Raw genomic sequence first — 60,948 nt, forward strand, 5'->3', positions numbered from 1 at the left:
AAGTATTCTGAAAACATATACAATGTAATATGTAGCTCGGCAAAATTAAATGAATTATTCTCCTTGTATATTGTACGTTTTTATAAATAAAAACCTTTAGAAATTTATACATAGGCAATAATATTTTTGAATACAGTACCAAACACTTGTTGAAAGGATGTCCTTACACCATTTATATCTAATAACATATGAGCCGTGCCGTGAAAAAACCAACATAGTGGGTTTGCGACCAGCATGGATCCTGACCAGCCTGCGCATGCGCGCAGTCTGGTCAGGATCCATGCTGTTCGCTTTCAAAGCCTAATGGAATTAGAGAAACTAATAGCGGACAGCAGGGATCCTGTCCAGACTGCGCAGATGCGCAGGCTGGTCTGGATCTATGCTGGTCGCAAGGCCACTATGTTGGTTTTCCCATGGCGCAGCTCAATTATATTTTTGCGACCAAAGTATTTTTTTCAAAGTTCATTTGAAAATGTGTAAACAATCCTAAGGCTTACAAAAGCAAATATTAAGAAAAAAATGCAAAATAACAAATGAGCCGCGCCACGAAAAAACCAACATAGTGACTTTGCGGTCAGCATGGATTCAGACCAGCCTGCGCATCCGCGCAGTCTGGTCAGGATCCATGCTGTTCGCTTTTAAAGCCTATTATAATTAGAGAAACCGTTAGCGAACAGCGTGAATCCTGACCAGACTGCTCGGATGCGGGTTCAAAGCCACTATGTTTGTTTTCTCGTGGAACGGCTCAAATGTAGACTTGGATCATTACTTCAAGGTATGTCAAGAATTATAATGATAAGTTTGATAAGTTTATTTCAAATATTCCATTAGGCCAAAAGGCCCATGAGGATTTACAATCAATATAATGGCGAGACACATAAATTATTGATACAATGATACAAACCTTTAAACGGAGAAGGCTGTACGGTACTAAATCACTATAACATTTATGTATTAAATTTTCTCCCGTCAACATTTACTGAATAAAAGAAAGCATACCGTGTTTGCATGAAACTATTGCCAAATGCTCATTTAACTAATTCAAATAATTATTTCAATGCGTATGTCATAAACGACAATAATTAATAAAGTCTCTTTTGAAAAAAGTATTTGACTGTAGTGGACATACATATAACATCTTGTAAAATTAATGACAAAGTTTGAAGACAATACCGTTTATAAAGTAAAGTAATATTTACAATAATCAGTTCATGCACATGTCAACTCATTCATTTCTATAGAATACTAGTCAGTTAGGTGTTTATCCTTGCCGCGATTTCATGTAAGTTAGGTTTTAATCCATTCCTCATGTTAACTGAGTTCGGTTTTTATCAACTCGAAGTTAGGTTTTTATCCCTTTTCTCGCTGTCAGTACATTTGAACATGTATTGTGTCAACATCTAGTGGGTTAACAACATAGTGTAAACGGGCCTATAAAGCAGTATATGTTTGCTTTCAAACAACAAAATAGTAGAGGCATTAAAAGCATATAAGTATTTTTCAAGAGTTTTTTGTAAATTTTTTCATTGAAACGTTTGCCTTGTTCTTCGGTATTCCATCTGAAAACACATGGGCTGATATATTAAACATGATACATTTTGAAATAAATATACACTTGATCAATGGAGACAGATATAACAACCGAAACATTCCTTTATACATCGAAATTACACAGAAAACAAAGTCGTATCGGCTTTACATCTGCCATGTTGGCACTGAGTTAGGGTCATGAACAGAGTGATTATCCGGGTACATAATGCAAAAGTAAAACAGAAAGTAGATATTTTGATGATCAGTTACAGTAGATCTACATGTTTGTACAGGAGAATCAGCTGTATTTCGACATTATTTCCAGGTTGATTTTGTTTAAGCAGCATTTTTTAAAGGAAAAAAAAACAAAGTCGAATTTAATTTGTAAGAAAATTTAATTGTAACAGTTGTTGTTTAAAGAAAAGAATGATAACACATGTGAAACGCAACTAAGTACTACTTTAGTAAATAGTTCATTTATGTAAGAATCATGGCGTACTCCCGTAGATAGCATAAGTCTCTGTGACGCAGTCGATACGCACGACTTTCTGCCTGATGTCAGGGGTATGCGATATCAAATTTTTTTTTAAAAAAGTGGTTGATTTCCAAACCATATTTAATTTTTTTAGCCGCGACTTCAAATATTCTAAACCATTTATCCGCGTTATTTCTATAACTATTCAAATTGTTCTTTTACTATATGTTTGTGTTAAGTTATAAACATGCATTTTGTACTTCATTTATTTGACATAGATGTTCACGTCTGAAAATTAGTAAGTCAACAACTCTGAGCCCAAGTACAGAGATGTTTTAAGAACTGTCAACTTCTGATTCAGTCATTTAATTAGTCGTTCCTTGTACTGTTCAGTTGTGTGGCAGCCCTATGCCGCTGATGTAAATTTCATGTAAGCACACGATCTCCCGGTACTTAAGGTGGTTCGCGGGGTTCCTATGAAAATTTCGAAGTTAATTAAATAATATATTTAGACATGAAACACAACGAATTTAGCTATATTCCTGAGTTTGTAAAAATGTAATAACATTAATTTTAATGCGATTAATACAGAAAAACGGCGTTTTCCCTTGAAAAATACATGTGCCGCTAGGTGGCGCTCTTCAAAGGAAATGTGGACTCGGAACGATTTTCTTTTTTCTCCAAATGAAAGACAGGATATGTTAGTACATACAGACTTAATATCAGTCTTATATCTCATACTTCGAAATTTTCGTAGGAAACCCACGGACCACCCTAAAGACGCGCCACAAAATAACTGTATTATTTTGTATTTCCATGATAGCAATTATACATGGTTTTCATAAAAATAGAGAAATAACAAGTATTTCATTACAAATTGACAGTGACATATATAAGGTCAAGACGTTGTGTTTCATGTCTAAATATATTATTTAATTAATGTAGTGGTATGAACATTTCTTGAAAGATTGAGTTTAGACCATACTTTATTTCTAGTGTAAGATAGTTATTATTCAATGTTTTTTAAAGTTTTACTGAAAAGAAAATGGCCGAATAAGTTTGCAGATGATGTTGTGAAAACACATTTATTCAGAAAGGGCCTAAATTGTCCACATGTAATATTGTAGAATAGCTGCATTATACCAGTGTTATCAGAATGATTTGCACGAAGCTCATGTGGGAGGAAAGAGTAGGTCACTAGGTTCTGGTGGGTCTTTAACCGTAAAATTCGATAAGTTTTTATTTCATTAACTATGGAATTAATGTCCTATATTGTTTCATATTATACTTGACCATGTTACACTAAAATGTTACAACATAAAATGAAATATACAAATCTGTGTTCAAAGTTATATACAGTTTCTACATTGTCTAATTTATAAGACAGCGAAATGTACGTTGGATGAGCAGAACATACGGAAATTTAAATATAGTTATTTTATCATCAAGGTTGAAATACTCCGTTTTAGCGTACGAATAGGCGTATGTTACAGAGTCAGTTAATGTCCCTGACATTTCTAGTGTGAAATATTTTTTAATGAATAAAAGATAAAAACCATGTATAATCATTTTTAAAACTCGATAGGTTATACAATTGTAATTAAAGAGTATCTAAAATGTCGAAATACGCATTATTTTATTACTTAGAAAATTAAATCAACTTTAGTTTATACTACATGTAATTTATTCTAGGTTCATTGTGATCTGTTTTGTTTTGCGTTTCAGTCATTCATCAAGTACTAAAACGTTGGATCCAGACCAGCCTGCGCATCCGCGCAGTCTGGTCAGGATCCATGCTGTTTGCGAACAGATTTTTTCAACTCCAATAGGCTTTAAAAGCGAACAGCATGGATCCTGACCAGACTGCGCGGATGCGCAGGCTGGTCTGGATTCATGCTGGTCGCAAACCCACTATGTTGATTTTCTCATGGCAAGGCTAATTTGTCAAAGAATCCTATTTTATAATAAATGATATGTTTCTGCCAACTTTACAGATGAAATGTTTTAGTACGGAGTAAACATCCTTAAATACTGAAGTTTTGAGAAAAATCTATATATATAAGTATATCGTATTATGCTATACGTTAATATTTGGTTTGTTTATTTTGTTTTCTTTATCTAAATCTCTATTTAAAAGTTAATAGACGATAACCCCCCCCCCCCCCCCCCCCCCCCCACACACACACACCGCACCCCCGCCACACACATACACTGGTGACGGGGAAAAGGAAAATATAAATAAAAGCGGTCCTCGTGAAATCGGTTGCGAGTTAAATTAGAAATATTGACTATTGCTCTACAAGAGAACGTGACTTTAAAGCTATGAATATAAATATAAACACTAAATATATATGTGACAGAATGTGAGCTCCTGTTGATATCGACACGATTTCATTTGTTATCGTAAGTTTCCGGTGGTTTCCGTACGTTCGGAATCGGCTATTTCCGTTGTTTTGGACTACCCGGGTTTTATTAGATAAATAAAAAAAATAGCAAAAGCTTATGTACGCCGTAGTCGGAAGCGTTTATCACAGTCTTGTTTTTCTCGGGACTGATGAATTGAAATAATAAACTAAATGATAATTTGTTTTAGTATTTAAGACATAATGTTCATGGATTGTGCACAAAAATTGTAGCATTTGTTTTACTGCTTGAGTAGAGAAATAACGGTGACTACCGGAAATTGGTGTTAAAATTCATATTCTAACACGACCAGCAAATAACCTACATACATGTAGAGCAAAATCTATCTCGGGTTATTCTGCAATATACCACTCGCGTGCAATGATGTTATCCGATCCAGGTGTGTAGCGCGGTCGTAAAAAGTAGTTACCACATTTTTCTAACACTGTTGATACTAGTATGTCGTGTTAGAATCGAAATAATAAGTTCCCAAGTGTGATTTATCATAGAATAACCCGAGTTTTTCGTTCTTATGCGAAACAATATATCACTCAGGCCTACGGCCTTCGTGATATATTCTTACGCATAAGAACTCAAAACTCGGGTTATTCTTCGATAAACAACGTTTGGGAACTTATTATTTCTTAATTCAGTATGTCTAAAACCCGAATGAGAGCTAAATATAAATAAGATACACGTAATTACAAAAACGTATTAACTGCAACTTAATGACAACTAATCATAACGTTAACCAGCAATTACCTTGTACAAAAATCGATGTAACTCGAGTTGGAGCGGTCTACTGCGCATGCCCGAAAGTGATAATCACTTGTAGCGCACGGCAAAAATATGCATATTTATGCATGTCCGCACGCGTTTAGTGTATAATACGCATAAAATACTGACTAAAGGTTAGGGTAAGTATCACCATGGTTACAAAATATATACCTTTAAGATATTTTCGTTCAAATTTAGTTAATCCGGTATATACCGGAGTCTGTAATTTATACCGGCGCTCCAAGTCTGCATTGAGTCAGAGTCGTACAAAATGTATATATACACTGGCAATCCAGTACATGATAATACTAGAATCTAGTATAGTACATGTATATTGATTACCGGACCCCTAGCCACTTCCTCTTCCGAATCAGTTTAAAATACATGTTACTCTAGTCCAAACGTTTAATAGCTGATGACAACATATACTCTGGCAAAAATTTGAACAGCTAAGTGTATGTTATAAGGTTTTCTTATTTTTATCAAGCGATAAACACAATATAAGAATGCTGTATATTGATTCGAGATGCTATATTTTGTCGAAAAAATACAATGCTGCTGTTTCCAAGTGATGCTTTCTTTATTGCCCGGTGATGTATGAAATAAATAATTATTACATCAATATAATGTACATTATTTACCAGTTGCACAATAAGAATATGAATTTTGAAATATTTGTGTTGAAAAACATCATTAAATACGTTGACTTCAAACCACCAGACATTTTTTCTGTTCTTTTATAATACCAAATAGCCATTACTTATAAAAGGTCCAGGTACTGGAAATTTCTGAGATGTTCTTCAGTACAGGGATTTTTTTTCCTTCAATAATTGACTCCAGTAAACGGAGTCTTTCCCAGCTGAAAAGGTATGTTTTTTCCCAAATGAAGGCAGAATTCCCAAATTTCAATTGACAAGGTTATGTCGTGTCAGAAATTTGCATTTGAAAACCATAATGTAAGAGAAAACATTCAAACACCGCTGAAAATTTCTCGCAGCAGACGACACGCGATGCACTACATACCTTGTGATGACACTGGTGATAAAATTTAGTCGTTTAGGTACAGTGCAATTTGTAAACATCCGGTAAACTAGACGAATATTTCGCGGCTAGAAATATTAGGATATGGGCAATGTGAATGCTCATATTTTGATTTATTGAAATAATGTGTAGAAATTGATGTATTGATTGCACTGAATAGCCAATTTGCACACAAAAATCAGAGGTCACTAATTTCGTCTGCTTGCATGGGGTCAATCAATTTCTAGTTTTATACACCAAATGTGAGGCAATAAATTAACGTAATTTTATATTCAAATATTTTTTCACATTGTTCTTACGATTAGTAGAATAGAACACAATTGAATACACAAAACCAATAATACATAAAATCAATACATGATATAGGAGATTTACCCTAAGCATTCAAAGAATAACATAACAAAAAAGGTAATCGAAAATAGATTGTTTTTTCTTCACAATTTCAGTTTTTTTTATTCAGTCATAGATTATATCCGGTTTCTTTTCGTTTTTGTTTATTTAGTCCTAGAATATTTTTCTTGCGTTTTGAAGTCAAAACCCCAATTGAATTTAATTAATTTCTTTGAACGTTTTATATAAAACCAATCTTTACTAGCGAATACTTTAACAAAAATCCACACCTAGAATGCACTTTTTACTCCCTTGCCCGCAGAGGTTTTGCCTTCAAATTTGAAGAAGAAAAAAACACAACAATTTAACAACATATTAAAATTCTGTGCAATGATTTAAGTATGGTAATTAAATATAATCAGCGGAAATGAATTTTCATTCTATTAAAGGAATAGTTAACAATTAGCGGGAAGTGACATAACGAGAAAGAAAATTTTAATTGCTGAATTAGTCAGTTGTGTCAGGATATTAATTACAAAAAGTTTCAATAAATAGGCACGCAAATTCATTCCAAACATTATTTGATATAAGACGTTTAAAGAAGAACATCAAGTAAGTTGAAATTATTTGATTTGTAAGTAAAGAACTTTGTGTGAACTATTTTACGCAACATGTACGTAAAGAAGTTGTTTAAAGTAATGAAAATAAGGCAATAGAAAGTTGGTCTTTATTACAACAGCGTTTCTGTGAACGAGAAGAATAAAACATTTGAGCCGCGCCATGAGAAAACGAACTTAGTGCGTTTGCGACCAGCATAGATCCAGATCCGCGCAGGCTAGTCAGGATCTATGCTGTTCGCTTTCAAAGCCCATTGCAATTAGAGAAACTATTAGCGGATGCGCAAGCTGGTCTGAATCCGTGCTGGTCGCAAACGCACTATGTTCGTTTTCTCATGGCACGGCTCATTTTATTCATTGTAAACATAGTGAGTTAATTGAAAATTCATTACAAATTCTAAGTGAGATATGTACATACGAATTATATAAGACACAAAATTAGATTTAATTTGAAGTTCTATCACACAATTAGCGGTATTTAAGGAAAACTGCCCATAAAATGAGTAAACTATACGCAGCGCTGAAGCTTGTCAAAAGAATTAGAAACTAGGCAAGAAAATGTCTGAAAAAACTGTCTGAATGAATAAAGCTTAAAACTGTTTGGTATATGGATTCTTTGGCCATTATATCACACTTATTCAACAGGACAAACCTTGTCAGGAGTTTTTTCAGCAACCACTGGTTTACTATCAAGAGGAGATATTAATTTGGGCTTCGTATTCCGGTCAGATGATTTTTTCACCAAGTTACTGCCCTTTGTACAATTCTTGTTCTGAGTATTTCTCAGCAACAGCCGGTTTGAATTTAGTGAAACTTCATGTTGCCAATGGGCATCTAGTTTAAACCCATCTTTACTATGTTTACCTATTTTCTATTTCATAGATATTTGCAGGTCTTTAAACTACTTCTTATTGTGACACCAACTTAGCAGAGCAAAGTGAAGTAAATACACAAATCCGTACAAATACACAGAGCCGGGACATTACTATAGACTACAGAAGAGAATCTACACATGATCGATATTCCGTGTGGAACCATTTCCAACACAGATATTCGTAAAACGCAAAATGAGGCATATATGAGACTCATGCGAATATACCCTGGAGGGAACTGCTCTCAATATTATGATTTTTGATAGTGGATGCATTTGAAACACTTATTTGAAGTGACATGTAACATTGCAAAAAGACTTTTCAGAATATTGCCACAGCAGTCATCTGAGGAAACATATTAGAATGCTAAAATACAAGAGGAAAATGCATTGTAATTTTGTATGTAACTGAAGTGTTCTTGTGAAGAAGGACCCGATACAGGAGGGAAACGCTATCAATGTTATGCTTGTAACTGCTTTTAGTGAAAGTTCTTCTTAAACGATTAAGAGAATACAAACAGGAGAGGAATGTTTGAATGTCATTTGTGATTATGCATTTAATACTAGTAGTAGTCTGACAACACATATGACAATGCATTCAGGAGAGAAACGCTTTACATGTGATTTTTGTGATTATGCATCTAATAAAAGCAGTAGTATAAAAACACATATGACAATACATACTGGAGAAAAACGCTTTAAATGTGATATTTGTGATTTTGCATGTAATCGAAGTGGTAATCTGAAAAGACATATGACAATACATACAGGAGAAAAACGATTTAAATGTGATGTTTGTGATTATGCATGTAATGATAGTGGTCATCTGAAAAGACATATGATAATACATACAGGAGAAAAACGATTTAAATGTGATGTTTGTGTTTATGCATGTAATGATAGTGGTCATCTGAAAAGACATATGACAATACATACAGGAGAAAAACGATTTAAATGTGATGTTTGTGATTTTGCATGTAATCAAAGTGGTAATCTGAAAAGTCATACGACAAAACATACAGGCGAAAAACGCTTTAAATGTGATGTTTGTGGTTATGCATGTAATCAGAGTAGTCAATTGAAAAACCATAAGGCAATACATACAGGCGAAAAACGCTTAAGATGTGATGTTTGTGATTTTGCATGTAATGATAATGGTAATCTGAAAAGACATATGACAATACACACAGGAGAGAAACGCTTAAGATGTGATGTTTGTGATTTTGCATGTAATGATAGTGGTAATCTGAAAAGACATATGACAATACATACAGGAGAGAAACGCTTTACATGTGATTTTTGTGATTACGCATCTAATAAAAGCAGTAGTATAAAAACACATATGACAATACATACAGGAGAAAAACGCTTTAAATGTGATTTTTTGTGATTATGCATCTAATCTTAGTGGTCATTTGAAAACACATATGACATACATAAAGAAGAAAAAACGCTTTAGATCTGATGTTTGTGAGTTTGCATGTAATTATACTAAGATTGATAAAGTGGCTACAGGAAAAAATACATAGTCAATCAATAATGCCGTAAAGAGAGAAAAACGCCTTTATAGATAACTGGATGAAATATTTGTGCATTAATTGCATGTATTGAAATTCAACAGAATCGATCGCATGCAGGATTCTGAAAAGATAACAAATATTACTAATTGTATCACGGTAGTCGAAAGAACATATCAATACACAGAAAAACCTTTAAATGTGATATTTGTGATTTTGCATGTAGTCAAAGTGGTAATCTGAAAAGACATATGATAATACATACAGGAAAGAAATGCTTTAAATGTAATGTTTGTGATTATGCATGTAATGATAGTGGTCATCTGAAAAGACATATGACAATACATACAGGAGAAAAACGATTTAAATGTGATGTTTGTGATTATGCAAGTAATCGTAGTGATACTTTGAAAAGACATATGACAATACATACAGGAGAAAAACGCTTTAGATGTGATGTTTGTGATTATGCATGTAATTAAAGTGGTAATCTGAAAAGACATATGACAATACATACAGGCGAGAAATGCTTTAAATGTGATGTTTGTGGTTATGCATGTAATCAGAGTAGTCATTTGAAAAACCATAAGGCAATACATACAGGAGAAAAACGCTTAAGATGTGATGTTTGTGATTTTGCATGTAATGATAATGGTAATCTGAAAACACATATGACAATACATACAGGAGAGAAACGCTTAAGATGTGATGTTTGTGATTTTGCATGTAATGATAGAGGTAATCTGAAAAGACATATGATAATGCATACAGGAGAGAAACGCTTAAGATGTGATGCTTGTGATTTTGCATGTAATGATAGTGGTAATCTGAAAAGACATATGACAATACATAAAGTAGGGAAACGCTTTAAATGTGACGTTTTTGATTATACAAGTAATCGTAGTGATAATTTGAAAACACATATGACAGTACATACTGGAGAAAAAACCGCTTTAATTGTTTTAATTGCTCTAGTTATGCATATGAATCCATGAGCTTGAAAAAAACATATAGCAATACTGGCAATACATACAGAAGAAAAAAGGTTCTTGACTTTGATACGCCTAAACATAAGAAATTGATTATATTGTTAGTTTTATCTGAAATTTGTATTCATTCACTGACATGTATAAAGTGTCATTCTACCATCGTTAAACACTTTGCTAAATTTATGAATGAAGTCAAAATTTAATAAATCACTCGGTACTAAATTTGTAACAAGTTGAAAATTAAGAGTTCAGTTTGGAATATTTCAGCATGTATTTAGTTAAGTTTATTTTATATGTATTTATAATTTTATATTGATATACTATCTCATAGACACGCATGTATGTACAGTTTATTCTATGTTCAAGTTAAGTTGTCGATAAAGTTTCTGTTTTGTGTCTGTTCTGTTTAAACTTGATGCTGTGGTTAATTTATGCATATACTTAATACAGTGAGCTGGCTACACATAGAGAAAACATATAGGTGAAATGCTTATAATGGGATGTTTGTAATTATAGATTTATTTACAGAAGTAGCCTGAAAACATATGATATGTAGCTCGGCAAAATTAAATGAATTATTCTCCTTGTATATTGTACGTTTTTATAAATAAAAACCTTTAGAAATATATACATATGCATTTATGTTTTTAAATACAGTACCAAAAACCTGTTGAAAAAAAAACGTCCTTACATCATTTAAATCGAATAACATATATTTTTGCAACCAAGGTATTTTTCAACTTTTCGAACAGTTTATTTAAAGATGTGTAAAGAATCCTTACAAAAACAAATCAAACATTAAGAAAAAATTGCAAAATAACAAATGTAGACTTTGATCATTACTTCAAGGTATGTCAAGAATTATTATGATAAGTTTGATAAGTTTATTTCAAATATTCCATTAGGCCAAAAGGCCCATGAGGATTTACAATCAATATAATGGCGAGACAAATGAATTATTGATACAATGATACAAACATTTAAACGGAGAAGGTTGTACGGTACCAAATCACTATTAAAATGATGTATTAAATTTTTTCCTGTCAACATTTACTGAACAACAAAAAGCATACCGTGTTTACATGAAACTATTGCCAAATGCTCATTTAACTAATTCAAATAATTATTTCAATGCGTATGTCATAAACGACAATGATCAAGGCTATTTTGATATTGAATCCATATAACAAACGTTCATCTTGTCAAAACGAAACACAATAACAACGTTTAGAGTCCGTGTAATATATACAATTTGAATACGACTATTTAAGTAACTTAATAAAACAGTATGCTATGTAACATTGCATGTAATATGTTACGATAACAGTATAATAAAAGTGAAATATTATTCTACTGACAAGACATAAAATTATAAATGAGCCGCGCCATGAGAAAACCAACGTAGTGGCTTTGCGACCAGCATAGATCCAGACCAGCCTGCCCATCCACGCAGTCTGGTCAGGATCCATGCTGTTCGCCAACGGTTTCTCTAATTGCAATAGGCTTTGGAAGCGAACATTTTCTTTCACTGGGTGGAGTACTAAATAGGTTTTGTCCATCTGCCTGTTTCAATATGCAATCGATGAGAAGAAACTCTCAATTTAGTAAAATCACTACAATGCCTTTTAATAGTAATGTATTCAAGATATGGCTGAAATCAAAATTCTGATAAATGTCTATAAAACAAACCTCTGATTGATTCCTCTAATCTGCTAGACCAGTTTTGTACAAATTGATCATGAAGCCTCTGCTTAATATTGTACAAGAATAAATCAATATCACCAACATTTTGCGATAGCCATACATCATAGAATCCTAAAGAACATAACAATGATTTAACGAGAGAGCACCAGTTAGTGGGTGATCTCCAAAACCTTTTTTAACATATTATAACATTTATTAACATATCTCATTTCAAAATCTACCAGTAAACTTAAAACGCACAATTTTAAACCATTATAATTAGAATTGCCAGAAATTTCCAATGTACTTTACCCTATGTTTCACCATTTTCACTGCATAAGTTATTCAACACCCCCTTTTTCGTTTCGTTTTCTTGAAGCAAATGTATGGAAATCTTGTGAAAAATAGGTTTGCGACGGAGTGAAAATCTAGAAACTGTATTAAAATTGATCTGAAGTAGCTGAACTTTATATGAAACAAAGAACAATTTCTTTTATTTGTGGAGGAAAGAGGAAACTGAAACAACTAATTGTTACTAGACCCTTAACAGTTTGTGCGGTTTTTATTACTCTTTACATTTACCGTTTAGCACATGAAACGAAACAACAACAAGCATTCTATCTGTGCAGTATGCCGCTTTACCCTTTATGAAAGACAATTTGAGCCGCGCCATGAGAAACCCAACATAGTGCATTTGCAACCAGCATGGATCCAGACCAGCCTGCACAGTCTGGTCAGGATCCATGCTGTTGGTTAGAGACCACCAATTGTTTTCCCATAGACTTACATTGTAACATTATGGCGTGTACGGCCTTCCATACATCGAAACATGTATATCTAATTACAAGTTTTTCAAGAACTATCCTAGTTCTACCAAAATATCGGACGAAAAACATATGAATAGTGATACTTTATTTAAGTAATTTTCGTGTGAATGAGATGACCCCCTGTTTACATCATTGACATGGCGGGAGAAATTCGTTTGATAAACCTTTTTTCAATACACATAAAATGTAGCAAATTTTGTCAAAATGTATAATAAAATACTGTAAATGCAGTGAAAAAATATCAATTTTGAAAAAAAAAATCACTTCCTGGGTTTGTTTACATGACTGACCAATCAGAACGCACAGACGTTACCTTATTCCCAGGTATACACTTACCTCATTTCCAGTAAGCTCCCTGTACTTTTTTTGAATTGGTGGTCTCTGACCTATAGATGAATGTTTCGTATCACATTTTCCAATTTTACAGTGATATTGTGAAACATGATCCAATACCAGATGTCTAACAAAGTTTCATCAAGAAATGTTCAGTTTTAAGAAAGATATGGACAGTTTACTGAGATCACCCCCTGTCGATTTATATGCCCAGACTCGGTCCCTGTCGTCGTCAGATTGCAATTTTTCGTGAAAATTTCACTTATCTGCATTTGATTTGACTTGGAAGCTGAAATACGATTCATTCCGTAAAAAATGGAAATAAGGTCTAATAATTTTGATCATTCTCTAACATTACAGAGATAAAAATGATCCTTTTTCGCCCAAAAGCTCAGATAAAAATGGGCACACCTGTTAAAAAAAAGAGGCCAAAATTTAACAAAAATCAAATTTCACGCTTATTTTTGCACGAAAACGTCTTTCTACATCATTTACAACAGATTTGTGGCCATTTACATTACCTGTGATGGCTTCCGACGAAAGTCATGTTTTAGCTCTATTATAGGTTAGAGACCACCAATTGTTTTCCTATAGACTTACATTGTAATGTTATGGCGTGTACGGCCTTCCATACATCGAAACATGTATATCTAATTACAAGTTTTTCAAGAACTATCCTAGTTCTACCAAAATATCGGACGAAAAACATATGAATAGTGATACTTTATTTAAGTAATTTTCGTGTGAATGAGATGACCCCCTGTTTACATCATTGACATGGCGGGAGAAATTCGTTTGATAAAACTTTTTCAATACACATAAAATGTAGCAAATTTTGTCAAAATGTATAATAAAATACTGTAAATGCAGTGAAAAAATATCAATTTTGAAAAAATAATCACTTCCTGGGTTTGTTTACATGACTGACTAATCAGAACGCACAGACGTTACCTTATTCCCAGGTATACACTTACCTCATTCCCAGTAAGCTCCCTGTACTTTTTTTGAATTGGTGGTCTCTGACCTGTTCGCTGACGGTTTCTCTAATTGCAACAGGCTTTGAAAGCGAACAGCATGGATCCTGACCAGACTGCGCGGACATGGTTGACCCCAAACCGTAAACTTACAACGTCTGTTGAGATGAAGTAATCTGTACTAAAGTGTATTTCTTTCTTCACATTGACACTGATCATTTCTAAGAAAACCCATTACCCTCTAGGCTCATCTCAACGTTAGAGTCAGAGATAAGAGATATTGTTTTGTTTTTTTCAGAATTTAGATTATAATATCGCAATTTTCCAGCTTTCTTTGGTATGGCTGGGCACCTGAGTAGAAACGCCGACCATTCGAAAACCAGCTGCAAGAATTATACACATCAACTTCGAGGTTTCGAACCCAATATCGACAAGTGATCTAATGCCTATTGCAATTAGAGATACCGTTAGCGAACAGCATGGATCCTGACCATGCGCAGACTGGACCTGGATCCATGCTGGTCGTAAATGCACCATGTTGGTTTTCTCATGGTGCAGCTTAAATGTTCTTCAGGCAAAAACACAAATCAACAGTAATACGATAAATACATCAGGACCGCCATAAAACTAGAACAATATGATCCCGGTTTGAGATTGCATGTAATCATAATAAATACAGAGAGAAATGGGCCTGACTTTATTGTTATTTCAGTTTATGTCCGTAAACGTACGTAGAGGAGAAATGAAAACAATAAATACAAATTTGACATATATATATATATCTGGCTGTGATCATCTATCATTCTTGTGGTAATAAAAGAATATTATATGTCCCGCCGTTGCAACAATTTTTCACAGTGTTATAATTTCCTGATCTGGAACTGATATCACAGACACAGACGAACATGCATTAACTTCTAAACCTAGAATTTATAGAAGAACAAGCTATCTTGTTCAAACTTCCAAACCTTTGATTGATATAGCATAGGTATTGACAATCGCGTTTTAACTTTTAAAACCTAGAACTGATAGCACAACAGTTGATAGTTCGGAAATGTACTATTTTGTACCACCAAGGATACAAAAATCTTAAAAGTGATTGGTCCCATGTGGTTCTGGGACGATCTGCGTATGAAAAGAATTGGAACCACTGCCTTACCCTTGCATGATCGTAAGAGGCGACTAATAGGGTCTTAACACTTGGTTTTGCTGTAACTCTGTGATTCCAGCAGGTAGGCAAATTTTGATTCCATACCTCATGTTTTTATTTCGATGTAAATGAGATTTGAAACCAAAATTTGTAGTCCTGTTTGGCGCCATATAACCTATACCGTGTTGGTGCGCCGTAAAACCCAAATAAATAAATAAATAAATAAATAAAAGTGATTGATACCGCTTTATGTGTTCAGATTATAAAGTTGCAATTTTTAGAAATACGCTCTTTGCGTGTTTTACTTTGAAAAACAGAAACGTTTTAAAACTGTGGACAGTTATAATGTCTTTAACATGTTAATTGCATTCGTTCCTATCTAAGATAATCAAATCAGAGACATTTAATTAGTTTTCCTGTTTATACCAAAAACGTCCTTTCAGTTTCATTAATATTATTTGCGGATAGATGAAAGTCAATTTATTCACGTATCTAACACGTCAAGTTTCATGTCTTCCCTGATACATAAGAGCATAAACATTAGCAGTATTGACACACAATAAATAAGACAACATTAAAACTAAAGTTATGCACGTTTTTCACTGTATTTGTATGTATCTAAACTGACTTATATACTTTTTCAGATGCAGTTCACATGGTATTGCACAACTGAAAGAAATTGTAACCTAGTATAGTATCACAGAGACATTCCTTTTTGATCGGAAATGGGGAGATAATTTTGATATAACTATCTTAATGATAGGTCAGCAATCAACAACAGTTGAGGCAATGTCCAAGCGAATGGTTACCTCGTGAGACCGTTCTTACATCTCGTACGAAATAGCGTCTGTTTGTTTTCAGTAAAGCAAAAATTGTTATATATATGTGAGCCGTAAAATGGCTTATTTCTAATTTCTAGGCATTTCCAAATGGACACAATTAATAAATCTAAATTACACAAACAGCCCCCGCTATCGTTTGTTACATTCCAACGGTTCCGTAGCTTAATATTGAAGTTTTCACTTCCTGTTTGCACGTAAAAAAGATATATTTGACCATATTATTAGCGGAAACGCTGACAGTTCGATTATGCCCTTTACTTCGGTCATATTTCTGTTGGTTAGGGAGCGTCTAATTTAATATCTTTTATTTCATCAGTTCCAGAAAACCATTAAACCATTATTTTGATTGATATTAATTAACAGCATTTTATTCCGTCTCATTTGATATGTATTGAAAGTCACTTTGTTCAGTTACAAAGGGAACTCATCGCTGCATAACCTTTACTTAAGACCGACAAATGAACATTATATTTGTTTACACTGTTGAAAGAGAAGTGTGTAATTAAACTAAATAACACACATATAATATATTTTGTATATGGTAAAAAAGTTGAAGTTACCAGTATAAAATGTGTGATTCGGTTTCATGTCGTTTTGTGATAGAACAGTACAAAATATTACTGACATGCGGATGCTAATGTATCTGAAAACCTCATATTGATAAAAAAAAAAGTATTTACTTTACCCAATTAAAAGATAAATTGAAAATAATGAATAAATAGTGATTAAATTATAGATATTTATCTTGAATAGGAACTCTTCAAAGAGGCGTTAATATAAATAGGCTGAAAGTGAAAAGTCTATATATATAGTATACTATTTCTTGCGGACAACATAGAGATGCACAGAATTTAGAAAATATTGAAGCATTGACTTACGTCCGCTTTTATGGAATGTAGACCTGTACATAATCAATTTGGACAGGCAAGCATGCATTTACTTCCCTGAAGACATCAAATCTGCCCTATTTTCTGGATAATTTCATATTGTTAATGGGAATATATACAATTCTCTTCTCGTTGACATTATTATTGTCCTTTTCAATCGGATTCCTATAATGTTGCTGAACGATTCATTAAACGCCGTGCTTTGAGTGATTTTCTGTGGAAGGCGGTGCTCATATTTTATAGAAAGGAAATATTTACTCAGCATAACACAATCCCATTTTGGAAATAGGAGTTACAATTATCCTTTTTACTTGTAAAATGTCTATAATGAAGTGCATGACGTTTCTAAAAAGAAATGCAAATATCATAACTTTAATATCAAGAGTAAACCACTTGTTTTCTTTTCTAATGTGACAAACTTAATGAACAACAAACCAATCTGCAGGAATAAAAAATACATTCTACTGACAGTACAAGATGTGGGGTAAATTTTCATCCATACCTCATATGGTTCTAATATATAGCGCAGTGGTTTGTATCGGAGAAGATTTTAGTCATCATCATCATGGACAGTGTAAGTGAACTATGAATAGACGTACACAATTTTTACATATAACGTTTCAACTGAAGTATGAGACTTTTCATCATAATCATAATCATCAGCGGCAGCATTATCTGAATGATATTCTCCATATTTGTATCTTTCATAAATATCTAGAAAAAAAAAAACGTTCGGTAAGTAAAGAGCGAGTGGAATAGGCTTACAGGCCAGTACGCGCAAAAAATATTGAAGAAACGGTGGGTTTAACATTATGCATTTCTAAGTTTGTCATTCAAACTGGTTAATTTTTTATACATTTTATATATTTAAAACGTATGTTATGTGTCTTGAATTTTTTAAAGTTTTAACCCCATTCCAAAAAAGGAAATAAATAAGGACAGCTCTTAGATTAACGTAAAGGCTGTCTCGACCTTAAATCTGTTAAACAGGCATCAGCTTTTAGAAGAAAAGTATTTTTGACTATAATTGGATTCCGCTGATCTACTCCATGTATCATGTTTACGTCAGCATGTTTGTGGCTTTTTTCTGAATCTCATTAAAACAAGGAACGCACTTCTGTAATTTGTCTGTACAGCAAACACATTTTAATGTCATACATTGAAACTCATCAACTAACAATGTTAACAGCCCGGCTGGACGTCTTCCTCAAACGCTTTACGATTTTGAGTCAGGACCACAATCACCTGACCACGGAAGCCCCAAGTTACATTTTGTATATACCAGTAAGAAAAAAAAATACCATGAGGAAAGGCATCCAGTATAAAATGTTATGGTCTAAGAATGCAGCTCTCTTAAATCAAAAACTCTAGCATTACATATGAGCCGCGCCATGTGAAAACCAACATACTGCGTTTGCGACCAGCATGGATCCAGACAGCCTGCGCATCCGCGCAGTCTGATCAGAATGCGCAGGCTGGTCAGGACCCATGCTGTTCGCTTTCAAAGCCTATTGCAATTAGAGAAACCATTAGCGGACAGCATGAATCCTGGCTTGTCTGGATCCATGCTGGTCGCAAAGCCACTCTGTTCGTTTTCTCATGGTGCGGCTCATATATGAACGTCGTAAAAATGTGTATTAATATATCAACTGGGCTGCGTCCTAGCGATATAGTTTTGTCGCATCAGAACTCAAAACAATGAATCAACGACAAATCACTGTTTGAAATAACAAGCATTCTAAGTGATATGCCGCTTTACTTTATACGAAAGGCGATTTGCCTAGACTCATCGCACCCCTCGTATTGCTCTGAAAGTATACCTGATAATGTGTTTGTATCTTAATCAAGATTTAACATCAATACGAATACTATCTTGTAAAATAAAAAAAAGATCGAATTTTTTTCGCAGCACAATTAATTGATCAAAATATATTAATGAGATATTACGAAGCATCTCTTTTAAACAATGCCAATTTTGACATTAATTCATATCTTTTGTATTGTTTCAGTGCGTGATACGCATATTTGGAAAAAAACAACAATTATTTGATTAAATTTTGCCAGTTTTATTGTTTATGAATAGATCCACTTATACCGGTCTGAAATTATACGCTGAAAGGTAACCGACACTGCAATGCCTCATTCGGGGCGTTGAATTCTCCATGTGAGGAAGCCATCCAGCTCGATTACGGAAGGTCGGTGGTTCTACCAAGGTGCCTGTCCGTGATGAAATAATGCACGGAGGGGCACCTGGGATCTTCCTCCACCATCAAAGCTGGTAATTGTGTTGGTGCGACGTTAAACCTAACAAAACAAAACAAAGACATTGTAATGTTTTAAAAGTTCGTGAGACGATGTTTATGCTGTGCCATTCAGGATAAATAAGCCCCTAACAAATAAAACACCATTTGATATCGAAGAATATCTTTACAGTAGAGCCCAAAGATACGTGATAGTAAATAATGCGTATCATATCTATTTTTAAAACTAATTTACGTTTATGAAAAGAATGTTGGAATAATAAAAACATTCTTCAAATTTTAGAAACGACATTTATTACTCAAATATAAGGCTTCTATGGAAAGGGAACAGTACAGAAATCACAAAACGTATCGTTGTACTTGTGCCAAATTTCACTTTTTATTTTCATATTTTTTTCTAGATAAGATATGTTGCAAATGATGTAGATCTCTTTACACTAGACCGAGATGCATTGTAACGAAAAGTTGTTAATTGGACTTCTTTATGATATTGAAAGCTTTTTTGTAAAAATGACCTGCATTATTGTCTCAAACTTGCGACTGTGTTGGTGTGACTGACACTGACTGTTAACTAATCCTCACTCAAAAAATACTGGTATATGAATGAGTAAAGAAAACAGAAAGAAACTAAATGATAATAAAAAGTGCGAACGTTTGATTCTACACGCAGTCCTATTAAAGCCCTGCTCCACGGCTATTCAAATTCTATTGTGTGTATGCAACCCATGATTACAATAGTTAACAGTTGAAGGCCACTCGCCACACTTTCTTCCATAGTTCATAGTCAGGATTTTCATGCTTTTTTCAGTGAAAATCTAAGGTTAAAAAGTAGGATTGGAGCAGGTGTTTAAGTCAAATATTTGATGTATGATTATCAGAATTGAATATTACTCGTGAACAAAATATCACTTGCCTTATATCCTCACATTTATTATAACCGTCCTCTCTTTTGCATAAATGTTCTTCCGACAAAAGCACAAATCAATGTGGTACTTTCTTACCGCATATAAATAACAGTAATGCTCATAACATAAAAGGATATATACATCACTCAGGATCACCGTAAAAGTGGAACTTTATCCCGGCTGAATAAAATGTTTTGAGATTGTGATGCATGCAGTCATAATAAATACAGAGAAATTGTTCTGCCAGACATGCTGAATTTATTGTTATTTCAGTTTATGTCCCTATTTGTCTTGAATGGAACGTATCTTAGGAGGAATGAATACAATAAATACAGTTTTGAGATATGTTTCTGACTATTCTAGCGGTGATAAAAGAATATCATATGTCCCATAGTTGCGACAAGTTTCTACAAACAACGGTCACCGTGCATCTAGAATCGATAGCAAAGACCACAGATTTCCATGCTTTGAGTTTAGATTTCCAATCCAGGATTGATAGCACAAGCACAGACAACCGTGCTTTTTGACGTCTAAACATAGAATTGATAGCAGAAGCACAGGTCATTGTGTATAAACGTTCAAACTTAGATGATAGCACAGACGCAGACAACAGTGCTTTAACTTCCAAACCAAGAATTATAGCAGAAACACGGGTAACCTTGTTTTCAAACCTAGAAGTAATAGCACAGGCGCAGACAATCGTGCTTTGACAGCAAAAGCACAGGTCATTGTGTATAAACTTTCAAACTTAGATGATAGCAGAGGCGCAGACAACAGTGCTTTAACTTCCAAACCTAGAATTATAGCAGAAGCACGGGTAATCTCGTTTTCAAACCTAGAAGTAACAGCACAGGCGCAGACAACCGTGCTTTGACAGCAGAAGCACAGGTCATCGTTACCTAGAATTGATAGCACAGGCACTGATGACCGTGCTTTGACTTCTAAATTTAGAATTGATAGCACAACAGTTAATAATACCGAAATCGACTGTCTATTCTGCATACAGCATAGGCAATGATATCTCAATAAAGATGGCCACTTTGTATGCTTTATGCTGACAAAACCGTTAGACAACCGTAGACTGTAATGATGTCTTTAACATGTTAATTGCATTCATTCTTATCTAAGATGATAAAATCAGAAACAATTAGATTTGTTTCCTGTTTATACTGGGAACATCTTGTCTGTTGCAATCCTATTATTTGCGGATAGATAAGATGCAAGTTGTTCACGTATCTAACACATAAAGCGCATGTCTTTCCTTATATATCAGAAAATGAACGCTAATGTAAAACTGGCACAATACTCGTACTCAATAGCACAATTGTATATAAAACTTAAGTTATGCACGTTTTTCACTGTCCTGAATATTTTTTCCGACGCAGAGCACATCGTGCTGCACAACTTGAAGCTTCTGATCATAACATACATGTACTCCTACTAAAAGTTATCTCGTGAGACCGTTCTTACATCTTGTATGAAAAATGCGCCAATTTGTTTTCGGGTCGTGAAAGGGCTCATTTCTAAATTCTAAATAATTTCAAACAAGGAGTTAAAAATGTCCACCATTATCAAGACTATATAATTATACAAACAGAAACCTCTGTCGGTCGTTACGTTCCGTCAGTTTCGTTTTCTTAATGTTGACTTTGTACCGACCCTATCCTCCGTTCAAATATCAATATGTAAAAACCATCGAAAATATTTGACCATGTTTCTGGTATTGTTGTTATCGGAAACGTTACAGTTTGTTCGTTTATGGCCATTACATCGGACAAAGAATATAGTGTGCAAAAATAAAATTACAAATATATATACAAATATGTCATATTTGTGTTTTTCATTTTTATCTTGTACTTGTATAAATTTACACACTTTTCTTTCAACATAGGGTAAACAAATATAACGTTACTATTTCTATTTCGGTCTTAAGCAAAGAGCGTGCATCGATGAGTTCCACTTTGTAACTGAACAGACTTTGAAAAAAAAATGTTGCTTGTTTTTAGCAGTCCAAATATTCCCTCAAAAGCTTGTCAATATCAATCAAAATGATTGCCTGTTTTTGAACTGAAGAAGAAATAAATAAAATTGCACCGGTCAAACCAACAGAAAATTATTATGATCAAGGCCCTTTCCATGTAAATGTTAAATACTTTTTTTCTGATTTTAGAGCCACGTCGATACATTATGGTCTTATGACGACTTCTCGAACTTTTTACGGTGAAGGAAGACCACAGCTGCATCTCAGGGCATCGTTCCAGACATGGGCGAGCACCTATGAACACATTTTTAGAAATGGACCGATGGAAACGCAGAAGTTTGAGACTAACGTAACGTCCGTTCTTAGTTTTTATAATCTTTGGTCCAGTATCCTCAAAATATAATATACAGATAAAAAACAAAGATATGCACCGGACAGTTTATCAACAAGATAGTGTGTAAGCTACTCGTTCCAACATGGTTGTCTTTCTCCGTCATTAAACCCGGAAATTCTTTTTTTGTTCAGGCCCCAATTTGGGTAACCCCGTTTATTTCATATTGTTCAAAAAAAAAAAAAAAAAAAAATCCGGGAATTCCCTGTATCACCTTAAATTGGAACCGTACATAAAAGTTTATTTCAAAATGATAATGTAAGCAAGTGACCGTAGTTTTTGCATTTATATATCAACATCTACTAATAATCTTCTATCATTATTAAATAGTACTGAGTAGGGTAAGCACAGTGGTGCATGATTGGAGTTTCGGTATTTTTGGATCCAAAGGTCGCCAGTTCGAATCCTTATGAGCGGGAAATGTGACTGCGTCACTGTCCTCAGTATTTGTCAGAAATCCAGAAAGAAAAAATTAACGGAAGTTGACAAAAACGGACTAAAATCTTCTAAGAACAGAAGAAACAAATAAAATGCTTTTTTGGACTCTGCGGGGGCATTCCTTAATCTGTTATCGCAAATCTCAGTTAAGTATAATCTCCAACCAGATTATACATCTTACGTTATCGCTTCGACACGCGTTGAACTTTTGAATTTACCAAACTTTTCAAACACTTCAACTTTAATGTTTATCAAACGTTTACAAGTATTTCTGAAAGGTTTTAACAAATATTCAAGTCGCTTATTCGAAAAGTTTAAATCAATATTGTATATGATCAGTTTATTATTTAAAGGCTGGACAATTTCTTTATTATAACTGAAGGTTCTCTTACATAAAGCCGTGTAATACATTTGGAAGATTTCAACAAAAGAATTAAACAAATTCATAATCTTAACAAAGCAAAATAGAGAGGGACGGGATAATGAACTGTCACTTAATTTAATTTATTAAAAGTTGAAAATCAGAAATACCGATGTCGCGTAATAATCAAATGGTCGTAACAAGGGTCACAGTTTTAAAATTTTACCGTATTCATATTTTTTTTTTTTGTCAAAATCATTCTTAATATTTGCAAATGCAATCTACAAAATGTATTCAGTTAGAACAATAATTTTTACCGCCCACAATTGAATTAAATATGGCGAACTGAATAATATTATGCACAATTTGCATACAGTATTTTAACATTGATACAAAGAAATGTGCGTCCATTTGGCGTGGGGCTTATTTCAGTAATTGTACTGGGTAATGTTCAGTACATTTACTACTACTTTGATTATAATTAATATTAATAAATGTGCCACAGTTGCAGAAAAGCTTTCAAAAGCTGCAATGTACTGACATCTTTGCATACAAATTTACTTCAGATGTCATTGAGTTTGAACAAATGATAGCACAACGAAAATCAACTTTTCGAAATCAGGGTATTAAGCTTGTCCTTCCGTTCTGTATAAGTCCTAAAATCTGTCTTTAAAGGTGACGTAAAGGGTAACAAGATCCATTACCTTTTTAAATAATAATGCACGCTTCTCAATACTTTATAATTATCGCGCGCATGTTGTCTTAAAAATAGAAGGACTATCTGCATGCGGTTTTTCGAAATTCTTTTCTCCAAAGACAGCATTCATTTTTATATTATATTTAGTACGGCTTAAAATAAATAACCTAAAAAATCATAAAATCATTACGGTGTTCATCAACTACTTGAAAAATCATATTTAGAAATTGTTCAGTTTCATTCCATTCTAATGAATATGTCTCTTCTGCTACAGAATCAATGCATATTCGGCTCCTTCGCCATACTGATTCTTTTGATATCACTTTGGATATAATCATAACTTGTAAACGAAAATAAACTTTTACGAGCATAGTATGTTTTACAGTATTTAAAAAACCGTTTAAATCGTTAGGCCTAAAGTGAAAACGCTTTAAAATCCTTCAAAAACAAGATATAATATTGATTATACTGAGCCGTTCAAATGATGAATGCATTTCTATTGAGAATTAATATCGCGATAATATATGATTGTTCACACATATAATACGTCGTACTTGTATTTTCATTAAGTGAAATATTGTTGAAATAAGGCTTTAATGAAAACGTGTTCCCTGTCATTAAGATATCAAACCTATTTGTATGGATTTTGAAAAGTCACAAAGTAAATACTAGAAAAATGATATCATATTTACCTTTCAATAATTTAATATTTGGAAAAGTGAGGACAAGAAAGAAGGTATGTTAGCATTTTAATTCATTTTCTTTTAATTAAAAGTTTCAGTTTTCCAAAATGTTGTAGAAAATAATAAAATGTATTTTAGAATTTATAACAAAATTCGTTTTATGCAATTACGTATAACTACCATTGAATAAGTGCTAGGGTAGTTCGTTTGGTAGAACATAATGACGCCAGACGTCGCGAGTTCGATCCTCGACCGACGTCAAGTTACTTCTTGACGGCTTGACAGAATGCATTTTTATTCAAAATCGTTACCTTATTCATACACACGTTGAAGTTCTAACTACATGCGATGAATAAGAGATCCGAGGGATAAAGTTCGCCATTATATGCGTATAATTGAAATGAGCCGTGCCATGAGAAAACCAACATAGTGGGTTTGCGACCAGCATGGATCAAGACCAGCCTGCGCATTCGCGCAGTCTGGTCAGGATCCATGCTGTTCGCTTTTAAAGCCTACTACAATTAGAGAAACCATTAGCGAACAGCATGGATCCTGACCAGACTGCGCGGATGCGCAGGCTGGTCTGGATCCATGCTGGTCGCAAACCCACTATGTTGATTTTCTCATGGCACGGCTCAAATATTGTAGAAAAATGGCGCGAATATAGATCACACAAAAAGATGCTGACTTATGTTGTAATATTTGTACTTTATCGATGATGCTTTTCAACAAGTCCAGTGGAAATCTACACAATAACTCCAGAGTTCTCGTCCCTAAGTGAACTATAATCTGTTCTTATATTCAACGTGGGCACGCTGTGAAATTCTTTAATTTCGTTAGTAATGAGTATCGACGTTTTGACCAAATTTGATGAATAAGTTATATAAATTTGACAACGATTTTCTACATTGAAGGTAAAAATATTAGTGAAAGATGGGCGCTGGATATTTTTAAAATGTGCTTGTTCTTTCAAAGATTAAAATATATACCCTTGTTAACGACGCTAGAACCTTTAACATCTTTTAATTAATCCTTCATTATTTATGTTGTTATCATGGCAAAACTAGTATCAAAACAAAGGTCACTCTTATTTCAAATACTAATCTCACAAAAAAGAGCGATAGCAGTGCTGCTGAAGTAAGAACCGGACTATTCACCCAGGAATCGCAAGGTACAATTCCCATGAGGCATAACCAAAACATTCAAATCATACAAAACGTACATTTTACATTCATTCTTATTACCGGATGTGACGTGTCTCTCGAGATGAAAACGCGCTTTCTATTTCATTTGTTTCAAATTCGTCCGTTCGCTTCTGTAACTTTAGTGATCGAATGATCGAAGTTCCATAAGTCTTTTAAGATTATGTTAAAAACAGATGTCCAAACAGAAAGTATACACGGTGACATAGTTAGAAAATCCCTACTTTCAATATTGCACCAATCGTGCAACATCGGGCATTTCAGTAGCATAAAGGCCGAGGTGATCAGATTGAATATTACACATGATCTTATAAGATCAGAGCCATAAAGGGAGCTAATCAAAACCAAAAAAAAATCGAATATTTTTCCTACTAGATGAATGAAGGATTCAAATCAAATGTTTCAGGAAACAATTACTGAAAGAAGGTTTCAAAAATTAACTACACTTTATGTTCTTTACAAAATTATGGCAGGAGCATTATATCAAAGTCATCTTGAGGGCACGACACCATTGGTGTTTTACGGTCGACAGAACGTTGGTGGTTCTGCCAACGTGCTCACCAATGAACGAAATAATTACTTGAGAGTACATTTCATCTTTTAAAGCCCAAACTGTAGCGTTTAAAGGTACTTTACAGAAAATCAGGGGCTAATCGTCGAATTAGACCCATCCCCTAGGAAAAGCAAATCTTGTTGAAGATAGCAGTAAAGTTGTCTCCCTTCGTTTTCATCGGTTTGGGAAAAGTTATTGCAGACTGAAACAACTGATCTAGACCTCAGTGGCTATACTGATACACAAAAAAGAATCTCCATACATCTCTAAGTTTTGTTTATAGGGACGCCTTGCTATGAAGTAAATAATCCTCGCGGGAAAAGTCTTTTTTAAAGCAAACAACAGGATGAATGAACAGTCTGTATATAACCCAAACTGTATCAGTGCCACTCAAAGTCCTACAGTGTGGGCTACTGTCTTCATTATAAAGTACACTATTTTAATAAATTGTCATTCAGTGACGTATCAATTTAGATTATCTAACCACGTGACCAGTATCTTTATTGTCTTAATACAGCACTCAGATTGTGTTGAATGAAGATCCATTACTAAATATTAATTATTGAAATGATCCTGCCCTTGATTACAATTCGGTAAGATCTTTAAACTGATATTAATGTTTAAATGCCGGCCATATCTAGATCAACCGATTAAATCAGTGTTTATTGCCGGTGACATTTAAAATGATTTAAATTTAATAGATTAACTTAAGGATTAAGAAAGAAAACGTAAGTTAATTTCGTCTACTTCAACGGTTTTTAAAGAGTTTAAGAACTAACGTTTTCATTAACAATCTAAACCGTTATGTAATCGGAAGGGATAATTTTCATTATTAAAATGGATTTTACCAGAGGTAAGAACATTTGAAATTTCCAAGCTTTATGTATTTTCTTGCCTAATGTCTTCCGATATAATTTCAATATAGATTCTTAGACGTTGTTTTTACATAAAATCAGATATTACCGAATCAAACATTACCAAAGAAAGTTTTGCTGGGCGTTTATTTTACAATGCACATGTAACAAATATGATACTATAATCCCCCTCCCCCCCCCCCCCCCACACACACACACACCCACACACACACACATGTATTCTTCTCACAGAAACATATTCTTTAGTTTTTCTGTGAAATTTGTGACCGATCCCGCTTTTTGGTGAAAATTCAGCTATTAGCACGTTTTTGCTTTTGCCCAGGTTCGAGGGATTATTATTTACATAAACAGATATATTCATTATAAGCGATAATGTATATCGTTTGGGTGTTCGTTTTTCCGTCTGTCTGTTATGACAGCCAGACTGATTGTGTGTAATATCCATGTGAGCCGCGCCATGAGAAAACCAATATTATGCGTTTGCGACCAGCATGGATCCAGACCAGCCTGCGCATCCGCGCAGTCTGGTCAGGATCCATGTTGTTCGCTAATGGTTTCTCTAATTGCAATAGGTTTCGAAAGCGAACAGCATGGATCCTGACCAGACTGCGCGGATGCTCAGGCTGGTCTGGATCCATGCTGGTCGCAAATGCACTATGTTGGTTTTCTCATGGTGCGGCTCATGTGTAAACGTGGAGATAAATTTTTCTCTGAGTAGTTCGTCTCTGTTACTGCGGCTGTTTGTTTATACTGTTTTTCTTATTATTTAAACATAGCATCAAAATATAGATCCTTACTATAATATTTTATTTACTCAGAAGTAAACGTCATTCTGAACCGAGATACATGTGTATCAACAGTTCTGTTTCAAAAAAAAAATCTATTTCTTTGAAATGCATGTGTCACGGGATAAGCAAAATGTGCAGCCAATCAGGAGCTCACAACACGGACCCCTCGCGTACAGGACAAGCGCTCTACCGACTGAGCTAACCGTCTCTCTAGCACATTTGCCACTTAATTTAAGTCCGTATCGTGACATACACCCCTACAAACTGGAAATTTCGCCCTCGGGTTCCAGGGGTGCATTTTATCACAAGCGTCTAAAGACAGACCAAGCAAACATGCCAAGGTCCCATGTTAGGCACCAAGTGTTACAGGGTGAAAGAAATGTACAGTCAGTCCGGGGTTCTAACTCGAAACTCCTCGCTTACAAGGCGAGTGATATACCGGCTGTCTGATTCATATTATCCTCTAACATGATCAAGTTCGTGCCATGACACATGATTATTACAGGTGTTCTTCTTACGTATCACAGAGTATTTCGTTGTCTCTATACTTACCATTAAGTATTAAGGTCAAATGAGTTGTCGAGATAAAGACCCTTATGATGGCTGGTCAAGCCTGTACACCTGAGACCCTTGACCTATCTTGTCCCTATCACTAGACCACAAGAGCGCCTCTTGTCTGATAAAACAATCTACATGTATCATCTAAATACGCAACAACTTAAAAGATATTGTACACAAGTGGATTAATTTCGTATTTCATATTAATCGCGTATTAATGATATAAGCGGAAAGTTAAAGTAACAATTTTATGGTAATTATGTTTGATCACAATAAATAAAGTTTTTACACACCTATTGATTTTTTACTCGATTTTTGAGAAAAAAAACAACATATTTATTGATATTGGCTGAAAAAAAATCACCAAAAGGAATGGTTCAATAATTTAAGCGCTTTCAGTTATTTCAGGGGAGATAAATCGGGTATCAATAGTTTGTTTTCACCTGCATGGATTATGTTTCTTCGTAGGGAAATTATTGTATTGTGAGAAAATAAGGGAAGTACATGGTACGGAAGTGTGTCACTTGCTACCAAATTACTCAGTGCACCTTTAATTAGTTATAGGTGTCATTGCGGTGTAGTTGTACAACGGGTTGACTGTCAATCCAGAGGCCCATGGTTCGAACCCCAGTCCAGGAACTGAAAGTGTCGGAGATATTCTTGCGTATCTCCCACATAACTAGAAAATACAGTACTGGTTCTTCGCAGGAAATCTGGTTTCGTGCGTACCTTGCTATACATCGAGCAAATTAAAGAACCAGACTGTCTATTTGAAAAAGCACTGCGCTAAGTAATTTCTCTCGCTCTGTCCCTCTAGTCAGATTGTTCTGTGTATTTACTGGTAGGGGGATAGACTTAGCGCCCTGAGCGGCTGCCTGTGTATGTAAAGCACCTTTGAATATGTTCGTCATGAAAAGGGTGCTATGTAATATTGGTATTTAAATTTAAGTTGACTGAATACGTTTGTGTAATTATATTTTTTTTCTTTAAGGAGACTGGAAGATGTCGACGCACGTCAAGTTTCCAAGTATAAGGAAGGTACCGTTGTTTGACGAGCAACAGGTCCGCCATTATCTACAGATGCGGCGGGAAAACATGTTCTCGTACACGTTACGAGAACTCGTCTTACCGCCTGTACGAGACGCAAAGTCATTCCACGTTACACGAGATGACAGGTAAACTTTTATGTCTATGTCTTACATTTACAAGTTTCCATCTCTAGTTCCGGACTAAAGGTCGATACTAGTGATGTGCTTATTGCCTCGAAGAATCATTAAGATTTGCTACCCAAATTACGTTCTCTGAGATTCCCACGCGCCGGTAACACACTTATATGTATATACACTGAGAAAATCTGATGCGTTTACAGTACCGAAAAAGTAAATTAAATTTAGTTTTATATGATCATTCATTTAACATAACCGCCACACCAAATTAGAAAGCCTAACCGGCTGTGGGTTTTTATGTTGAAAGTGAAAGGAAATACCGCAATGATTTAAAAGAAAGTATTTTGGACCAGTTTTTGTCGGTTTTTTTCTTTCGTGATTAGTTGACGATCTGGTTATTTTGGGTCTGAATAATCGACTAGAAGGTTTTGACTCATTACCAACACTGGGTGACCCTGGGCTTACATTTTTGAGAGGCAATTTAATAAAAGAATTTTTTTTTTACTACATGCAAGACGATTCGCAAGAAATCCCTTTGTGAAGAATATCATATTTACCATCGTTGTTCTGAAGGATAGATTAGCGTGTACTTGAAACAGCCTTTGGCAAATAACAAAAAATGTTTCATATGTTAAACTATATATACTGCAGTTATTAGTCCCCTTTTTGCTTGAAATTAGGTTTGGAAATTATAGTTTTGCACGTCTCACTGCGTTGCTATGAACGACTAGATCGTTCACCTAACTTGTCACAAGCATTAATCATGCAAGTCGTAGTGCCACGTGCAAGACCCGGATTCCATGCTTGAAGGTCAAGATTACACTTAGATGTTAAAAGTTGAAGATATTTGTACTATATCTAGGCTTATATTTTTAGATCAAAGGTCACAGGTTATGTGTTAGGATAATAGGTTTGCGACATGTCCTTTGGTCCATCCGTCAGTTCCATTTCTTTCCGGTCAATAAAATGTCCATGTCTTGTATTTTAATTTTTGGTTTAACGCCGCACCGACACAAGTATAGATCATATGGCGACTTTCCAGCTTTGATGGTGGAGGAAGACCCTCGGTGCCCCTCCGAGCATTTTTTCGTCACGAGCGGGTGCCTTTGTAGAACCATCAACCTTCCGTACGCCAGCTCCATGGATGGCTTCCTCACATGAAGAATTCAACGCCCCGAGTGAGGCTCGAACCCACATTGATGAGGGGCAAGTGATTTGAAGTCAGCGACCTTAACCACTCGGCCACGGAGGCCCCCTTGTCTTGTAATGTCAAAACAATTGATGCATAGATGATGCATACTCAACAACACTTGACATTTAATTTAACATATAGCAAGACAATATGTCGCATGCAAGACCCAGAACCCAGAACCCTAACATAGCAAAGAAAGATGTTCAAAAACATGGCACAAAAACTCACTCAAACCAACACAGTGTGTCTTGTACAATATTCGCTGATAAATCACATATTAGTATTGAAAATATCGCATCATACTTCACTTTCATTTTGTTTATCTTTTTTTTTTTCGTGTTTTAATTTACTTTGCGCCATAGGAAAAAGTTTTGATGAACCGTATCGAAAGGGTTTTGAAAATGAATTCACGCTCTTCTTTGATCGTGAAAAAATACCCACCAAGCATGAATGTACTGACATAATCACTTCAGATAATATTTATTAATAAAATTTGAGCTTATTAAAATAGCTTAGTGTTGTAATTGGACTAATCTTAGCTGATCAGTGATCTAAGAAATTCGATCTTTATCTGAAGTCAATAATTTTATAAGGAGCGAAACGGTTGAAGGTAAACGTAGACTGCTGAATGAAAGAAAGTCAGATTAAGGTTATTCTGCGCGTTTGATAAACCGGAAGTAACGGCGTAACGTCATTTATCCGGAAAATGTAGAATCCATAAAGCTTTGATTTGGCTTACGGAAACGAACATTCTTTCTTATGGCAACCGATGTGTACATGTTTTACAACGGCAACTTTTATATCTTTTTAGAGATAAAATATGGTATCAAAATTTTTGACATGCTAAAACAAATCCGAGTTATGTCTTACAATAAGCCTGAAATGTGAGAATTTCTATAATCATGGACAAATACCTTAATAAAAACAAGCTCACGGACCTGTGCATTTTTCCATATGTTAGTTTATAATTGTGAGAAATATTATTAGAGAAAAAATTCTTTTCGCGTAAATGTCATCAAACGTTTGCTTTTCGGACAGTCTCCCATTATGACAACTTGTGTGAGGTCCAAACTTGAAATCAAGCAACAGTTTAAGGGTACGACCATATCTTTTTATATGCCAGATTTTCTTAGTATATTCTGAAGTTTTGAATAATCAGGGCTTAATGAATATCTAAGTTGTAGGGAAAAATGATCTGAACGTGCATAACTACCTTAAAAGGCTCCAGTAGAGCTTAAAATATCTATGGTATTGATTTATTGAGTTGGCTTTAATGGTAATCACTTTAATAAAGTCACTCGATACCTCTCGGTGTTTACGGTTTGTTAAACGCCTGAACTAGCTAGGCTTAATAAAAACGAGCATATTTTTCCTTTCTTCGTTGTAAATAGAAAATTGTTATAAGCACATCATCTATACAATTTGTTTACTTTCAAAAGCCTATCAATTTTGTTTAACAAGGCTGTGTCATTTTACGCTCTTTAAGTACGGGTGTATTGTAGAAAAATTCATTAAAATTGTACAAAAAAAATGGGCGGACATTTTACATTTATGGTAAGGATTATAATAAAGTGAAAAGTGGAATTTATGCAAGGTAAAGAAAAAGGCATAGAATATATATCGCGAATTATAGAAATGTAGGTTGTAAGTGATTGATACTTTATCTCTGCTTGAGTCTGTCAGAACTCACTACGTATCGGATATGATTGCATTTTTTTACATTTTCATTTTATTTTCCATGGTCAACAGGAGAATATTTTCTTCCAACGGAAAACTTATTCTTATGTGAAAATATTTCTATGGATCATTCTGTACTCTGCGACTCGCTCTTCTGAGAATAAACTAAAATTGAAGATGAGACTTTGAATATCGTAGATTTATAAATATTTTTTTTTTGTATTATTTGAAAGAGTTGTGTCTGCTGAACAAGTATTAGTAAATAAGATGACCATAAATAATATGCAAGAGTCATTACAGTCATGTTTTTTTTATCAACGAAATGATCAATCTTACACTGTAATAACTAGATTTCTGTTGAAGTATCATTGAAGACTATAAATTAAAAAAAAATTCTATAACATATTTTGTCCTGTTATTTACATTTTCTTTTTCAGTAGACGATGCATTTTTAAATGATACCAAAATTATATGAGCTTACCAGGCACCAAAATTTAATATATTTTGATAGCACTGTTATATTATAGAACTATCTTATTTGAGCCGCGCCATGAGAAAAACAACATAGTGCATTTGCGACCAGCATGGGTCCAGACCATCGTGCGCATTCGCGCAGTCTGGTCAGGATCCATGTTGTTCGCTAATGGTTTCTCAAATTGCAATAGGCTTTGAAAGCGAACAGCTTGTATCCTGACCAGACTGCGCGGATGCGCAGGCTGGTCTGGATCCATGCTGGTCGCAAATGCACTATGTTGGTTTTCTCATGGTGCGGCTCATTTGTGGATCGGATACCTTAATAATATCATAAGTGCTTCTGAACTTGTTTATGATGACTATTCACCAGATTTATGAATAAGTACAGATTAATGTAGGTTTTGCGGGGTTTTTTTCTCACAAAACTCTAAATCAAAGTCATATCATACGGCGTGCTGTTGATTTTCCTGTTTATTTATTGCCATGGTTCTTCAATATTTAGCTGAAAATATATTAAAAAGCATCTTTTTCTTGAAGAATTTTGTAATGACTCAATTGCGATTACTTTAAGGAATGTTTTACTGCTTTCTGTCGTAAAACACGGAACGGCGACATTTTTGTACGCACCAAAACGAAACCACGTAACGAAAAATAAGTTTAAAATACATCCTCTTTTTGCTGTAGATTCGTCGTCTTTTCGTCCCATCTTTTGCGCAAAAATACCATCTGCATATCTGATACGGATCTATTTGAATGGAACTTAACATCTTTTTGTAATTTTGAAATATTGGGATTCTACTAAGGCTAAGATGTGATTTTAGTTAGAAACATTTTGAAAACGACAACTTGTTAAAGGGTATATATTAAGTACTTTTTACATTTGTAAATACTTACTTCAAACTTGACTTTTTGAATGTTTACCTTTGAAATGCGCACTAAAAGCTTAATCATTTTAATATTTACACAGCCGTTCGAAACGAACGTTTGGCAAAAGGTTTCTAATTAAAACGAGCATTTCAACCTAAGAAAATGGTTCGAAATGAAAACATATTTTTTAATTATTGAAAATCTATATTGCGTATCAAATATTAGTAGCGATGAGAGAAATATATATCCTTTACACAAATATTCGCTGAATTCAGTAGATAAAAGTTTTCTGTCGGACATTAACATGCCGCTACTGAGGTGATTAAAGAGGCTTTCAAATAGTTTAAAGGATTGTGGGTGATCAAGTTGTAAATCCAAAGTATCACGCTCCGTAGTTTTGCACTTTTTAAAGATATGAGTTGAGATCAACTAGTTCGCTTTTACGATGTACGGTTAGGATGGGCCGTGGTCTCGTGCCTTCTTATCTTTTTAAACTGTCATCGCCCCTTCGACATAAGAACTAAAATATCATAATCAGACTTTCGCTAATTGTTCGAGATCGCGTCTTTGCCCCTTCGACCTAAGTGTGATATTACGGTGTGAGAATACAGAAAAAGAATGGGACGGTATTATTATTATCACACCCTTATGTCGAAGTAGGTGATAGAACGCTGACGTAATAATAAGACGAAAAAGTGCGATATTCTTATCGCGCCCTTGCATCGGATTACTTTCCTTTTCCTCGTGTATGAATGTTCTCGCGTCTTGGCGTCTTAAATTCGTTGTTTCTTCTTAGATGGCAGAGGCGAAGACGTCAGAACACGGTGCAAAAGTGCTACTTCAATTCTAAACTTTCGTAATAACGGTTGACACTAATGGAACACCGTAAGTAGGTACATGTGATTGCTTTGTCTAATATGTTAAGATTTTTTCATGTTCTTTTAAAACTAAACATAAGAAATCAAAAGCTACAGGTGAAGAAATTCTCACGAATATGTTCCTAATTCAATTCAAATTCAGACAAGATCAAATTTGAACGGTACTTGAATAAGTAAATTTTGCAGTTGGAATATTTACAGCTGCCTTAAGCCTATGAGGAAACAAATCCGTTTTCTGTGTGTCATTAACTGCCACATAAAATGTTTTATAAAATATATAGACTCAATTTATGATCATTTTTGACAAAAGAGGCGCATAATAAATGCTGATATTTATCTTTCTAAACTATATCTTAAATCCCGATAAATGAATATTATATCTATTTCAGGCAATTAAATGGTGATCTTGATTCTATAGAAAGTGTCTCAATTGAATTTATAATACGTCTAATGAGCTTCTAATGCATTTTCCTATAATTTATATATCATTTGAGACGCCGAAATAAATTCAGATTTATTTTTATTTATCGATTTATTATAGGAAAAAAATATGCATTATACTTGCAGATTGCACATAAAAGTTGACATACGATAAGCGATGAACTCCAGGTCAGAGGCATTAAAACCGTTTTGTAAAATGAAAAATAGATATTTACATAAATCCTCAATTATTTTGATAAAAAAGGACATAGCTTTTACAGAGATACTTAAAGCGGGTTTGAAAACTGTCATTTTTTCATAATCCCGGTAAGAGTTGTCACGTGAATACAGGCTTTGAAGGATTTACTTTTTTCCGAAATATGGCAACAAAGTAAATTTAAGGATCGTTTATCTTTGTTAATATATAACGTTTTTTTTACATGGCAAAGTACTTAAATCTTAAATGTGTTTTTCTATTATTGTATTAAGAACCTACGCCTCAAAGAAATCAGAAAAACTCACGCATGGTGATAAAAAAACATTTTTAGGAACTGTGACCAACTTGAGTGTTTCAGCTTTTTTTCTCTCACGAAAACTTTCGAGTGTAAAATAAATATTGTGAGGACATATCTGAAAACTTGCATCGATCTTGTTGCTTTATATTACACTTGTAAAGCTTAAAAGTGTATATAAAATATCAATTATCTTCAGGTTTTAACAAGGGGTTCGCACTTATTTGCTTTTAGAACACTCGTTTTTAAGTCACGGTAATAAATTTCATAAAATTTTAATGTACAAACCTCACGACGGCATTGTTTTATCTAATGTTTCTACAAAATGCAACACAGTGTCCTGCAGATGTCTCGCGTGACATGGAGTATTTTTTTGCGTGGTATGTTCGTTCGTGACGCTGAGACGAAAATGGAATTTTTACGTGACATTGATAAAACATATATTTCGTAGCAATAGCTTAGTGTACTATACAATATTGTTTAATTGAAGAAAGCTTATAGCCGAAGGTATGATTATAATTGCGTATTAGCGGACGAGATTAAATGAAGGATTTGAATTCTATCAATGTTATATTTGCTCAATCTGACACGAGATAAACACATTTACGCTAAAAGTCTCCAACAGAGATCTCAAGCAGAAATAAAGATAACCATAAAGTGTTTTTCTGGACAGAGATATGAATTTAAGATGTGAAAATCTTTTGCAAATTTCGAAAGTTTAGACGTGAAAAATCATGGAAATAACTCAACTGCGGACGCCAATAATTCGGCACAAGTCCCACCCGTTACCACAAATCATCTTCACAAGTGATGACAGTGATGAGTTATTCAAAAATTCTTCACAATCTGATAATGAAACTGATGATTTCGATGAAGCAAAGTTTCACTATGACTCGGATTCTTTGTTTTCCGGGGGAAATGAAATTTCATTACCGGATATGACGAACTCAGTACCGGAAGTGACGTATGGACTAAAGCCTAGAACGGCATGGATGTACAGGTAAATAATTAAGTCGATGTGTACTCACTTATTTACTTACTAATATTATCATTGCGAGCAGATCCTCTGTGGCTCAGTGGTTAGTGTACTGCAAAAAGTCCCGGTCGGTTCAAACCCAAGAGGAGGCTTAGCTCCCCATACAAAATGACTATAAATCTTTCAAACTGGACTTCAGCTCTAGATCCTATGTAGGTGTTTTCTTACATGTTCATTTGACAATTACGAGAAAATTCTAAAATCTGTTTCTTGCACTTTTCGTTCAAATAAAATGACTATAGGCAATTTTTGCCTACTATAAATAAACTTAAGTACAAGCATTGTCATTGTTAGTCATGCTAAGCAAAGTGCTATGAAAGTTATCAATGTTAAATGTCTGTCTAGTACTTTCCTCTTTCTTACCAAAAAATAGGAAATGACAGGAAATTAATATAGTTCATGTTCATAACAAAATATGTGGCAGCCAGCCATTATGACTCATCAGTGAATAGAGCTGATAAGAAACAGAATGGATTTTTTTTTATGTTTTGGTTTTAAATAGTTTGCAAATGGCTCGTGCTTTGACGTAACGCATAACGGAAATACCACTTCATTTTCTGACGTTCACGTTCTTCAAGTAAGTTTAAAATTACGAGTTTATGTTACTGTTTATTTCATTTTCGGGATGGAACGTTGGCAGAATTTGTCTATATGGGTGATATTTAACTTGAAATCTGGAGGTGCCTCTCTAGATATCATTTCAGGTACGGTTGGGTAACTATGTTGGAAAGCTTAACTTAGATGGTATTCTTTCTTCTAGCGGGGTGGTGTTCTTTTTTTCTTCCAGTGGGTGGTATGTCGTTTTTTTTTTTTTCTACCAGTGAGATAACCTTCTTTTTTCGAAAGAAATCAACGGTTGGAATTAACACAACAAAGTAGTGACTATTAAGGAGTAGTTAGCAAACTATCGCAAAATTGGAAATATGTAATTAAGCTGTAAATTGAAATGTTCATTACAAGTATTAGTATACAGTAATAGAGAGATATTAGCATCTACTACCAATGCGGCAATATTTAATTCTCTATTGCCAAATTGGGAAATATTTAAGTATAAAACAGCTTGGTATAACGGATTTTAATGGGCTCTATCTTTCCAACTGTTTGCAACGTATACATCGCCTAACAGATGGCACAGCAATTAAAGTAATATATTCCATTTATGCTCCTTTTATTTCCAAAAGTGCAGGCTATTTATAAGTGGCTCAGGCTTCAAGGTAAAGATAATTAGATTTTGGAAAATGTAATTTATTTGTGCAATGAAAGTTTTTAGTAAAAGTAGCCAGGCAGACAGAATGTAATCAACTGAGAGTATTTAATGATAGTAGGTGTTTAAACTTCATATTTTACGGCATTAGTGTATTCACGGTATTTGTTTTAACGCTTACTGATACGAAACAGAGTTCGAGCCACGATCCTCATGTGGAGCATGCCATGTCTTGTATCCCTCCCACCCAGCCATTCCCGTCCAAGAACAGAATGTTCACTTTTCGTCCTTTTGATAATTACTAAACCCATTAAAGACAACCCTCGCAAATTACAGATGTCATGTCCCGCAGTATTGCCAACATAAGGCTACATCAGTTTTTTTTTGTACAGTCTATTTCATGTCAGATTCATATCATGGTTGTTCGACGAAATTAAGTAAGTGAAAAGACGGTTTGCGGAACCCCTGCCGGCTCAGTGTTAATGTCACAGTTGTCAAGTGCCATATTTCTTCAATATTTTTTATCTTTCGTGCGTCTGAACTTGGAGTACATGTATATGTTTTTGCTACAAGCGTGCGGCAGCATTCGACGAGGGTTACCAATTCCTCGAATTACCCTGTTTAATTTGTAAGTCGGATAATAATGATAATAAAAATAATGATGATAATGATAATAATAATAATAATAATTATAATAATAATTATAATGAAGTTTCCATCATTTCTATCGGCAAAGATACATCACGTGCTGATCCGAATATATTTTATACTGGAATAGTACACGTCCTTGTCGCGTAACTATCGTCATGCGACTCTTCAGAACTGAAATAAAAAGGGGAAGGCAAGATAAAGCCGCAACTTAGTTTGGTGCCGTGCAGACACAAGATGTTCGCTGGCACAATATGGATTTCCTTAACAGCGTATATTGCCAACAATCCATGTAACTTGTAATATTTGTGGGCGTTTATTGTCCGAAACTTTGAATGGTATATATACATCGGGAAATGGAACACTAACATGAAAGGGATGTAATAATGTCGTTTAATGAAAACAAATAAGTGTATTCGGTCAACAACAGTCCATGTACGAGAGCCATTCTAAAAATAATCGTGCTGGAATATCTACTACTCCAAAGTACTTTATTCAGTCGTGGACAGAGAAAAAAATCGCAAGGACTTACATCTCGAGAATAAGCGAGATGATTGATTTATACAACTTTTTCATCTCTCAGAAACTTTTGAACGACGACACTTTTGTGAGCCGGTAGCCGAGACCACAAAGACCAATCTTATAGTTTGCATTTTTTTGTATTTTCGTTTATATCTATATTGTTCCTATAAAACTTTCCAGTGACTTAATTTCCTGACAATGTATGAATTTCGCGAGATAAAGAAGATGGAATGCAAAACATTTTGTCACTTTTAGTTCATTTTAGTTCACCTTTTCTCAGCCACTGTCTGTTGCCAACGCGACGCCGTGGCTCTTAAAATTGTACCAGCGTCTCATCTCCAGTTAGGAACTGTGGCATAGTGCGATACTCTATGTATCTTGCATACCAGACGGGGATTTCCGGTATTTTTACCGGTGCTGGAAAAATCAATCTTACACCCCGGGTAGTAAGATGACTCTCGTGCTGTAAATGACGTATTACGAACTACATATATGTAGAAGATTTATGTAGTAATTTATATTTTATTTAAAAAACGGAATAAAAATTCAATACATTGACAGTTCCTATTGGTTCCTGATAGTATATTTCTCGATTCAAATAACGTTATTTTATCAGATATTCATAACGTTACGATGCAACTGATAAAACAAAACCGGAACTAAACATTGTTATTTGTTTTGAAACGTCATGACGTCTTTCCTGTTTACGGGCGTTTGTTTCCCGCGCTTTGTTTAAATACACTGCTATAAGAAATAGTTCTAAAAAGAAAGCCGTTCGATTGATTTTATTCTTATTATTATTTCTTGAAATCGGTATGCAAGAAAAAGATTCTGTCACTGGTTATAGGTGCAGATGGAAATATCCGGCTCTCGGGTAACTGTTTAGGCGGTAACTCGGCAGGAAGCCTCGTTACCGCCTAAACAGTTACCCTCGAGGCCGGATATTCCCATCTGCACTTACAACCAGTGAAAGAATCTTATAATCTTGAGAACTTTTTAGCCTTTATTTGGTACATTTGATCCTATTGACCTTTTGCTCCTCGGTTAACATGTGAGGCACCCATCGGGCACAAACCGTTCTTAAATCCAAGTGCTTGGTGAGAATCGCATGAGTTTTCCCCGTTGACATGCAAAGAAAAGGCGCTCTATCGGGCACCATGTATCTGGCGTCTTTATCAAGCAGTGATGTTCTTTGACGTCACCGCTGTATTGGGCCTGCCGGGACGAGCCCTGTGTTTAAGGACTCCCTGGCCATTTTCAAATTAACGTATCCGCCTGTAAACAGTTTTCTCTGATACTGCAGACTTCCCATAAAAGTATGCAGATTACAGAGTATCTGCCTTGGATGTATTTCTACAGAACAACGTACTTTAATGTCACTCTAATTTGAGATTTTTTGTAAACCTGATACAAAACTAAATATCTCCAAAACGGTACGAAGATTGCACGGTTATACAGGAGTCATTTCATATATCACCTATATAAAAACGGAAGCTCGCGATTGTCGTTATGTTTAGAATGGCTCTCGTAACTTGTACTATTTGTGGGTGCTTATTGTCCAAGATTTTGAATGGTATCTCTATATCGAGAAATGTAACACTTACATGAAAAGGGAAATAATATTGCTGTTGAATGAAAGCTAATGAATTAAGCACAATACATTTGCCGTACACAGTAGAATGTATGCAAACAAACCAAGAAGCAAATGTTTATTACCTTATTACAACATAATGATAAAATTTCTTTGTTAACGTCGCAAAAATAGCCAGTAAATATCTGTCGAATTTAATCCTGAAGTGAGAACGTTTAGAGTTCAAAATCAGTTCAAACAGTCTGACATTCATAAATTAACAACCGCTTTTTATACATAATATGATATAAACAAAATAAAACATGGATAGTAATTCAGTAAGTTTGTTTGTAGATGTTATCTTATGGCATAATTTTATCTAAATAGATATCTATGTTATTATTGTTTTTTATACTTTCATTTATCACATGTTTGAAGTCGTGGGAGCGGATGAAGCCATTACATATTTTTGGCATAACTGGAGAAGCTGGTATGAAAAATGTTTAACTCGAGATATACGTATAAGCAGAAGTACTGGTTATGTGCATGAGATATCAAATTACTTGGGAATATAATAAAAATATTACTTAAATTTAGACTTATGATTGACTTTCTAGTAGTGTTCTTTAATATCTACACGTAATACTATGTACGTGACGTCTTCTAAGTGCGGAGTTGAACGTTAAATATGATTATAAATTACTGCTGTCCAGTCGTATAGTAAGCTAAGGATGACGTCGGTGACGTCTTTATGTTTTGTGACGTAATGACGTCGCAACCGGGACCTGGACGTCGTAACGGTATTGTTGTATCACTTCAATTCAAAATATTGTAAAAAAGTAAAAAAAAAACAAACAACAATATTAAATCAGAATGTGACCATAAATTCTTAGGATCTGGTAAAGTATGGTGTATCGTTATACCATGCTGGACACAAGGTATGTGGAGTAACTTAGTAATAGTATCTAAAAAATAGTTATTTGTAACTAATAGTATCATGTGAAGGTCTGAGAGTTTCATATAGTCATAAAATAAAAAATATATAGAAATTTACTTAATGCTATTCGAATTGATTACTGCAATCCTACATAAGAGAGGCGAATTCAAAACTTAATGGTCAGGTCAGGAGATGTTTTCGGATGGGTCTTTTGATTACTGCAATCCTACATAAGAGAGGCGAATTCAAAACTTAATGGTCAGGTCAGGAGATGTTTTCGGATGGGTCTTGTATTCATGAAATTCAGTATTAATATCTAAACAAAGTCTTTCATGTCATTATTCTTCTTCCTAATAATATACAAGGCGCATTTTCTTCTCTTTACCCCGTCTTCCGCTTACTGCCCAACAATCTATCTGTGAGGTTTGGAACACGATATCACTTTGTTGTTTTCCATCTGAACTGGTTTCACAGAAAGCAGGCTCGAGAATAACTCAAGAAATTCAAAAGCTTATATCGAGACCATGTCAAATAAAATGCCATACATTTTACCGTTGCCAAAACTTGTGTATTAAAAATCTCAACTCATAAAACGTTATTCTTTGAAACATTAATATTGTAAAATACCTTTCGCAAAGATTGTGCGGTTATTGGTTTACTGTAAAACTTTAGTAATTGATTTAAAGTAAACTTTTCAACAAATATTTATTATATCAGATTTCTGCAAATGTGTCATTTTTCTTGTATAATTTTTTATTTTAGTGTTAATATGATTTGTGTTAAACTTACCAGCGTTCACTCAGCCTTTTGAACTAAATTCCATTAGCAAAAACTCAATGATCACCTTTTATATATCATTGTAGTATTTATTTCACCGGGGTTGTCTAAGTGCTTTTATTATATTTATGTAAATAATTACAAAGGAATTTAAGAGCTTCTGTTTATTTACGTACATAATTGTCTATAAACCTGATATTTTGTAAATACCTTTTGACTTTTCGGTAAATTATAATGATATTGACGTTGTCTTTGCTTTAAAGATCGTCGAAACCTGATAAATTTAAACAAATTTACATAGTTTTTGACTGCCGCAAAAATCTCATTTTCTATATTTGGCATTTCAAAAGAACTTGAAAGGAACCCGCTAGTGCACAAAATAATGCATGAATAGTTTAAACCAAAGTAATTGAAAATCAGTTAATTAATTTTTCAGCTGATATGGTACGTGATTTAAAACTTGTCTAGTATTATGCAAAATTATATATAAGCTGTGCTGTAAAAGCCTACATATGTTTTTTTAATGTGTTAATTAATTAGTGAAAACAGATATGTAAAAGAACGTTTATTAAAACAGGGAGCCCGAGAGATATTTTGGCGTTAAGTTAATATTTTACGTGATCTTTGAGGTAGAGAAATGACATAGTGACCCGAAATGCCTCAACAAGGATATTTGTAAGTAGAAGTTGTTTGTTAAATCGCTATGTTGTCTTCTATGAAATCTTTTTTCCATATTATGGAATCATAACGAAATAAAAACCCTCACATGTACTAAAATTATATGAAAAGCACTTGCTTTATGTGAAACTGTTTGGAATGATCTTGAATAGACATTCTTATGATGTGTCTTTATGGTACTTTTTTTATTTCAAATTATTTTCTAAAGTAAATCACTAACTTGGGAAACATTCCCATTTTTAAGTAGTGCTGTAACGCGAAAACCGAAAATATGAACGTATTTTTTTGGCACGAATTTCACTCGACTTTAATAGCATTTTCATGCAACGCGTGCAACGTAAACGTGTGATGTACATTTTCGTTTGTTTCTTAGGAGCAAAATGCGAAATCTGCTACGAATACTCGCCCCTTTGAATGACAAAGCGAATTGCGATTTCTCCAGTAGTATTACATTAGACTTGTGCATGACTTTGCGAAATTCTAGATATAAAGTGCATTATTCCGTACCATTGTTGTTAAGTCAGCATTCAGTTAATAATAAATGTACTCTTTCTTTCAATTTTGGCGGGTACGAATCTGCAAAAATGCTATATACAGCAGTTGCAGAAATGGAATTTTAAATTAATTGATTCAAAATTAAAAGAATTCAATATAAATGACCAAAGTCGCCATAAAGGGCTTTCTATTAAAACAATTGAACTATTTAAAACACTTCGTTAATTATTTGTTTTTAAGGAAGACAATAGATCGTAAACTAATCTTTTAGATTGTGGATTTAAATTCTATTTAAGAATGTTTGGATAGTGTTCAAAAACGAACATAAATTTAATAAAAAAGGCTAGAGAGATTTTTGACTTAACCGTAATCGAGAGCGCAAATTAGCTATAAAGTGTCAACTTATTTTTACGAAAGAATAGGTCATTACAGATTTGATCGAATTTCAATGGAATTGACAAGTGCTATTGATGTATTATATCTAAACATTTGAGATTTATTCTAAATAGAAAAATATTTTGAAAAATGTTAGTTTAAGGACCTCTCCGAGTATCAGCGCGTTTATAAAATTGATTGAAGTGTTTATTTAGCGCATGTTCAAGTGTTTTACACCTACATGGAATATCTAAATTACCTTAGTTACAGTCATAAAGGCTAAATTTTTGATATCCGTTTGTTAGCATTATTATTTTTTTTTAATTTCTTGTTTAAGAAATGTTGTGACGGGGTCCATGACACAAAACGTGATTTGTCTGTGGGAAGATGTCATATTATTATTTCACACGCGTTTGCAATGTGTTACATTTTGGAGAATGCATTATGTTAGAGACAGTGCCAGGAGATTTGGAATTTAAATGATTTATACATGTATGTGGAAAACAGGCGTAGTCACACGTTTATTTTTTAAATGTTTGAAAGCATGAAAATCGAAAGCTGATTGTGATTCATCATGGAGGTTTTCTGTAATTAATCTTGTCACGGTCTTAAAGTATTTGTTTAATTAGACATCTTTTATAAGCGTTTGTTTGAATGCTAGGCTAGGGATAATCTTTTTCCTTTGATCTTCCGACATCTTAAGGTAAATTCGATTTCACTTTTTAGGAATGAAAAGTAGCATTCACGTTGAATACCTTGAAAGGCATGCAAACATATTACCGATGAATCTTTATGTCAACTTCCTTCGACAAAAAAGTAACGACCTCTTCAAAGATTACTGAATTAAATTAGACTGAATTTCAAGTTTGTAGAATTTGAATACAAAATTTTTAATTGGTGGGAATTAAATATCAATTTCTTTCCATATTAAATTAACGCAAATTAAGATATTTAAATGGTAAACGTATTTAATTATTTATGATAAAGCGTTAAGAAAGATCTTCTTATCTGCATGGACTCATCTGACCCCAATCTGAAAAAAAAGATATTCATAAAAGTCATTTAATCTGATCACATTTTACAACTAACGTGCTAAGCATGTCAAAATAAAATTAAAAGTTCGATTTTCAAACAGGTTTAAAGGCAGTCTAATGAAAGTTAAGTAGATTTACAACTGATCTTTTAAAGTATATTAAAGCTGGGGGTAAATACGGAGTAATATAATATTGAAATTTACCGACCTGCTTAAATCAGGTTAAATATCAGTAACGCTGGGTGACATTTTTTTGTTTCTTCTTAAAGGTATAATATAATTTCATTCACAATCGTAGTACTGTATTTTTAAAAGGGGGTGGGGGGGGATACATGTAAATGGATGACGGTTTTTATGAACACAAGTCATTTACTTGAGCATGATTTTTCATAAATACCATACTTGTAACGTTACTTATGCTTTATATTTTACCTATCTGAGCAAATTTAGCACAGTCGTCTCCAGTAAGTCAGTAGACAGACAGAGATTTCGTAATTTCTTACTTTTACGGCCGGTAATTGTATATTAATTGCATGATTTTTATCATACATGTATATTTCATTACATGCATGTTTCAGATCATCGCAGTTTAATCAGATTTAGACAAGCTCATTCAAAAACACTTGTAAATCCTATTTTTGCTGTTCAGACCCCTGCACATTTGTCGTGCAGCGAGCCGAGGCACGGTTTTAGATGGCGCTCTTTGATGTATTCACCGGCCTTTTTATTCAATTTTTTGTATCGAAGTTAATCTTGCGTTCACGTACACATAATCTTTACTTACTAAAACTACTTATTCTTAAGTTATAAATAACAATATTATTCAACTGTAAATTTTTAAGTTTTTTTTTTTTTGTATTGTTACAGTAGCAAAAAATAGAACTGCACTGCACTGGGTCAGTTGAGGACAATACACTGATAATGTATAACATTGTTTAATTTGTTAACTGTAAATATTTTGTTTACCGCGTTTTAAACAGCAATAAACACATTTGAAGTGCAACGTTTGTAATAAACTACCCGTCGTTCAAACTCAATATATCGATGGTAGGTTTTGAAACAAGCTTACGATTATATAAAACAAACTATGGAAATAAGTCCCCTGGATTACATTATAAGGGAGATAGGGGATGGTTCCCCGGCTCTATGTACCCATTTACGGGGGAAATAAACGGGGCCTCAAACTGAAAAATAAGTCCCCTCGTGTAACAAATAGTTTAACAATATTAACTTGAGACTGTACTGCAGGGATGGTTCCGGCTGGAATAGTTTTGCTGACCATCTTAACAAATGAACGGACGAACAAACAGATTTATTTTCACACAAATTATACATTTTATATTGTAAGATAATGCTTTTTATATCAGTAACATTTTAAAACATAGAGTACAGACAAGCATATCTATGGGTGAAAGTCTTTGATGGACATAATTCATTTCACATCCCATTGCTTGCTTTTTTGTCCGATATTACGGATTGTCAGGGAAGGTAATCGAAGAAAAGTGTTTTTTATAGTGAAAAACTCTTGCACTGACATCAATTTCCTTAACATCATCGTGTTTTCTGTAATATACACAGTTTATAAATCATTTTAAAAAAACCTTAAATTGATAAAACATGAAATTAAAAAAAAAACAACAACAAAAAAAAAAAAACAGCAGAATGTACTGTACTGGACAGTCTTTAGTTAAAACAGGGTTGATAAATTAATTAAACTTAAAAGTAGAAATTGTTCACATATAATCATACTTATTTTGCATTCATCTTGTGAGAACATAATAATTCTATACAGGGTGTGTGTTTGTTGGATAGTGGTTAGTAACAACACTAAAATCAAATGATTCCTATCTTTTTGTGTGTGGAATGATAAATTTCAATATTGTTTCCGTTATTATAGATTGCAATAAACATTATAGCACTTTAACGAGAGAATGACAAATGTCTTTGCTCGATCTGTTATAATGTATGGTCCATAAAGATTAAAAAATAAACATTATATTTCATCAGTCCATAGTATGGAATTACTTGCATTGAAATGGACTTACAGGGACAACATTAATAGTGATTAATTATTTATAAAAGTCAAACAAAAAATTTTCATAAGTGACATAAAGTGTTGTAAATAGACCCTGCAGAGATGTAACGTTGCCTGAATACTAAAATATCCGGAGATTTGAAAACACTGTAAGTGATGAATGAGTGTTAATATAACATTTATTGATCCGGATTATTGAACGATTCCGATATATAATAAATACTGAAAATAAGATGGATCGATCTCACACCATTCATGGTGAATTTCACTTGGATTTACATCACACCAGGTAACAGAAATTATAAATATTTTGTGACTGACTTCTTTTATTATAATAATGTATGTAGTGATATGACAATATTTCAGAGAGTTTTGTTGAAAATTGTTCTAATTATTTTCAGCGCACTGTAGTTTATTTTAAATCGCAGGTCTTTCTTCTTTTAATTAACATCAGTATATAAAATACGTCTTTTTATTCAAAATGATAACCACTGGATAGCTTATTATTTAAGTCTATCCTAAATTTTCCAGTGAATAAAGTTTTGCGTACAACGATTCAGAAAGCATGTCGACTCGACCTCTTAATCTGCTATGGATTTCTGTACTTACTCGAATAATTGTAAATAGTCAGAACTCATGCAGGTACATAATGATTAGAAACCGGTTATAGTCACATATTTCGGATATGATTACTGTTGATTTTAAGAGTTGAAATGATTAGATTTACTTTCTAATGGTAAAGAAGAATTAATAGTTTTCTTACCAGTGATTTTTCTGAAGTGATCATTGAATATTTTATACGCTTAAATCGTATATTTGCACGTGCGTTTTACCTAATACGTGGAGTGTCATGCTTTACTCCTGTTGACTATTTCGAAGAAGTGGGAATATTGGTTGGCGGGTAAACAAGTTTGATTTCCGATCCAAAGATGGAAAAAAGCTTAGGTATATGGCTGCTAGGATGATTGCTATCTATTGTATTGGGGGACAGTGTGTCAAAGGAAAATACCACAGTGACCTTGAGACTGGAAACGTTTTCCAGTCAAGAACTAGTGAACGATAGGGCCTAGAGCGATGTGGTTAGTACCCATAATGTTAACAGTGGACAATATGTCAAAGGTCAAGGTCAGAAAACGCTACAACTGGAGAATATTTTCATATGATAGTTGCATGTGGTCGGTAGATGACCCCAATATTTTGGGAAGTTAGCACATGAAGGTCAGAATCAGGATATTGTTACGTGATAATTGAACATTTTTGTTAGCCACCAAACTTCAAATAGTGATTGTGTGTGGTCAGTAAACAACTCTTTTGGGTCTTGGTGTCAAAGGTGACAGTATGAAAAACGCTTTCCGAACGATAGCTTGAGGGGCCTTCCAGCGTCTAGGACTATGATCTCAGGTCGGTAGATAAGTTGTATTGTTTATACGGTCATCAGGTCAAGGACCAATACCACTGTGGTACTGGTTTATTATTTTTTTTAAATTAAAACAGGTTTTCTATCTACAACAGGGAAACTTCCTAAAATGATATCCTGCTGTAGGCATGTGACTGCTACTGCTATTTGGACCATAAGGTCAAATATTAAGAAAATTACATGCCCATTGTCCTCCGACAAGCCATCATAAGATGGCGGGGACATATTTGTTTAACAAACAATTTTTTTTATATTTATCTTGTTTACTGCTTAAAGTCGTCAATAAATTCGCCAGGCTTAAGAACTTCGTAACGAATGATTAAGTCATAGTTTTGCATGACCTTAAATCAGTTTGCGCCCGGTGTGTTTCAAATAATAGTTAGTGTATCTAGGAACGAAAGATTTGTTAAAAGTTTATTTTTTCTACCGTGTCAACAAACTATATAATGGATGTTTGGTTTACAGATAATATTGACATGTTTACATGCATGCTTTAATACAATAAAATGCACTTGGAGAGACTTTCGTAACATTTTTTCTCTTGACGTGTTTAAGATTACAAGAAGCGGGGGTGTAGCATGGTCCTATGTTACCTTGTATATATTCAGCTGCCATAAAGATATAGATCTTTGGTGTTTGGCACAAGATCACAGTTATTTGCCCTTGGTTGACGATAAGGAAGTGGTTACGCGGAAAATAGTTCCACTGTTTGATGGTGAATAGTGGTGAATTTTTGAGTGAAAGACTTGCAATAAATGGCATAATTGAATAGAAGAGATATGAATTAGTAGGTACATGCACAATTTGACGGAATTAGAATGTCAGAATATGCATAACATGACTTTTTGATAGGGCCAGGTTTGCCTGTTTGCGGCCATCTAGAGAGTATTCTTCATACGCATTTGATTTGGTTCTCGTGGAAAAAAGGAGCTGGTCAACTCCATCATTTTATTATGGCTAGAATGTTTTCTCTTGAATAGTTTTGTTGAGTGCAGGTATTTTAGGGGGTTTGGAATGCATGCAAAATTGCAATAGTGTCCAGTGTCTATATAGAACATATAGTAAAAATAACTGTGGTCTTAGACCATTTTACTCCAGTGAAAATCTCAGCTTTCCCTCTTTGTCATAAAAAATGTCACGCCGTAAAAGCATAATTGGTAAAGACAGGACTTTTGTTGTAATGAAGTCACATCGACACGGTTCCTGAGACTTTTCAGTTTTAATGGTGGAGGAAGACCGCACGTGCCACTCAAAGTATAGGACACCTGATTCGAACCCATGACCTTCCGCAGGCCAGCTGGATTGCTGTAGTCACACGGTGTTTCATCCGTTTAAAGATTTTAAAGACCGTTCAAAAACTGTTAAGATTTGTATACTTTTTAAATACATGTATAGTAACTAAGAAAGATACAGACCTTTGAAAATGTTAACTAGCAAATACAAGTTTATCTGTCTGTAGAGGTATTCATTAAAACGTAATGTGTCCATATTTTAAAGCAATACAGGCTCCGTTCAAAATAATTTGTTCCTGAACACCTATAGTATTTAGTATAGCTCCCGAACTCAAGTTAACGTTTGCTACGCCCTGTTTGTGGCTGAGTAGTAAATTGTTCTGTCCATTAAATTCCATTTAATGTAAAACATACCCAAAAGAATGTGTCAACTTTTATGCTACTGTATTGCTAGATTTAAAGTTTTTTTCTCCGTTATCATTAAATAACGTCAAACCCTTGGTGTAATTCTTTAAATTTCAAACCCTTTTATGACGAGCAAAAACATTATTTTTACATTATGAGGAAAGGATAGATGGAAAATTGTACAGGTACTGAACTTTACATACAGCGTCGTATTGAATTAACTTATTCTTTTCTTGTTTTTTTTATTCTTGTCATTTGCATAATATAGACTTATTATCTAGTGCACAAATCACAAATTACTTCAGTTTTTTATTTATCAATTCTTTTAGTCAGGTTTTAGATGCATTAATAGATTAATGTGTCATGATTAGCAAACATAGCTTATTTTTTAGTAGTAATGTTTCTAGAATATAATGCTATATATGTAGAACATTTTATAGTCTCTTGTAATTCTTACTAGAATGACCACATAAAATATTAGATTGAAATTCTGTGAATATGTACATATTATGTAAATGTAGATGAGACTTTAATAAACTAATAAACTAAACTATGTTCACCAGTATGGTCACTTTTAACCAACTGAAGTTTTCTATTGGACAAAATGGTTGTTTTTGTTTTTTTTTCTCACATAAAATTTGTATGCAAACTGTGTTGACTAAAATCAAATAGGTGTATAATTTATGCTGTGTACTTTAATGTAAAGATATCACATGCACTTTTGAAGGTGATGGCAGATAGCGAGGATGTTCACCTCAGAAAAATAATATCTACCAGGTTGTTTATTGAGAAATATAAATGTGGACTGGTGAGCTGGTATTCGAATTGTGCAACTGCTTCAGATCAACCGAAAATTACGGAGTGCTTATCAGGAATATTAATGAGCCGCACATAAAAAAACAACAACAACATAGTACATTTGCGACCAGCATGGATCCAGACCAGCCAGGTTCCATGCTGTTCGCTTTCAAAGCCTATTGCAATTAGAGAAACCATTAGCGAACAGCATGGATAACGGTTTCTCTAATTGCAAGAGGGTTTGAAAGCGAACAGTCTGGATCCATGCTGGTCGCAAATGCACTTTGTTGGTTTTCTCATGGTGCGACTCAATATAAAATTTTATGCACGAAAACACTTAAATGTAGCTATTTCTTTCTCTGTCTTTGATAATTGCAATTTGGCCATCGATGTTAGACAAGGTCTTGCCAGTCATTCGCAAGAGGCGATATTTCCGTTTTCACGGCGTTTAATTGGACAAGCAAACAGTATCTGGATTTTTTTTTCGATTAAAGGTTAAAATACCAGACCTGGACCCCCAACAGAGGTCTATCTCCTCTGTTAACGTGTGTAAGCATTTTAAACAAGCAAGAGAATCAATTAAACAAATATTGTCATTCCTTTAACTGTTACATATTAAAGTTTTAGTGTGCCAGATCGTTAACGTATTTTTGTTTTATCCCACAAGATAAAACAAGCGCAGTTGATGTTTTCTTATCTCACAAATATAAATAATTTTAAATAATCTTATTAAAGGCTTTCTTTTCCAAATCTCAACTACAGTAAGATTACTGGAAATCACATTAGGGTACGTTACGTATGTGATATACGCCTGATATGTATACTTTAAGTACAGATCTAAAAACACGGGCAGTAAAGCAACAAAATAACCTTTAAATAAACATTCGGCAAGTATCTGGCCGATATAGAATACGTTTACGTTAATTAATTTTTCCACTTGTAGATATTTCGAATTCGTTCACGATGATTTGAAGTCATTCGGGTTGTATTTAAATCATACAGTATAGCAATTTCTGCAAAAGCTTTAGAATTCATCAGTTCGTTTAAAGCAATTCAGTTGATAGGTATTGTAAAGTTTTAGAAACAGAGGTTCTCCTATGAAAACTTAATATTTGTCTTAGAATAAAAACTACTCAAATAATCAACAAATAAAAACTTGAGACCATTATGGTGATGTGTGTATATATTATGGTATTTATTTCTACCTTTAAAGACACTCAAGAAAATTGTTGTCATGAGATACGTGAAGCAGACAATAAAAGAGAAAATTCTTCAGTTAGTTTAAGTTACTTAGGATATAACTGAGTGTAGTGAAATTCCATTCAATAATATCTGAAACTTAACAAATAGCAATTAATGTTTAGTTTTCTTTTGGCTTTGCCAATTAATAAACAAGCGCATACAGTACATTTAACAAATCTTACTTCGCTACATATATCTCTTTCAACTTTGATTTATATGAGCTCTGGAGTGAGGCAAATGTTCGACTTTACTTAGTTGAAATAATACTTTTACAAGCAGTCCTAGATTCTATTCGTATCATATTCCCCAGAGTTGTACCCGCTCACTTTTCGTCATTGATTCCTCGTTTGTTAACGGGATAGTATCGTTATGCGTATCAATTACAATAACGTCGATACTTTATTTGTCTACAAATGTCAGTTTATGTTAACATGGCCATTATCGACTTCCGTAGATAAAGTATTTTATTGTTTCCAAATCTATAAAGTCTGGTGGCATTCATATAAAATAGAGATTGTAACTATTTTTTATTGTTTTGTGGGTGTCGTATTGTATTGAAATATTAATTGAGCCGCGCCATGAGAAAACCAACATAGTGCGTTTGCGACCAACATGGATCCAGACCAGCCTGCGCATCCCCGCAGTCTGGTCAGGCTACATGCTGTTCGCTTTCAAAGCCTATTGCAATGAGAGAAACCGTTAAGGAACAGCACGGATCATGACCAGACTGCGCGGATGCGCAGGCTGGTCTGGATCCATGCTGGTCGCAAAGCCACTATGTTGGTTTTTTCATGGCGCGGCTCAAATAATAATTGTGCTTCTCTTACACGATTGATTTCAGCTTAAGTTAATCTTGATTTTGCCTGATCAAGATTAAAGAGTTCAACGCGCGCATTCGTTCATTATTTACAATTATATAATGATTAAAGGGACATGCCTTTAAATGGACATCATCATACGATTAAAAAAAGAGAAAAAAAAGAAGTTTGTAGCGTCTGCAGGAAAGAAATATAGTTTACGCCTTTTATTACTATAATTATAAAGTACTGCCAAATACCTTCTTTTGTTGTTGCTTTTGATATTATTTTAATTAATTTTATACATTTACGCAATAATGTAGTAGATAAAAAAGCAAACACGCGGTCAATTTACATTTACGCACTAAGTGGGCGTTTTGTTTACAAAAACTTTGGGTAAAATTCATTGAATCATTTAAGATTTATTAACAACTGCTAACAAACTAAAATGCAGTATCAATAACCGTTGATAACGACACCTGCTAAGAGCAACACCTTTGTACAACGATATACATTTTCTCTCCATGTTGGTGATTTATAACAATATGCGTGTCTTTTCATCTTCCCGGTTAGGATTGGCTCACAGCCTTGTTGTGTCAGTGCCATCCATTTTAAAAGATCCTGACATGTACACCTCCGCAGTACATTGAGGAAGGGAATAAACAGATTCCATTTTTCCCCCGGACGAATGATATGGAAAATCGTCAAACAAGAAGATGAAATCTGCGCAAGCTTCAAAGTCTACTTAGTTTGATTACCCATGAAGCTCATTAGCTGCTCAAATTTATATGATGTTGACACACACTATCGCTATTCACGTTCGAACAAGCTTAATCCTGACAAGTAGCTACAAAACACGTTGGCAAAATGCTTCAACTATTTTTGTTATCATTAATTTTCCTGTGGGTACTGAATTCCGTGGGTTTTGTGGTTGAGCCAATACACGGAAACGAGCAACATTCCACATATTTTATCTTTAAAATGTGAAATCCACGAGTTCATATACCACAAAATAACCATTTTGGCCAAAGTCACGATATCCTTTGCTCACGAAATTAAACGATTTTAAAGTAAATAGTTCTTCCTTTATTTTCAGGGCTTTTCAATGTGCTACATCATCCTGCGATTGCTGCCATACTGAGAAATCGAAGATTTTCATTAACTTTTCAATTTTATGGCCTTTTAAGTGGCTTTTAAATTGATCGTATTAAAATAATACCAGTATATTTTCAGGTTAATGGAAAGGGCGGGTGTTGGCGCGCGCAGTGCACGTGGGTTACCATGGTGTGAGAACGAGAAGGAATCTTTCCAACATCACGCAGAGTATCTGAAACGCTTGTCCAAGCTTCGGGAGGAATTGATACAACAAGAACAGAGTAACTTGGCTAACGCTCTTGACAGACTTAGAATGCGATCCTATGGTAAATAAAATTCTATTTGTTCTTTTAACCTTTTGCAAACTCAAGAGTTAAGTAAATAAGGCTACTTCGATATTTTAATTTTTTCATGCCAGGATTTACTTGTTGAATTGACCACTGGATTAATAGTAGATGAAATACTGTGAATTGATATGTATTATGGCAAGCTTAATTTCATGAAAAGTGTAAACTGGTTTATTATTAAAGATATATGATGGAAGTATAAAGCTTTTTCATCTACGGTTACGTAATTGTAAAATTTCTATACTATAATTCTATATAACCGTTTGTATGTGACTATGTCAGGTCGGGAATATGTGTACTCTCAGCCCCAGAAGGAGAAGAAGGCACGTCAACGTCATTCTGCGCAGAGTGACGTCCCCGTAAAGAGGAACTCCCTCATCACAACGTTCGAAAAATTTCAGCGGATGCGGCCAAAGAAACCCCCACCGTTGATCATGCCTTTAGAGGGGAAATCCCTCATAGAAGCTCCAGTCACCGAAAGGCAAGAAAGGTACGAACGTCACGAACGACGTCACGGTAACCATAGCAGTCGAAATGAGACAGGTACGGATAGATCGGTGGAAGAAAACGTCCGAGTTAACTTGCAGAGATTAACAACACATCCGATTCCAAGTATTCCTCGACAGGGTAGGAATAACCATCGCGATATAGTGCTTGAAAGTAGTTCCTTCCGGCGCGGTACGAACAATGACGCAAATAATTCTAGTAACGCGGAGGAAAGAATCGCGCAAATGCAAAAACAAAAGCAAAAATTAATGAAACTTCGGCACGACGCTAGAGAAGCCGAAAAAGTAAAACTAATGCCACAAAGTTTTAGAATTGATACACTAAGTGACGAGGATCGTATGAATTTAGAGAAACTGAAAGATTATTATTGTATTTATTACGTTCCTGCGCCGAGTACGTCACCAGTGGGTGATAATGATTTACATGTTCACCTCCCCAAAATAGGATGTAACGGCTCGTGCAATCACTCATTTGTTGAAAGTGAAAGCGGAGGGTCTTCTTTACGCAGTTCAAGGTCAAATGGACTAAATGGAAAACAGATAGGATTTAAAGTTACAACTGATTTTCCCATTCCACCTTGCGCGTGTGATTGTTCGTGTAAGATGTATGTTAGTGGGAATAAAGTAGAAGCACCCATAGACGCTATGGATTATTCAATTCACCAAACGCACGCAGTTAATAACCCACACGGAAAAGGAAATGCACATTATAAACCCAACGCGGGATATAGTCGGGAAACTTCAAGAAGTACCGACAAGAGTTGGTCTTTCGCGAAAAGTTCAGAAAAAACGGAAAAACACCGCTCACCTCCAAATTCACAGGAGAAGAAGCGAATAAGAGTTGACATGCCAGCGATTGTTTACAATACAGTACACAGTCCTGAACCTGGGCCAGTAGACTATCAGGCAGGGCTCGTGAAAGCTTTCAAACAGAAAGAACTACGACAGAAAGAGTTGTCAAACTTAATGGAAGATGTTCGAGAATTAAATAAGATGACAGACACAATGTCTGGTACTACGACATGATAAGGGGTTATATTGTTGCAAAACTGTATTTATGCGTTATTTATTTATTTATTTATTTATAAGACAAAATTTGCACTTATTTTGACAAAATATACGTATTTATTCATTTGAAATAAAGTATGCCTAGCAGATGGATTTGTGCACACTCTACATAAGATACCTCAATGAATGCAATTTTAAGAATGTTCAGTTTTGAGAACGTAACTTTGAGAAAGATAAGGCTATTCTATCATTTGAACTACATAGGTCGTTGTTATTACCCCAGATGCAATGTATTTGGGCCCTGTCCTACTCGGCAAAGCGTCGGCGTCGGCGTCCTTTCGCGTCCGCACCTTGGTTAAAGTTTTGATGCACTTTCTCTTTATCTCTGTAATTACTTGATTGATTTGTTTCAAACTTACAACAGCTGTTCAACCTCATCACCCACGTCGTATGACACAAGGTCCATAACTCTAGCCTTAATTTTTCATGAATTATACCCCTTTTACTTAGAATTTAAGTTTAGTTTTGATGCATTTTCACTATATATATGTTATTACAGAGAGGATTTGATTCAAACTTAAAATAGTTGTTCCACATTTATATATCACCCACATCATATGACACAAGGACAATAACACTTGCACCAATATTTTATGAATTATCACCTCTTTTTGCTTAGAATTTCAAGGTTAAAGTTTTGGTGCAGTGTAACTCTATCTCAATTATTACTAAATGGATTGGATTCAAACTTAAAATAGTTGCTCCACCTTATCAACCACATCATATGACACAAGGTCCATAACTCTGGCACAAACTTTTCATGAATTATGTCCCCTTCTTTTACTTAGAATCTAAGGTTAATTGTAATGCATTTTCACTATATCTCTATTATTACAGAGAGAATTTGATTCAAACTTAAAATAGTTATTCAACATCATCACCCACATCAGATACCACAAGGACCATAACTCTAGCACCAGTATTTCATGAAATATCTCCCCGTTTTATTTAGAATTTCAGATTAAAATTTTGGTGCACTTTCACTCTATCTCAGTTATTACTAAGTGGATTTGATTCAAACTTAAAGTATTTGTCATCATCACCCACATCATATGACACAAGGTGCATTACTCTTGCACCAATATTTCATGAATTATGCTCCCTTTTTGCTTAGAATTATATTACTTTTTTAATGTTTTGATACACTTTATCTTTATCTCTCTTATTACTTAATACTCTTGACACAGACAAGCTATTGTCCAATATCTTCATCCACATTAGAGTCATTAAACATTCCAGTGACAGTTCCAGCTTTCTCAGATGTGTCCAGTTTCTCTATCCAGCATCGAAATAGTAGAGCGCGCTGTCTCCTTTGACAGTTCTTGTTCTAAAAGTAGCGTCAATTGTTACCCGCGTCAAGACGCACAACACAGGCCACTAGGTCCAAGATTTATGTCAGACACGGAGGTAAAACCTCAAATGCTTTAGTTTTGTGTCCGCTCCATATTGTCGAATACTTTCATAAAACTAGCAACAACAACACCAAGACAGTGTGCAGAGCGCACAACTCAGATCACTAGGTCCAAGGTCAATGACACAGTTGAAGGTTAGAGATAAGACAGGTTAACTTCGTGTCCGCTCCATATCTCCATAACCACTGGAAACATTTTCATAAAACTAGCCTTAGTTTTTTTACCTCATCAATCCAGTTCACTACGTCAAAGGTCAAGGTCACACTAGGAGGTCAAAAGTCAAAAAGCTTCACTTCGTGTCCGCTCCGCTTCAGAACCGCTTGAAAGATCTTAAAATACACATCAATTTTAACCACATCTGTACGACGGGAAGATATAAACCAAGCCACTAGGCTCAAAATCGAGGCCAAATGGCTTAAATATATCTTCGCTCCATATCTTAAGCACTGAGAGAATTTTCAGAAAATTAGCATCAATTTTTTACCTCATCCGGACGACATGCAGAGTGGATAAACCATTTTATGCTATTATTTTACAAATTACTATCCTCAGCTATTCGTCACAGTTTTAAATCTGAAACTTAAACTTTAAAAATGGTTATATTTTCCTTTTACGCCGTCATTGTAAAATTTACAGATTTTGACATGAAACTTTGTATGAATTTGTATTTTGCAGCTATAGACGGTCGCTCAAGCTTATATCCATACGAAGTTTGATATATAGAACGAAGTTATGGCAATTTGAATATTTACAATTCTCAAGTTTCAAAATCGGACATTAAACATCAATAAGCACAGAGTCTTATTCTTTACACAAATAAGATAAATCTGTCCTAAAATTGAATTGACAACACCTTTTTAAATTGATCCTAGTAATTAATAACTTATGAAATAAATGTATTTTCAAAGTCCATATTTAGGAGAGAACTTAAGATACATATTTTGAACTTCTGTGAAACGAGCCCCTGGGATTTGTGAGAGCCCAGACATGTATGATAACTGGGGGTTTTATTATTGCACCGACATAATTATAGGTCATATAGTGAGTTTTCAGCTTTGATGGTGGAGGAAGACCCAATGCAGTCTGCGAAATTAGCAGTTGTCCGAGACAACCACTTTTCCATTCGGACAACCAAAATTCTTTTCGGGCAACCAAACTTTCATATAAAAATCATGGGGAAAAACTGAAATTACAGTTTCGGGCAACCAGTTTCAAAAATTTAAATTCACAGACTGCTAATATGCCCTCTGCATTATTTCATCACGAGCCACCGACCTTCCGTAAGCCAGCAGGCTAGCTTCCTCACATGAAAAATTCAACGCCCCGCGTAAGCCTTGAACCCACATCGATGAGCGGCAAGTGATTTGAAGTCAGCGCCTGGTCCCAGTAGAAAGAATGATAGGTTTGTTTTACTTGTAGCATCAGGATATGTACTACTCGTGTACATCACATTTTTAGTAAAAATTATTTACAGTTTCACTCGTGGCATTACCACTTGTGAAAATATTTGAGTCTTGTGTTCACTTGATGTAAGATACTTCGATATTTCTTAGATTCAGTAGAAATCAACTTAACACAGAAATTTGGAAGAAGTAAAGCATATGAGCCGCGCCATGAGAAAATCAACATAGTGGGTTTGCGACCAGCATGGATCCAGACCAGCCTGCGCATCCGCGCAGTCTGGTCAGGCTCCATGCTGTTCGCTTTTAAAGCCTATTGGAATTGGAGAAACTGTTAGTGAACAGCATGGATCCTGACCAGACTGCGCGGATGCGCAGGCTGGTCTGGATCCATGCTGGTCGCATACCCACTATGTTGTTTTTGTAAGATCCATTAACAAAATCTGCCATTTATAAGAGTCTGTAGCCTGTATAAAGGTAATAGTGAAATCAAGGTCCGCGAAAATAAAATATGGACCTCTTTTCCAAAATATTACCATATTTAGCCTTGTGGCAAAAAGTCAGGAGTCTAACACTCACTGTGCCTTGCGGACAAACCTCTCCCCTACCTATTCTGCATAACAAGACTACATGTCAACCGATTATATTTTTAGTACTCCTTGCTGAATTAGGCCTCTGATGTTTTGACATTTGCATGTAGAGCTAGCACTCGACATTTGCAGTTTCGCATCTGACCGACTTCAGGACACTAATGCAGTTAAGACCAGCTGAATGCTTGTCGTCAGAAGTTTTAAAAATGTCCACTCCAGAGTTCCGCATTAACTATCATCTTGAAGGAAAACAGGGCCTTCAGTTTTGAGACTTGCCTTTATTTTAAGATGTTGACCCCGGCAAATTCGCACTAAAGCCTTGCATCAAAAAGAAGATATCATATGTAGCAATTTTGTTAAAGATGGTGAGTTTTTATAGGCGTTGAACTGTCCGAAAGTATGGCCCCTTTATGCATTTCTTTTCTGGAATTCAATGCATATATAAGTAAATTGACAATCGTTTTGTAGGGTAATATACATGTTTTATATGTTGTTAAATTTCATATTTACTATAATTCAGAACCGGGTCTTTCGTCGTTTGAATTTTTTTCAATAACAAACAAGTGAACTCATTTCTGTAATAACATGAGCCGTGCCATGAGAAAACCAACATAGTGGCTTTGCGACCAGCATGGATCCAGACCCGCCTGCGCATCCGCGCAGTCTGGTCAGGATCCATGCTGTTCGCTAACGGTTTCTCTAATTCCAATAGTCTTTGAAAGCGAACAGCATGGATCCTGATCAGACGCCGCGGATGCGCAGGCTGGTCTGGATCCATGCTGGTCGCAAAGCCACTATGTTGGTTTTTCCATGGCGCGGCTCAGTCATATTTATGTTTGTGTTTGTTCAAATTGCCATTTATCATTCTGGTAACAAATTCGTTGCTACATGTAAAGTAAGAACTTGAAGAAAAAGCATGAACATTTATTTCTTATGTCATGTAATAAAATACTTACTAAATGGAGTGCCGGTCATCAGTCAAAACTATTTGTCCGTAAGGACCTCGGGTAATAGTTTAACTATTGACTGGCAAGCCATTCGAAATGTGTATAATATATTTCATGAGCAAAACAAGTATGTAATAACCCATAGTAAAAAAATGGATATTATATGTCAGGCAAGCGATATATATATGCCAAAACTTGGCGCATTGTGCACACACTGTCTTTTGAATTACTATTGACATAATAGTAGTTCGGATTCT

General features: G+C 34.5%; 1 protein-coding gene across 6 annotated transcripts; it reads left to right on the plus strand.

Moving 5' to 3' along the window:
* The first annotated feature begins 27,540 nt into the window (after nt 1-27,540).
* LOC123538381 (uncharacterized) lies at nt 27,541-56,431 on the plus strand. Of its 6 annotated transcripts, none has more exons than XM_045322431.2 (4): nt 27,541-27,571; nt 29,931-30,114; nt 54,560-54,747; nt 55,051-56,431. In XM_045322431.2, exons 1-4 carry the CDS (start codon nt 27,556-27,558, stop codon nt 56,298-56,300), a joined length of 1,638 nt encoding a protein of 545 aa, XP_045178366.2. In that variant the 5' UTR covers nt 27,541-27,555; the 3' UTR covers nt 56,301-56,431. The 6 variants fall into 6 exon arrangements, with proteins under 6 accessions (XP_045178366.2, XP_045178365.2, XP_045178364.2 ...); XM_045322430.2 differs by lacking the exons at nt 27,541-27,571; nt 29,931-30,114 and adding exons at nt 32,723-32,891; nt 36,799-37,125; XM_045322429.2 differs by lacking the exons at nt 27,541-27,571; nt 29,931-30,114 and adding an exon at nt 35,934-37,125.
* The last annotated feature ends 4,517 nt before the right edge of the window (nt 56,432-60,948 follow it).

Source organism: Mercenaria mercenaria, chromosome 18 (assembly GCF_021730395.1).
Source record: "Mercenaria mercenaria strain notata chromosome 18, MADL_Memer_1, whole genome shotgun sequence".
Lineage (NCBI taxonomy): Eukaryota > Metazoa > Mollusca > Bivalvia > Venerida > Veneridae > Mercenaria > Mercenaria mercenaria.

Bases quoted from the DNA above. Each gene is read 5' to 3' on its own strand.
- LOC123538381 (XM_045322430.2), top strand. From the start codon at position 36,860: ATGGAAATAACTCAACTGCGGACGCCAATAATTCGGCACAAGTCCCAC. The intron at 37,126-54,559 runs GTAAATAATTAA...GTATATTTTCAG, and splicing joins AGAACGGCATGGATGTACAG to GTTAATGGAAAGGGCGGGTG. The intron at 54,748-55,050 runs GTAAATAAAATT...TGACTATGTCAG, and splicing joins ACTTAGAATGCGATCCTATG to GTCGGGAATATGTGTACTCT.